The sequence below is a fragment of the Triticum aestivum genome, chromosome 4B, assembly GCF_018294505.1.
Source record: "Triticum aestivum cultivar Chinese Spring chromosome 4B, IWGSC CS RefSeq v2.1, whole genome shotgun sequence".
In the NCBI taxonomy this organism is placed as follows: Eukaryota; Viridiplantae; Streptophyta; class Magnoliopsida; order Poales; family Poaceae; genus Triticum; species Triticum aestivum.
This window is the reverse complement of record NC_057804.1, coordinates 575,226,543-575,297,871: the sequence shown is the minus strand read 5'-3', so window position 1 is coordinate 575,297,871 and position 71,329 is coordinate 575,226,543. Positions and strand designations below refer to the sequence as shown.

At 46.6% G+C, this 71,329-nt stretch overlaps 4 protein-coding genes across 10 annotated transcripts; 1 reads left to right on the top strand and 3 right to left on the bottom strand.

Moving 5' to 3' along the window:
* The first annotated feature begins 24,267 nt into the window (after positions 1–24,267).
* Positions 24,268–27,669, top strand: LOC123093350 (protein GAMETE CELL DEFECTIVE 1, mitochondrial). Its single transcript, XM_044515301.1, has 3 exons — positions 24,268–24,903; positions 26,928–27,117; positions 27,190–27,669. The coding sequence occupies exons 1-3, from the start codon at positions 24,365–24,367 to the stop codon at positions 27,415–27,417; spliced, it is 957 nt and encodes a 318-aa protein (XP_044371236.1). The 5' UTR covers positions 24,268–24,364; the 3' UTR covers positions 27,418–27,669.
* A 4,126-nt stretch (positions 27,670–31,795) lies between these two features.
* On the bottom strand, positions 31,796–32,755 carry LOC123093349 (ubiquitin-fold modifier-conjugating enzyme 1). The gene is made up of 2 exons (XM_044515300.1): positions 32,313–32,755; positions 31,796–32,216 (listed from the first exon to the last, which is right to left on the bottom strand). Exons 1-2 carry the CDS (start codon positions 32,643–32,645, stop codon positions 31,995–31,997), a joined length of 555 nt encoding a protein of 184 aa, XP_044371235.1. The 5' UTR covers positions 32,646–32,755; the 3' UTR covers positions 31,796–31,994.
* Positions 32,756–36,009: 3,254 nt separating this feature from the next.
* On the bottom strand, positions 36,010–43,445 carry LOC123093347 (protein FAR-RED IMPAIRED RESPONSE 1). Of its 7 annotated transcripts, none has more exons than XM_044515298.1 (6): positions 43,154–43,445; positions 40,728–42,960; positions 40,591–40,647; positions 40,315–40,356; positions 36,488–36,563; positions 36,010–36,389 (listed from the first exon to the last, which is right to left on the bottom strand). In XM_044515298.1, exon 2 carries the CDS (start codon positions 42,947–42,949, stop codon positions 40,931–40,933), a length of 2,019 nt encoding a protein of 672 aa, XP_044371233.1. In that variant the 5' UTR covers positions 42,950–42,960; positions 43,154–43,445; the 3' UTR covers positions 36,010–36,389; positions 36,488–36,563; positions 40,315–40,356; positions 40,591–40,647; positions 40,728–40,930. The 7 variants fall into 7 exon arrangements, with proteins under 7 accessions (XP_044371233.1, XP_044371232.1, XP_044371231.1 ...); XM_044515297.1 differs by having other exon boundaries at positions 40,315–40,351; XM_044515296.1 differs by having other exon boundaries at positions 40,591–42,960.
* A 15,538-nt stretch (positions 43,446–58,983) lies between these two features.
* LOC123090230 (probable ubiquitin-conjugating enzyme E2 23) lies at positions 58,984–63,825 on the bottom strand. The gene is made up of 7 exons (XM_044511634.1): positions 63,306–63,825; positions 62,754–63,239; positions 62,296–62,719; positions 62,037–62,173; positions 61,596–61,943; positions 60,686–60,758; positions 58,984–59,687 (listed from the first exon to the last, which is right to left on the bottom strand). The coding sequence occupies exons 1-7, from the start codon at positions 63,759–63,761 to the stop codon at positions 58,984–58,986; spliced, it is 2,628 nt and encodes an 875-aa protein (XP_044367569.1). The 5' UTR covers positions 63,762–63,825.
* Positions 63,826–71,329: the final 7,504 nt, after the last annotated feature.

Here is a 71,329-nt window from a genome sequence, read left to right as displayed (position 1 = left end):
GGTGACTATAACTTGCAAGATAGGATCAAGAACAAACATATATTCATGAAAACATAATAGGTTCAGATCTGAAATCATGGCACTCGGGCCCTAGTGACAAGCATTAAGCATAGAAAAGTCATAGCAACATCAATCTTAGAACATAATGGATACTAGGGATCAAACCCTAACAAAACTAACTCAATTACATGGTCAATCTCATCCAGCCCATCACCGTCCAGCAAGCCTATGATGGGATTACTCACACACGGCGGCGAGCATCATGATATTGGTGATGGAGGATGGTTGATGATGATGACGGCGATGATTTCCCCTCTTCGGATCCCCGAACGGACTCCAGATCTACCCTCCCAAGGAAGAACATGCGGCGACAGCGACTCCATATCATAAAACACGATGAATCCTTCTCTCTAATTTTTTTTTCTTGCCGAACGTGAATATATGGAGTTGGAGTTGAGGTCGGTGGACATCAGGAGGCCCACAAGACCGGGCAGCGCGCCGAGGAGGGTAGGGCGTGCCCCCCACCCTTGTGGATAGGGTGTGGGTCCCCTTCGGTTGATTCTTTCGCCAATATTTTTATCTATTCCAAAAGTTTTCTCCATGAAGTCTTAGGTCATTCCGAGAACTTTTATTTCTGCACAAAAATAACACTGGAAATTCTGCTGAAAACAGCGTCAGTCCGGGTTAGTTCTATTCAAATCATGCAATTAAGAGTACAAAACAAGAGCAAAAGAGTTTGGAAAAATAGATACGATGGAGACGTATCATGAGCCTAGTCGTTTTAGGTTTTGTGCTTGACAAATTAAATGTTAGTTTCGTTCTGCATTTGTTCAAGCCTAAACTGTTTTCTTAAAGCGCATATTCACCCCTGAGGGAGTCCTGGATTAGGGGGTATCCGGACAGCTGGACTATATACATCGTCCGAACTATTGAAGCGTGAAGATACAAGACTCAAGACTTCGGCCCGTGTTCGGATGGGACTCTCCTTTGCGTGGAAGACAAGCTTGGCGATCCAGATATTATATTTCCTTCCTTGTAACCGACTCCATGTAAACCCTAGCCCTCTCTGGTGTCTATATAAACCGGAGAGGATGATCCTTAGAAGGCCGATCACAATTACAATCATACCATCATAGGCTAGCTCTTAGGGTTTAGCCTCTACGATCTCGTGGTAGATCTACTCTTGTACTACTCATATCTTCAATATTAATCAAGCAGGAAGTAGGGTTTTACCTCCATTGAGAGGGCCCGAACCTGGGTAAACATTGTGTCCCTTGCTTCGTGTTCCCATCAGCCTAAGACGCACAGATCGGGACCCCCTACACGAGATCTGCCGGTTTTGACACCGACATTGTTGCTTTCATTGAGAGTTCCTCTGTGCCTTCGCTTTGTGGCTTGATGGCGTCTTCAATTGCTAACAACACGGTCCAGGGCGAGACTTTTCTCCCTGGACAGATCTTTGTGTTCGGCGGCTTCGCACTCCGGGACAATTCGCTTGGCTATCTGGAGCAGATCGACAGCTACGCCCCTGGCCACCAGATCAGGTTCGGAAACTTGAACTACACGGCGGATATTCGCGGAGACTTGATCTTCGGCGGATTCGGCCCTGTGCCAGGAGCGCCGGACAGTCACGACGAGCACGGCCTAGACCTGCTGTCGGACAATGCTCGGAACATCATCCCTGCAATAGCCTCGGATCTAAATTCGAAACAGGTTGCGTTGCCCAAGGACGGAGGGGTAGACCCCGCCCCGCGGGCCGCATACTCATCGGCGATGGAGCCAAACACAGGTCTCACCTCTATGGAGGCCTGTAACCCCGGGCCCCCGGACTCGTATCCGGCTGTTGGTTCCGGTCCGCATACCCTCGAGCCAGTCAAATCAGGTTGGGCTCCAGTAATGGAGTTTATCGCTGCGGACATCTTCCAGCACTTGCCCTTTGGCGACATGCTGAACTCATTAAAGTCTCTCTCTTTGTCAGGAGGCTCTGGGCCGAACTATGTCTGGCCTGAGTGGGAAGCAGGCGACGAAGGAATTCGTTGCCCACCCACCACCCACTTCATTGCCATGATTGATGATTTAACCGACGTTCTCGACTTCGACTCCGAAGACATTGACGGTATGGACGACGATGCAGGAAAAGCTCCAGAATCTCTGGGGCGCGGGACTACTACCTTGTCACACGATATATACATGGTGGATACGCCCAAGAAGGATGACAACGATAATCCGGAAGATAAAACACCCGGGCAAAAGCCAAAACAGCGACGCAGACGCCGCTCAAAGTCCAGCAACAGTAAAAATAGAGACAAGAGCGCAAGAAGGATCGATATACCAGTAAACCCCGAAGGCAGTAACGACCACATGAACCCAGCGATGGAGCAGGGCGAGCCAGGTCACGCCAAACCGAGTTCGAAGCAAATACCCAATCACAATGATCCGGAGGGACGAGCTCATGAAACCGCCCCAAAACAGGAACACAGTCCGGACGATGATGCATTCACCATTCCGGACGAATGAGTGGAACGAGACAACCTCCACCGAAAGCTTATGGCCATAGCAAGAAGTCTGAAGAAGCAGAAACAACGGTTTAAAGCCGCACAGGAAAAGCTCAGTCGCAGATGGAATAAAGTGCTAGACACTGAAGAAAGATATGGCGACGATCGCCATACAAAAAGCTATCCAAAACGCAAGCTACTGCCAGAATTCGAAGAGAGGTCATTCTACCAAAGAATAATACAACTAGGAGACCAGACGTACCGCTTCACAACCACAACAAAGCGGCTATTGACACCGCGCACGATCTACGTGAGAAGCTGGATAAGAAGGCCGGTGCAGCCAGGTCCATCTATGGATCTAAAGGACACACCCCGGCGAGGAACTATGGTCACCAAATGCTCGTACAAGCCAAATACCAGTTCGAAATAAGCACCGGACACAACAACAGCCGACTACATGCCATAACGCGCCCAGATACAGAGGGGATGCTCACCCCCTGTGCTTCACCGAAGAAGTACTGGACCATGAATTCCCACAAGGCTTTAAACCTGTGAACATAGAGGCATACAACGGAACGACGGACCCAGGGGTCTGGATCAAGGATTTTATCCTGCATATTCACATGGCTCGTGGGGATGACCTCCACGCCATCAAATACCTTCCCCTCAAGTTGAAGGGACCAGCTCAACACTGGTTGAAAAGCCTCCACGAAAATTCAATTGGGAGTTGGGAGGAACTCGAGGACGCTTTCAGGGCCAACTTTCAAGGGACTTATGTCCAGCCTCCGGATGCAGACGATCTAAGTCACATAATCCAACAACCCGGAGAGTCCGCCCGCAAGCTTTGGAACATATTCCTCACTAAAAAGAATCAAATAGTTGACTGTCCGGACGCTGAAGCCTTAGCGGCATTCAAACACAGCATCCGCGACGAATGGCTCGCCCGGCACCTCGGCCAAGAAAAGCCAAGGACAATGGCAGCCTTAATAGGCCTTATGACCCGCTTTTGCGCGGGTGAAGATAGCTGGTTAGCCCGTAAAGGCACCACTGACCCCAACACATCCGAAATAAGGGATGGCAACGGGAAGCCACGGCGTAATAAACACAAACGACAAAACAAGGAAGAGAGCCCGAATAACACAACGGTCAATGCTGGATTCAGGGGCTCTCGGCCTGGTCAGCAAAAGAAGCCATTTAAAGGCAGTAAAGAGGGACCGTCCGGTCTGAACAGAGTCCTGGACAGACTATGCCAAATTCATGGCACCCCGGAGAAACCTGCGAACCACACTCATAAAGAATGCTGGGTTTTCAAGCAGGCCGGCAAATTAAATGTCGAACACAACGGGAGGGAAACACCAAGTGAAGACGAGGATGAACCTCGCCAGCCGAACACTGGGGGACAGAAATTTTTTCCTCCAGAGGTTAAAACAGTAAACATGATCCACGCGACTCACACATTCACAAGAAGGCATGAATGCGCGCCCAGAGACGCGCACGATGTAGAGCCCATCGTACCCACACCTGACAACTGGATGTCTCGTTCGATCACTTTCGATCATATGGACGGCCGAACTAGTGTTCGGCACGGAGGATCACAGGCCTTGGTGCTTGACCCAATAATCGACGGATACCGTCTCACCCACATCCTCATGGATGGCGGCAATAGTCTCAATTTAATATACGAGGACACTGTCCGCAGAATGGGGATAAACCCATCCAGAATTAGCCAAAGCAACACCACCTTTGAAGGGGTGATACCAGGCGTTGACGCCCACGGCAGGGACTCCGTCGTGCTGGAAGTAACATTCGGCTCCCCAAGTAACTCCAGAAGCGAAGAACTACTCTTCACCATTGCACCCTTCCAAAGTGGCTATCACGCATTGCTTGGAAGAGCGGCCTTCGCCCGCTTCAACGCATTGTCGCACTATGGCTACCTTACACTCAAGATGCCCGGTCCACGTGGCGTCATCACCGTTAGCGGAATCACAGAGCGCTCTTCACGCGCAGAGGAACACGCGACGGCCCTGGCGGCCGGACTGTAAGCGGCCTCCAAATATCAAAAACATGACTGGTCATTACGACCAGATACACGGTTAGACGAGTCCGGTATCCCGAATAAAACTAAACCAGGGCACCGTATATGTAATCCCATAACGGATACCAAGGGCTATAAATATTTAACACAGCCCCACGTCTGGCTCAACCTTACGGGCAGGCCAACATCTTACACTTTTATTATTAATCGCATACTTACGTTGTACTCTCCTACGAGTTTTCTTTTTCCACAGACAACGTCCGCGCGATACCCTTCCAGGACACGGCACAATGGAGACAAAGGCGCAGATGTGCAGCAGGGCCCCGTTCAACAGGTTTGTTTTTAGATTAAGCCCCTGTGTAAACCTTTTCTATTGCCCCTTGTTGTTTAACCATCCCATGGGTTCCATACCCACAGAGGATACTACCGTTATTGGCATTTTGCCACGAACAGATTCATCACACGTACCTGGAACCTTAGGGTTTATAGAAGGCTTTCGTCAGCCTGTTTTCTTTTACAAAGACCGAATACCTTCGGGAGTGTTCGGCGTCAAGAGTTTGGCCTTACATGCATCAGCTCCGAATCATGTCTTTGGTCAAATGTTGGGTTTGCCCGACTCCTGGGTTTGCCGCCTTATGTTCCATTATTATCGGCTAAGGCAGACCAAAGGAGAACTACTGCGATTGTGCCCTGGTTATTTCGGATGAGCGTCTCGGTAGAGTAAGCCGAAAACTGACTATCATGATACAACGAGAGACTGTTCAACCACTCGAAGACTCATCAGAATCTCTAAGGATTCCTCCGCATTAACGAAGGGCTGTTTCCCGGCCATGTACACACACGCCCGTATTTGGATGCACGCGAATGTACCAGGGGCTACATAGTAGCCCCACAATTAGACTCCCATGGCTAAGCGAAAGTGTTACAGCTATATAGTCCGGTTGCCTAGTTCGACGTGCGATCACCTCCTTAATGTACCAAGACGTTGGATAATGTGTGATTAAGCATATTTTTCACGAACTGCCCTGCATTGTATGCATGGGGGCTGAAGCCAACGGCTGCTATCTTTCGGACTACTTATACATATAAAAACGGCCGTACAGGGGACACAATCATATTTTCAGGCAAAAAGTATAAATATAGCTTCATAATCAAAATGAACATTGTTTTTTACAATGATTCGACTTATCACTCGAAGAGGACATTCTTCGAGCACTGCACATCTATTAGGCGGGCACCTTCTGTGACCTGCGCCAAGTAGTGCTCGGCCGGATATTGGCCGCCCGCCGGATCCTGGGTCGCTATAATAGTGGCCTCCATATCCGTCCAATAGGCTTTAACGCGGGCAAGAGCCATCCGCGCACCCTCTATACACGCCGACCTCCTCATGGCGTCAATCCGAGACACGGCCCCAAGGAATTGCTGCACCAAACCAAAGTAGTTGTCCGGCTTAGGCCCCTTCGGCCAAAGATGGTCTATTACAGACCGCATTGCAAGCCCGGACAGTCTATGAAGCTCCGCCACAGCAGCCACCTTCTCATTTAACGGCAGCGGGCGAGTGCGAGCATTGAATTGCGACCAGAAAATCTTCTCCACTTCCTTATCACCTTGATCCTCAAAGAACTTGGCAGCGTCAGCTGCACTATTCGTCAAGTCCGCATATGCGTCTGCAGGACTCCAGCGCCCAGCCAGGGGAGCATACTTTCGATCCAAAGACTTCGTCTGCAGTAGGTAGGAGCCCCTAACCACGATCTTGTCGGCCTATTGGAGCTCTTCCCGCATACCCCGGATCTCGGTCCGCATCTCCTTGGCGGCATTAAGTGCCTTGTCCAGCTTGGCCGAACTAGCCTTATTCTCCTTTTCAAGGAGTACATACCGGTCGGCGGCATTCTTCAACTCCTCAGCCATTTCGCCTATCTTTTCCTCGCTTCGGCGATGAGCGGCCTGTTCGGCTCTCAATTCTTCGGCCGCCTTTAGGGCAGCCGCATTGCTAGCCCAAGCTTGTTCCTTGGCCTGAGCAAGTTCCGCCCTCAGGGCCTCCACGGCAGTAGCACCATCTGCAGTGCAAACACATTGCATTAACATTATGCCACTCTCGCATGTTCCTATACAATATAATAAGGGAAGCAGAGCACATACCCTGGGATTCTTCCAGCCGTTTGTTTACCAGCGTGATATCGGCATCAATAGATCCGATCTGCCTCCTCAGTTCGGCAACTTCAACAGACTGGTCAGCTGCCGGATCCTTATATACCTGCACATATGTACGGCTCACCCATTACTATATGATCCCCCGTTTGCCGCCTATGGCGGGCAACCAGAGTCTCAGGGGCTACTATCCACAGGGAGCACACCTAGCGCGTGCTTCACAACCAGAAAATAGTGTATTTTTCACTACATACCTCAAAGCCTTTGAGCAGGCTTGTAAATGCCTCATTCAAACCGCTGGTAGCGGATGAAATCCTCGTGAACACCGTGCTCATTAAAGAGCGGTGCTCCTCCAAGAGCGCGGCTCGCTCCAGACGGCCCGTCAGTATGTCCGGCCGGACATCGAACTGTGCCGGACCCTTCTCATCCCCCCCCCCCCCCGTGGAAGCCAAACGCTCCGGGCTCAGGGCGACTGACGTGTTCGCTTCCGGCTTCGGCAGATCCGGACTCCTTCGTGACGACACCTCAGTGTCGTCCGCTTCATGAGGCAGAGAGGTGGGTGGGGTCTCACTCTCCATCATCTCCGGACGAAGATCCCCCAAAGACGAACTCTGTTGAGAAGAGCTGCTCGCCGGACTGCAAAAGACGAAGTCCCGGTTATGAATCTCGGAGAACACCATACCTTCGAATTAATGAATAACTTATGGCTTGGTGGAGGGCAGGCCCGTTGGTGGGCACGACGCGGTGAGGGTGCCCGTCGCGGTAGAGCCCCTGGTGATACCTTCTTCCCTTGCTTGGGCGTCTCCGCCTCCAAGTCTTCGGAGGCGGCCCTCTTCTTCCCGCGTGGGGAGGAGACTTTAACCTCCCCTTCCCGGCTATCATCCATAGAAGAGGTAGTGATCCCCCCGGTCTGGATGCATAGTGCATGAAGTTCGGCTTCACTGCCCTTTCCTTCGCCTTTCCCTGAGGGGATTTTGCTGAGCGCTCGGCCAAGCATCTTTCCAATGGTTGGACCAGGCGAGCCTTCAGGAAGTGGCGCCGGACACCTGATTCTCTCCGCCTTGTTGAGCCATTCCTGGCCATAGAGGGATTTTCGGAATAATAGTTATGATAAATATGAATGCAGTGTCCGGCTTTAAGGTTACTTATTTGGGCATCTAGGCAATTGCAGCTTAGGCCCGCATCATCGGTGGTGTTCGGACACTTTACTTGTGGTCCGAAGAATAATTTACACATCCCTTCGAGCTTCAGGCCGAAGAAGTGCTTAATAGTCCGCGGACCCTCCGGATTGAACTCCCACATCTGGAGAGGCCGACGTTTGCACGGCAACATCTGTCGGACTAGCATCACTTGCATTATGCTGACAAGACTTATGTCCCTCTCAATGAGCTCCCGGATGCGATTCTGTAGTTCTGGTACATCGCCAGCAGGCCCATAATTTCGTCCTACGTCGGTCTAAGACGCCAACTGTGACGGAGGGCCCGAGCGGAACGCGGGGGCGGCTACCCACTTTGTGCCTCTGGGAGTTGTAGCATAAAACCACCTCCGTTGCCATACATCGGATACTTCCGGGAAAGAACCCTCTGTCCATGGGGCATCAGCGTTCCTGCTTATTATAGCACCTCCGCACTCCGTGTGTTGCCCCTCGATCATCTTCGGCTTCACATTGAAGGTCTTGAGCCATAAGCCGAAGTGTGGGGAGACGTGGAGAAAAGCCTCGCACACAATAATGAACGACGAGATATGGAGGATGGCATCTGGAGCCAGATCATGAAAATCCAACCCGTAGTAGAACATGAGCCCCCTCACAAAGGGGTCGAGGGTGAGGCCCAGGCCTCGGAGGAAGTGAGGAACAAACACAATGCTCTCATTGGGCATCGGCGTAGGGATGACTTGCCCCGGAGAAGGAAGCCTGTGTTGGATATGGGCAGTCAGGTATCCGACCTCCCTAAGCTTCGTGATGTCCTCCTCTTGAATCGAGGAGGCCACCCACCGGCCTTTTGCATCGGATCCGGACATGTTGGAGGATCTAGGGTGTTGGAGCTTGGGTCTTGGGTGTTAGAACTCGAGGTACGAGAAGGAGAAGGGGAGGTGGAAAAGAGGCGTAGGCCTTGACCCCTTTATAAAAGGGATGAATATCAAGAGTCCTCAGCGTGACCGCTTGAGACTTATCTAAAATACACGGAGTCATATCAACGGTCGCCGTAGGGTCACACACGCCCATATTGATGAAAGATCCCGTAATAAGAGGAACACGATCTCTCCTTTGGCAGGACGTGCCAATAAAACCGCCTCGCAACTCGAGTCGAGGTGGAGCAGGAAATGTCGGTTCATGTTGGACCGGGTCATGATGCAAGGGCACGACGTACAAAGATTGCCAGCAGAACGGATTTATGCTATGTTCCGTACAATGGTGTGTGAAGATCATCTTGCAGAACTAGACACTATTCATCATAGCGGATCCGGACAAGGTCTACGTGTTCGATGATAACCTTGGAGTATTCGGAGAAGGAACCCGCCTTGCAATGCCGGAGGCAAGACTGCGCGGCGGACTCATCGTCATTGAAGCCTGGTTCAGGGGCTACTGAGGGAGTCCTGGTGTCACATCCCCAGTTCAGGCCTTGCTTGTTTTTGCTTTAGCATCCATGCATCATGTTTAAATTTTATGGAACTTGAAATGGGGGCTGATAAACCCTAGCAGCTAATGAATTCAACTAGGGTCAAAATAAAATCTTTTTCAATAAACCCAAAATGCCCTCTGGAAATGTTCATGATTTTTGGTAAAGGTGAAAACCTCTGCCAAAATGATGCACATATTTTTAGGCCATTCTGGATTTTTGAATTAAATCATTACTTATTTGCATTTGGGCATTTAAATACTATAAAATATTTTAAATGCTCAAATAATCCCAAACTGAAATGTTTACTGTAGGATATATTTCTAACAGTGGTCATGAGCAGTTGCATGATTTTTGGGATTGATTTAGTATTTTTAATAAAGCCACAAAGCTGCAGAAAAATAGAAAACAGGAAAAGAGAGATAGAGAGAGAAGTACCTGGCGCTCACCTCGCAGCCCACCTGGCCCAACTCCAGCGGCCCAGCACTGTTGGCCAGCCCACAGGGGCATGCCCGTCTTCTTCCTTCAGCCAGTAGGCAGAGGAGAGGCGTGGCGCGCGCGCGTGCGGCTTCGGCCACCTCCTGCTTCGTCGTGTCGCGCTCTCCGTCAACCCAATCCCGCGCCTGGAGACGCCTCGAAACCCCCTCTCCTCTCCCTTACTCGCTGCACTCTCTCTCCCTCCTCTGCTCTCTCCCCACGACGCCACCGAACACGCCCATCGCCGCCGTTCGCCGTTGCCGCGACCACCGCCGTCCCGACGATGCCCCGAGCTGCTGCCGAGCTCCTGCACCTCGCCGCCAGCCCCCTCACCGAGCCACGCGACTGGAAGACCCCCGAAGCGCCGCCCCCGACATCTTCTTCCTCCTCAGATCACCGAGATCGCCGGCGACCCCCTGCCATCACCAGCACTTCCTCGAGCTCTCCGAGGCCACCGCTACACTCACCGTGAGCTCCTCTTCCTTCTCCCCCTAGCCATGTCGCTCGAGCTGCCCCCTAACCCCGTTGGTCATCACGGCCGAGAGCTCGGTTCCGCCGGCCATGTCGCTCGTGGCCACAGACGCATAAGCTCGAAACTGAGCGCGTAACCGTGCTCAGCACATCACCAGGAGGCCGTAGCACCCGGCCGTTCGCCCCGCCGTGCCCCATAGCACCATTCCCAACCTCGCCCGAACTCCGGCCGCCGCTGTTTTGGTCGCCGCCGTTGATCCTAGCCACCGCAGCTCCGGCCACCACCACTGGTCGACGCAGCTCGGTCCCAGGAACACGTAGGAGCAAACCCCGCCTCTAACCGTGGGCTGTAGAGAAATCCCGACGATCTCCGCCGCGTGAAATGGTCGTCGCCGGTGAAACTCCAGTGGCTGACGTGGCACGATAGTTTAGGTACTAATCGCGTTTAGTTAGTGTTCCGTGTCGTTGACACATGGGCCCCATGCCCTAATTAACCCCGGTTTTATTTCCTGTTTAGTTTAGATTAACTTAGCGGGACCCGCGCGTCAGAGTTGACCCTGCTGACGTGGCTGTTGACTGGGTGAGTTGAGGTACCCTATTGCCTCGACGTATATGTTGGAGTTATTATTATGACCTAGGTGTCTAGAGTATCACCTAGTAATCTAGCCATGCTGTGTGTTCCCAGTGTGATGATTCTGGCCATCATTCTCGAAAGCATCCCGTGATGCCACTTAGTAGTAGGTATTCTACTCCTGGGATTTGAACCCGAGATTCACCCTACTTGCTTCATGCTGATAGTTTTTGCTCGTTCCTTTAGGTTATTAGCAACCTTTGCAATAGTCCTCGAAGTTCGTGGTTTTTCCTTCTTCCAAATACTATGAACCACTTTATGGCAGAAGTTTGTCGGATCAAAAGATCACAACCGGAGTGCCCTCGATGAGTTCTCCATTCTATATTGCGACTCTACCAGTTCTACTTTTCTGCATGGGTTATCCGGAAGAAACTTGTTGAACTTGTTTCGACATACTAACCTATGCATCCACTACTCAAAAACCGTATGTTCCCTTGAGTTATCCCACTTTAGTTGTCTTCTGACCTCGTCTATCAATTGATATTCAGGAGTAGTTATGCATCCGTGTTCATCGATGCCACTACTCTTGTGGTCCGTCAAGCCATTCTATTCCGCAATGACTAGGAGAAACAAACTCCAGTACCGCATCCATATCCAGGATTGGGTCAAAGTAGTTGTATCCCGCAAATCAAATGCAATCTAGCTTCTGGTCTGTTCTACCTTGGAGTGTTACCATCTTTATGTCAAGAGTGTCATGAGAATTGCACCACCTCTTATGAATTCTTGACGCAGTAATACTTCTTGCCATCATTGTTCATTCCTCGGTTCCGTGTTGTTGCAACCGGAATGCCGACAAGTGAATCGTGATGTGTGAAATCTATACTCCTAGCAACTCCATTGCTTGGTAGTTAAAGGGCAATAATTACATCCTTATCATGTTAGTTATTGAATCACCATCCTAAGGTTGATCGTGCTACCTAGTCCATATCCCTAGTGCACTCTTCGATCAATGAGTTAGGATAGTGCCAACCCTTGCTTATTTGATCATATCGTCTTGCCTGAGAAGCAAGATTGTTCTCGAGCTTAGTAACATACCGGTGGTTCGTGATTTTCTGAATGTCCCGCCGTGCCCCATAGCACCATTCCCAACCTCGCCCGAACTCCGGCCGCCGCCGTTTTGGTCGCCGCCATTGATCCTAGCCACCGCAGCTCCGGCCACCACCACTGGTCGACGCAGCTCGCTCCCAGGAACACGTAGGAGCAAACCCCGCCTCAAACCGTGGGCTGTAGAGAAATCCCGACGATCTCCGCCGCGTGAAATGGTCGTCGCCGGCGAAACTCCGGTGGCTGACGTGGCACGATAGTTTAGGTACTAATCGCGTTTAGTTAGTGTTCCGTGTCGTTGACACATGGGCCCCATGCCCTAATTAACCCCGGGTTTTATTTCCTGTTTAGTTTAGATTAACTCAACGGGACCCACGCGTCAGAGTTGACCCTGCTGACGTGGCTGTTGACTGGGTCCACATGTCAGCGACAATAATCAGCCCCAGTCACTGACCAGTGGACCCCACTGGTCAGGTTTGACCTGAACCCGCCCAGTTGACCTGCTGACATCAGGGCGATGTCATGCTGACGCAACATGTATTTTCTGGATTTATTTCAATTCAGGAAATTCCAGAAAATGTCCTAAACTTCTAAAATTCATAGAAATTCAACCGTAGCTCCAAATCAAAAGATTTATATATGAAAAATGATCAGAAAAATCCAATCTATCCATCTGTACCATTTTCATGCATGTTAGAACAAGTTTTGTTCACTGTTTAGGTCAAATCAATTGAATGACATTTAAACCTTCACATATGGAGTTTGAATTTGAACCTAGGGTTCAAACCAACTTCATTTAACCTGTTGCTAGCTGCATTAGCTCAAACCACAGCATATTGCCATGTCACGTTCATGCATCATATTGTCGCATTGCATTGATTGTGTTTCCTCTCTCTTGCCGGTAATTGTTCCCTCTTAGTAGACGACGTTCCGACGATGAGTTCAATGACACCCATGAAGAACTATATTATCTTCAGAAGTGCCAGGCAAGCAAAACCCCCTTGTTCATTCTGATAAAATCCCACTCTCTCGCCCCTGCTCTCTTTTACTGCATTAGGACAACACCGATTCATCTGTTACTTGCTGCGGTAGCTGAACCCCTTTATCCTTTGCATGACCTGTCATTGCCACAGTAAATAGATGAAACCCACTAGCATGAGTAGGAGTTGTTTGAGCCCTGATGTGCCTACTCAATCATGCTTGTTGTCATCCCTGCTATTGCTTAGAGTTGTGTCAGGTCTGATTCATCGTGGATGAATCGGAGGTGGTGAACATGTCCTACTGTTGAGAGCTAAGTGTGTGAACACGATTTGGTAAAGGTAGCGGTGAGAGGCCATGTAGGAGTACATGGTGGGTTCTCTCATTGCAGTCGTCCTCAGGAACTGAGTTCTGTGTTTGTGATCCATGAACAGCTACTACCACACATTGGGATCCTTAATTGACTCTCTCGACTTATTAATCAACTCGATCTCTGTCCAGTAGTTGCAACTAGTTTCTGGTGTTTGTAGGTAGTGTTAGTAGTCTACCAAGTGGCACCCGGTACAGGTGGTCTTGGGACAGACTAGGCACGGTGGCACGGTGTACCAAGTGGCACCCGGATGGTGGGCTTGGGAACCCTGCTCATATCGTTTGGGGCCATGAGCGACACCCCGGCCGGATCTCCTTGCAGATGGAACCCGAATAGGCGATAAACCTGGATGAGAGACTTGTGTGGTTAGTCAGGTCATGGCCGACACCGTCGCTGGGCTTTCGCTTGAAGGTTGCCGAGTACATGTCATGTAAACGGCGGTAAGTGGTGAGAGCATGTGTGAAGAAGTACACCCCTGCAGGGTTAATATGATCTATTCGAATAGCCGTGTCTGCGGTAAAGGACTTCTAGGTTGCCTATACAGTTCATAGACAAGTGAAAATGGATACTCTAAAATATGCAAGATAAGTGTGAGTGCTATGGATGGCGTTCTCGTAGGGAGACGGGAGCGGATCCATAGTGGTGTATTGATATGGTGAATATGTGGACTCGTGTGCGCCACCTCAAAAGAGTTACTTGGAGTCGTAGTTCAGGTTAGCCACTGAGTCAAAGCTGGCTTGCTGCAGTTAAACCCCACCATCCCCTTTGTTCATAATGATGCATATGTAGTTAGTTCTGATGTAAGTCTTGCTGGGTACATTTGTACTCACGTTGCTTAATTTCTGTTTTTGCAGAGAGACTTCAGTCTCGCTAGTAGTTCCACGTGGACTTTGACGTTTAGCTTGCTACCTCAGCTACGATCTTGTGCCCTCGGCAGGATCTGATAGACAGTCAGGCTTCTTAGCCTTTTTCTTTTGTAGATGTCTGTACTCAGACATGTTAAGTTTCCGCTTGTGCTTGACTTGTATGCTCTGAGTGTTGGGTCATGAGACCCATGTTTGTAATATCTCGCTCCTCGGAGCCTATTGAATAAAATGCTTGAGTTGTAGAGTCATGTTGTGATGCCATGTTGTATTTGCACATATCGAGCATATTGTGTGTATGTTATTGAAATGCTTGGTATGTGTGGGATCTGACTATCTAGTTGTTTATCCTTAGTAGCCTCTCTTACCGGGAAATGTCTCCTTGTGTTTCCACTGAGCCATGGTAGCTTGCTACTACTCCGGAACACTTAGGCTGGCCGGCATGTGTCCTTCTTCGTTCCGGTGTCTGTCCCCTCGGGGAAATGGCACGCGATGAATTCCGGAGTCCTGTTAGCCCGCTACAGCCCGGTTCACCGGAGTCCTGCTAGCCCAGTGCTACAGCCTGGATTCACTCGCTGATGACCGACACGTTCGTTGTTGGGTCATGTATGCCTGTCCCTGTAAGTTAGTGCCACTTTGGGTTCACGACTAGCCATGTCAGCCCGGGTTCTTTGTCATATGGATGCTAGCGGCACTATCATATACGTGAGCCAAAAGGCGCAAACGGTCCCGGGCCAGGTAAGGTGGCACCCGTGGGAATACCGTGCGTGAGGCCACAAAGTGATATGATGTGTTACATGCTAGATCAGTGTGACTTAGGATCGGGGTCCTGACAGCTTTGGTATCAGAGCTTGACTGCCTGTAGGATTACCAAGCCAAACTGGTCAAAGTTGAGTCTAGAAATAGTTATATAAGGGAATTGATTGTGAGATGGAGTGTAAGGCTCTTTTACTCCTTATACCTTATGCCTTCTGATCCGAGTCATCCTATCTTTCCTACGGGGTTAAGAAACTAGGCTTTCTCATCTTTCTATCAGGATCACGTGTTACTGCTCCGTAGACTTATAAGATTGTTGATTCAAGCCTCAGTTCAGTTTCTACTACTTCTGTATGTTAACTGTTGATCTTGAAACCTTGATATTGTGCTTCTGAGTGGCTATGCCACCATTTCTGTAGCATGTCTCCAATCTTTCGAGCATTTACAGCCGTTATGCCGTTTCTAAATAGTCTGAAGCATTTGCAAATCCCTTCCTCCCGTTTCGATGTTCCTTTGGGCCAGATTAACCACACTAATCGGTGAGTTGAGGTACCCTATTGCCTCGACGTATATGTTGGAGTTATTATTATGACCTAGGTGTCTAGAGTATCACCTAGTAATCTAGCCATGCTGTGTGTTCCCAGTGTGATGATTCTGGCCATCATTCTCGAAAGCATCCCGTGATGCCACTTAGTAGTAGGTATTCTACTCCTGGGTTTTGAACCCGAGATTCACCCTACTTGCTTCATGCTGATAGTTTTTGCTCGTTCCTTTAGGTTATTAGCAACCTTTGTAATAGTCCGCGAAGTTCGTGGTTTTTCCTTCTTCCAAATACTATGAACCACTTTATGGCAGAAGTTTGTCGGATCAAAAGATCACAACCGGAGTGCCCTCGATGAGTTCTCCATTCTATATTGCGACTCTACCAGTTCTACTTTTCTGCATGGGTTATCCGGAAGAAACTTGTTGAACTTGTTTCGACATACTAACCTATGCATCCACTACTCAAAAACCGTATGTTCCCTTGAGTTATCCCACTTTAGTTGTCTTCTGACCTCGTCTATCAATTGATATTCAGGAGTAGTTATGCATCCGTGTTCATCGATGCCACTACTCTTGTGGTCCGTCAAGCCATTCTATTCCGAAATGACTAGGAGAAACAAACTCCAGTACCTCATCCATATCCAGGATTGGGTCAAAGTAGTTGTATCCCGCAGATCAAATGCAATCTAGCTTTTGGTCTGTTCTACCTTGGAGTGTTACCATCTTTATGTCAAGAGTGTCATGAGAATTGCACCACCTCTTATGAATTCTTGACGCAGTAATACTTCTTGCCATCATTGTTCATTCCTCGGTTCCGTGTTGTTGCAACCGGAATGCCGACAAGTGAATCGTGATGTGTGAAATCTATACTCCTAGCAACTCCGTTGCTTGGTAGTTAAAGGGCAATAATTACATCCTTATCATGTTGGTTATTGAATCACCATCCTAAGGTTGATCGTGCTACCTAGTCCATATCCCTAGTGCACTCTTCGATCAATGAGTTAGGATAGTGCCAACCCTTGCTTATTTGATCATATCGTCTTGCCTGAGAAGCAAGATTGTTCTCGAGCTTAGTAACATATCGGTGGTTCGTGATTTTCCGAATGTCTTCTCGGAAATATCACCAGGTTGTCACCTGACCGCTATGTTGAGTTCGTGATCAAGTTGGTTTATTCCTATAAACCACCCTTTCTCCAAGAATCCATGTTGGATACCCCTGAGCTAGTTGGTTAAGCTAAACAACAACTTGGAGAGCTGGAAGATAAAGGCTTCTCCGACTTAGTTCATATTAAGGGATATCTTGTATGTATGTTGAAGAAAGATGTTGTCTTCATCGATTGGTCCCTGTGATCAGTTGTTGGACCAATTATCTTGTCAAAACTTTGATTTGAGTGTGGGCTATTCTCAAATCAAATCAGAACCAACGATGTTCGTAATGTTGTCTTACTCGTTGTTGATTCCTCGAGCATACACCATTACATCTTTTGGTCTGACCAATGCTATCACCGTGTTCACATGATGGTGGAAGTCCAGTGATATGGAAATTCTTATGAGTTGCTGTTGAGCCCATCAGCAACATCTTGTCTCCTTCATGATTCATGTTGAACATTGAGCTAGTGTTGGAAAATTTTATAAGCATTATCTTCATGACCCGCTCATGGAACATATGTCCGGATGAAGGAAGTGGCCTCCTCTAATTCATGTGCATTTGATGCAAGTTGCCGCCGTGAATTCGAGAAAGTCAATGTTGCCTCCTCTAGAACCATCTCAAGTCAGTCATGCTTGTGTGAAGTATGCTATGGTTTGATAGGCTCGCTACCTCCATTCTATATGTGTCCCTAGCACACCAAGCCACTGATTGAATTGTTCAAGGAAAAGGAGTTGATGTGCGAATACTAGTTCATGCACAAGACTTCGATATCCTTGTTGATGTTTTCCCAACCAGAACTCGGTAGTGTTTTATTATAAGACTACCATGTGGTCATGCTTGTCTCGGACAACGTGTTCACATGTTTGTAGCAGAACCAACTCATGTTTTGGAGCTTGCTATCCTAGTTCATCTCCCGAGAGTCTCACAACGTTATCTCGTCGACTTGTGTTGCAACCTTTCTTTTCTAGACATGTTATCTGAAAATTCCTGTTACCAACTAGATCTGAATCTCAGGCGGATATGATGGTTGGAACGTTTCCCAAGAACTATAATATTGGTCTCTCTGAAACCCGGTAAAGTGGATGTCGTGGCCAACACACCCAGCCGGAAGACCTATTGTTGTAGTATCTTGATTGAGAAAGTTGGCCACCTCCCCATAAGGATTTCGTAGGATTTACTGCCTAGTCGTTCCTTATGGATTTTTGTGTTCCCGAAGTCCGACCTTTTACTTGGTGTTTTAGATATCAAACCATATCTATGAATGGGTTACACTAGTACATCAAGGAGAACATTAGAAGCGGAGTGCTAAATGTCTCTCGGTCGATCCTCCAGATTTTGTTTCCTTGGCCTCGCTAAGGTGGAATCTGAGAAGGTGTTATCTTCCTTTGCATCTGCATCATCCACCACTATTCATCATGGTAGTAAGTTGTGTTGCCAGGATCCCTGACACGGATGTTGGTAAAACCTTGATGAATATGGAAATGCTCAAGTTCTTGAGAGCACGCGCAAGCGCTAGGTGTTATCATCGGCACTAACTGGGTTTGCTCTCAGCTTCCTCGGTTATGCTATAACTTCTCAAACAGTGGACTCACTCTCTACAGTTGAGCTTCTCCCCAGTTACTAAAATCATCCCTTGTGTTGTTTTCAACAAGGTAATCCACATCATCCATTTTAATCCGGGTATGCCATTCTATCGAACTCCTCCAAATGATCGATTGTGATTTGCCTTAAGCTAGTATATAGAGTTTCAATGATCTCTGAATCAAAGGTAATTCTTTTTGCCACTTAAGGGGATATATCTACGAGTCACCATCCCTAAGGTTTCCCGTTGTGGTATCATGGCAACTCAACTCCTCGCTACGTTGACAACCGTTCACCACCTTCTTGGGCGTGAAATTGTTGCCTACCTAGTGAACCCTTGTCATCTATTCCACTCCATCCTTATAGATGTATGCCTCGTGTCTCAGCTCGGGGGATGCTGCTATGTCTCATCCCATGAGTTCATCCTGAGTTGTTCGGTCTTTGAGAAGATCAATTCTTCTAGAGTTTTCCTTTCCTCTTCTCGTCTTGATAGTTGGAGTTATCAGAGGAAGACGTCGAGACAATGATGGTGATCGAATCAATGTTCTTATGAAGGGCAACCTAGATCGTGAAGATTGTGTTAGGTTGCGTTCCCCATCGTCTTACCCTATGCTTGAATCTCGGGTCGAGATTCTTGTTTAGTGGGGGTGAGTTGTCACATCCCCAGTTCAGGCCTTGCTTGTTTTTGCTTTAGCATCCATGCATCATGTTTAAATTTTATGGAACTTGAAATGGGGGCTGATAAACCCTAGCAGCTAATGAATTCAACTAGGGTCAAAATAAAATCTTTTTCAATAAACCCAAAATGCCCTCTGGAAATGTTCATGATTTCTGGTAAAGGTGAAAACCTCTGCCAAAATGATGCACATATTTTTAGGCCATTCTGGATTTTTGAATTAAATCATTACTTATTTGCATTTGGGCATTTAAATACTATAAAATATTTTAAATGCTCAAATAATCCCAAACTGAAATGTTTACTGTAGGATATATTTCTAACAGTGGTCATGAGCAGTTGCATGATTTTTGGGATTGATTTAGTATTTTTAACAAAGCCACAAAGCTGCAGAAAAATAGAAAACAGGAAAAGAGAGATAGAGAGAGAAGTACCTGGCGCTCACCTCGCAGCCCACCTGGCCCGACTCCAGCGGCCCAGCACTGTTGGCCAGCCCACAGGGGCATGCCCGTCTTCTTCCTTCAGCCAGTAGGCAGAGGAGAGGCGTGGCGCGCGCGCGTGCGGCTTCGGCCACCTCCTGCTTCGTCGTGTTGCGCTCTCCGTCAACCCAATCCCGCGCCTGGAGACGCCTCGAAACCCCCTCTCCTCTCCCTTACTCGCTGCACTCTCTCTCCCTCCTCTGCTCTCTCCCCACGACGCCACCGAACATGCCCATCGCCGCCGTTCGCCGTTGCCGCGACCACCGCCGTCCCGACGATGCCCCAAGCTGCTCCCGAGCTCCTGCACCTCGTCGCCAGCCCCCTCACTGAGCCACGCGACTGGAAGACCCCCGAAGCGCCGCCCCCGACATCTTCTTCCTCCTTGGATCGCCGAGATCGCCGGCGACCTCCTGCCATCACCAGCACTTCCCCGAGCTCTCCGAGGCCACCGCTACACTCACCGTGAGCTCCTCTTCCTTCTCCCCCTAGCCATGTTGCTCGAGCTGCCCCCTAACCCCGTTGGTCATCACGGCCGAGAGCTCGGCTCCGCCGGCCATGTCGTCATCGTGGCCACAGACGCATAAGCTCGAAACTGAGCGCGTAACCGTGCTCAGCACATCACCAGGAGGCCGTAGCACCCGGCCGTTCGCCCCGCCGTGCCCCATAGCACCATTCCCAACCTCGCCTGAACTCCGGCCGCCGCCGTTTTGGTCGCCGCCGTTGATCCTAGCCACCGCAGCTCCGGCCACCACCACTGGTCGACGCAGCTCGCTCCCAGGAACACGTAGGAGCAAACCCCGCCTCAAACCATGGGTTGTAGAGAAATCCCGACGATCTCCGCCGCGTGAAATGGTCGTCGCCGGCGAAACTCCGGTGGCTGACGTGGCACGATAGTTTAGGTACTAATCGCGTTTAGTTAGTGTTCCATGTCGTTGACACATGGGCCCCATGCCCTAATTAACCCCGGGTTTTATTTCCTGTTTAGTTTAGATTAACTCAGCGGGACCCACGCGTCAGAGTTGACCCTGCTGACGTGGCTGTTGACTGGGTCCACATGTCAGCGACAATAATCAGCCCCAGTCACTGACCAGTGGACCCCACTGGTCAGGTTTGACCTGAACCCGCCCAGTTGACCTGCTGACATCAGGGTGACGTCATGCTGACGCAACATGTATTTTCTGGATTTATTTCAATTCAGGAAATTCCAGAAAATGTCCTAAACTTCTAAAATTCATAGAAATTCAACCGTAGCTCCAAATCAAAAGATTTATATATGAAAAATGATCAGAAAAATCCAATCTATCCATCTGTACCATTTTCATGCATGTTAGAACAAGTTTTGTTCACTGTTTAGGTCAAATCAATTGAATGACATTTAAACCTTCACATATGGAGTTTGAATTTGAACCTAGGGTTCAAACCAACTTCATTTAACCTGTTGCTAGCTGCATTAGCTCAAACCACAGTATATTGCCATGTCACGTTCATGCATCATATTGTCACATTGCATTGATTGTGTTTCCTCTCTCTTGCCGGTAATTGTTCCCTCTTAGTAGACGACGTTCCGACGATGAGTTCGATGACACCCATGAAGAACTATATTATCTTCAGAAGTGCCAGGCAAGCAAAACCCCTTGTTCATTCCGATAAAATCCCACTCTCTCGCCCCTGCTCTCTTTTACTGCATTAGGACAACACCGATTCATTTGTTACTTGCTGCGGTAGCTGAACCCCTTTATCCTTTGCATGACCTGTCATTGCCACAGTAAATAGATGAAACCCACTAGCATGAGTAGGAGTTGTTTGAGCCCTGATGTGCCTACTCAATCATGCTTGTTGTCATGCCTGCTATTGCTTAGAGTTGTGTCAGGTCTGATTCATCGGGGATGAATCGGAGGTGGTGAACATGTCCTACTGTTGAGAGCTAAGTGTGTGAACACGATTTGGTAAAGGTAGCGGTGAGAGGCCATGTAGGGTACATGGTGGGTTGTCTCATTGCAGCCGTCCTCAGGAACTGAGTTCTGTGTTTGTGATCCATGAACAGCTACTACCACACATTGGGATCCTTAATTGACTCTCTTGACTTATTAATCAACTCAATCTCTGTCCAGGAGTTGCAACTAGTTTCTGGTGTTTGTAGGTAGTGTTAGTAGTCTACCAAGTGGCACCTAGTACAGGTGGGCTTGGGACAGACTAGGCACAGTGGCACGGTGTACCAAGTGGCACTCGGATGGTGGGCTTGGGAACCCTGCTCACATCGTTTGAGGCCATGAGCGACACCCCGGCCGGATCTCCTTGCGGATGGAACCCGAATAGGCGATAAACCTGGATGAGAGACTTGTGTGGTTAGTCAGGTCATGGCCAACACCCTCGCTGGGCTTCCGCTTGAAGGTTGCCGAGTACATGTCGTGTAAACGGCGGTAAGTGGTGAGAGCGTGTGTGAAGAAGTACACCCCTGCAGGGTTAATATGATCTATTCGAATAGCCATGTCCGCGGTAAAGGACTTCTGGGTTGCCTGTACAGTTCATAGACAAGTGAAAGTGGATACTCTAAAATACGCAAGATAAGCGTGAGTGCTATGGATGGCGTTCTCGTAGGGAGACGGGAGCGGATCCATAGTGGTGTATTGATATGGTGAATATGTGGACTCGTGTGCGCCACCTCAAAAGAGTTACTTGTAGTCGTAGTTCAGGTTAGCCACTGAGTCAAAGCTGGCTTGCTGCAGTTAAACCCCACCATCCCCTTTGTTGATAATGATGCATATGTAGTTAGTTCTGATGTAAGTCTTGCTGGGTACATTTGTACTCACGTTGCTTAATTTATGTTTTTGCAGAGAGACTTCGGTCTCGCTAGTAGTTCCACGTGGACTTCGACGTTTAGCTTGTTACCTCAGCTACGATCTTGTGCCCTCGGCAGGATCTGATAGACAGTCAGGCTTCTTAGCCTTTTTCTTTTGTAGATGTCTGTACTCAGACATGTTAAGTTTCCGCTTGTGCTTGACTTGTATGCTCTGAGTGTTGGGTCATGAGACCCATGTTTGTAATATCTCGCTCCTCGGAGCCTATTGAATAAAATGCTTGAGTTGTAGAGTCATGTTGTGATGCCATCTTGTATTTGCACATATCGAGCATATTGTGTGTATGTTATTGAAATGCTTGGTATGTGTGGGATTTGACTATCTAGTTGTTTATCCTTAGTAGCCTCTCTTACCGGGAAATGTCTCCTTGTGTTTCCACTGAGCCATGGTAGCTTGCTACTGCTCCGGAACACTTAGGCTGGCCGGCATGTGTCCTTCTTCGTTCCGGTGTCTGTCCCCTCGGGGAAATGTCACGCGATGAATTCCGGAGTCCTGTTAGCCCGCTATAGCCCGATTCACCGGAGTCCTGCTAGCCCAGTGCTACAGCCTGGATTCACTCGCTGATGACCGACACGTTCGTTGTTGGGTCATGTATGCCTGTCCCTGTAAGTTAGTGCCACTTTGGGTTCACGACTAGCCATGTCAGCCCGGGTTCTTTGTCATATGGATGCTAGCGGCACTATCATATACGTGAGCCAAAAGGCGCAAACGGTCCCGGGCCAGGTAAGGTGGCACCCGTGGGAATACCGTGCGTGAGGCCGCAAAGTGATATGATGTGTTACATGCTAGATCGGTGTGACTTAGGATCGGGGTCCTGACACCTGGATTAGGGGGTATCCGGACAGCCGGACTATATACATCGTTCGGACTATTGAAGCGTGAAGATACAAGACTCAAGACTTCGGCCCGTGTCCGGATGGGACTCTCCTTTGCGTGGAAGACAAGCTTGGCGATCCGGATATTATATTTCCTTCCTTGTAACCGACTCCATGTAAACCCTAGCCCTCTCCGGTATCTATATAAACCGGAGAGGATGGTCCTTAGAAGGCCGATCACAATTACAATCATACCATCATAGGCTAGCTCTTAGGGTTTAGCCTCTATGATCTCGTAGTAGATCTACTCTTGTACTACTCATATCTTCAATATTAATCAAGCAGGAAGTAGGGTTTTAACTCCATTGAGAGGGCCCGAACCTGGGTAAACATTGTGTCCCTTACTTCTTGTTCCCATTAGCTTAAGACGCACAGATCGGGACCCTCTACCCGAGATCCGCCGGTTTTCACACCGACAACCCCCCCTCTAGGCGACATCCGCAATCTTTCACATGCAAATTTTCATGATGAAATTACATGTGTGGAGGTGTGGGCAAAAAGGAAATTTTCATATTTCAAAAGGTATTTTTGGAAGCACTTTGGAACGTCAATTTTCAAAAAAAAATCCAGACATCCACAAATGTAATTTCATCATAAAGATTTGCATGCATGTAGACAAAACATCCATGTTTCTTGCCAAAAAAGTCAAAAAAATTGAAGTTTTTAATATATTTTTTTTGGATTTTTTTGTTCATCCGGGATCACATGAGTATATTTAGTGAAAAACTTGCTTCAACGTGAAAATTAGAAAAGAAAAACAATGGGTCATGTCGTGCCGACACGCGTGCCTCATAGCCCAGGTACGGCCACAGCCATGCCGCAGGCCTGGCATGGCCCGTTTAGCCGCGTGGCGGACCGAGCACACGTGGTTCTGGGCCGGCCGGCGAAGTACGGGCCGTTTGGCCAGCTATAACTGGTACACATATCGAACCCTCTCTCGTGGCACGTTTAGCACGCTGGCCACCTGTTTTTTTAGCTTATTGGGCTCTATTTTAGGTCTATTGGATTGTCATTTAGGTAAAGTATATATAAAATGTTTTAGAAAAAAAATTAAACAGGCCGTGCCGTGGCCTCCCGCGTGCCTAGCCTCCAGGCCCAGGCATGGCCCATGGCATGCCGGGTCTGGCCCATTTAGCCCGGGCTGTGCCGTGCCTGGGCCGTGCCGTTCTTGCGTGCGACCAGGCCGGCCCAGTTAGCACGGCCCGTTTGGCCAGCTATGCTCGCAGCCCCTAAAAAAAATAACCTCTCGTCCGCAAAAAGGAAAGAGAAGGGAAGCAGATCGAACCCTCTCGTCGGCATTTCGCCGAGCACACGGCATGCTGTCGCTCAGGCGCATTCTCCGCCTACCCGTGCCCTCCTCCTGCGGCCCCCGCCGCCTCCTCTCATCCCACCGCCGCGCTCCAGCGCACCCGGCCGCGGCCACCGGGGACGACGAGTGGAACGACGCGTGGGAGACCGCATGGCTCCCGGGCGACTCCCCCGCCTCCTCGCCGGCACCCGCCGCGCCGTGGGAGTCCCCCACCTCGGAAGCCGTCGCGGCCACCGTCCCGGCCATATCCGCCGAGGTGGACCCTGACACGAAGGCCTTCGTCGCCGACATGGACGAGCGCTGGGCCGAACGCCGCGCCGCGACGAGGCGGCCGCGCGCTCCTCCTCGCCCCACGGCCGCCGAGGGAGGGGGCGGCGCCGGGGCGAAGAAGGCAGGGGCGGACGAGTACAGGACAAGGAAGCAGCGCGTGCACGCTGCGCTTTGGGTGAAGGAGATCGACAAGATGGAGGAGGCGCGCCTTGGCGGCGGCGGTGGTGGCCGCGGCGCAGCAGACGACATCGACCGGCTTCTTGACTCGTGCTCAGAGTGCGTTGTTACTCTTCTTTCCTTCATTTTTTGCTCTCTAACAGAGCTGCTATCTTTAGCTGTGGTTACTTAGTGTCATCACATTGCTTGTTTATATTCGATTGCTTGTGATGCACCGCATTTGTTGAACTAGTTACCCACTAAAACCCCATTGCGTGCGACATATTATAGGCTCCTAGCGGCACATGACTTTTACTTACAAATGCAAGTGGTAGAATTGCCGCGGTATGTATCTTCAGAGGTTTTGTGACACAGTTTTTTTGATGTATTGTTTCTGCTAGGTTTTCCAGGGAAGATAGTTCATTGAGATAGTTTTCTTTTCTTTTCTTTTGGGCAAACGATTGAGAGAGGGTATCAAAGCATGCCAAATTTCAATTGCATCATACAGAATGCTTTAACAAGTGTAATGAGAAATGGGAGGACTAGAGCTAATTGTAACCAGTAAGGTCCATTTGTACTGCGCTTTCTTGATTGCTGGTGGATTATCCGGTGAAACCTGTACTTTTTGATAAATCAGGCTGAATTCTGTATAATATGCATCAATGCATGTGATGACTGTTCAATGGCCAGCACTTGAATTAAATTTGGATGAAGTGTCTACTTGAGATGCTCACATGAAATTTGCTGCGAGCTTATTGGGATTATGCATTCTGATACGATGTGATGCATTTTGAATGGATTATAACCATTTAACACCGGTAACTCCAAGTTGAGCTTGGGAACATGTGCTCCTGTCGTAAAAATGAAGCATTCTACATTGTTAAAATTCTTGAAAAAGAGCACATATAGTTTCTTGTGCAGTTAGTGCAAAAACTTGCATTCTTGTGCCCTGTGGAAAAATAATGAATTCAGTGCATAAAAGGTTGCTATCTAGGCACTCATTCTTCTCTTCTCTGCAAAGAACAGGAACTAGCATATTTTACCATGACAATTGGCAGGTGCCTAGTACACCCCTCAACTATCTCCTGAGTCCAGATATCACCTTGAACTCCAAAACCACCCACTTTACTCAGCAAACTCTCAAAATTGGTTTGATATGACTTTGGATGTCGTGGCATTCATATTGGTAAATTTCTGAGTTTCTGGCATGCCACTTGACGTGGCATCCTAGTTAGTTATAGTGAAATAAAAACAATAATGTTGTTTGGCTGGCACTGCAGTGGGGCTGCCACATAGATTTTGGACTGACCCTGCCTATCCGTCACAGTCGGTATTTTGTTGCCAGCCAACATCATCGAGTGCATGAGGATGAATACCATGGGCGCCCAGCCCAGCCCCTGCGGCATTCTGCTTATTTATGTTTTCTTGCCAACATGGTTTTTATGACTAAGTGATTTTGGCCTGTTTGGATGTCATGTAAGCGAAACTGTGACATGCACGGTTTTTAAAGAAGCCGCGGGGGGGGGGGGGGGGGGGTTAAACTGAATGATTTTCAAGTTGATGGTGAAACAGGGGGCAAAACAGAGACTTCCATTATGTTGAACCATCTAATCCATCAGCACGATCTCACAAACTATTTACACTGGTGGTTTATTCTGGATCTAGCAAATATCAAATTTATTTCGCTTCATCATACTTGAATACAGTACAGTTTTTGTTTGAATAATAACAAGCCTTGTACTTGAATGTCGTTATCTCTTGCTCAATAATGGACATGTGTTATCTTTGTTCTTTCTTTTCCTGCTCATCACTTGGTTGACAGAAGTAGGCTTCATCTAAGACTAAAATGACACACTTGACATCTTATTTATCCAATGCCTTCTGTGCTTTGCTTGTATTGCTTCATAACCAGCCAACTCTGACCATTAGGCTTTTATGGCCAATAGTAACTTGTAGGCTGCAATCCAAGCACTTGCAGAAGCGTTTCGTAATTAAAATAATTTTCCTCTGATATGAATACCGCATAATTGGCAGGCATATCATATGTGTTTTACTTTACTCATACATCTTGGTTTTGTTAATACACTTAGTGTTCCAGAAGACATGGTTTCCTTACAGTGCTCTACTCGTGAAATGAAATGCAGGATCTTTGATTCCGGCAACGCTGATTTTGGCGATTCGAAGATTCCAAGCACTGGTGAGATTAAAACCAAGCCGGATGGTTGGGAAACTACCTCGAGGGGTCAGGACGGTAACATATGGGAGATCTCACAGCGTGAGGAGGACATCCTTCTCCAAGAATTTGAGAGGCGCATTGCTTTCAGCAAACAGCAGGTCATAATTGACACAATAATTTCTTTGTTAAAGTCTCCAAATTCCAAAATGACACTGAAACTGTGGTTGCAGATTGCTAGCTTCATCAAAACTCACATATTTAGTCGAAGACGGCCTATCGACGGGTGGAAGTACATGATTGAAGAAATCGGCCCCAACGCAAGGAAAGGGAAGGGGAGCGTACAGAGACTGCCAAGTGTGACTGATCCGGCTACGCAGCCGTTCAGGGAGGAGTCGCCTGCAATTGCCTCTGCTGGTTCCTCCTCTCCTCCCCCCTTCAGAGGAAACCGACATTACTGATGTTCAGTATGTGTGCTATCTCCTGCCCATTTTCATCGGTATGGTGGCACACATCCAGCCTTTGTGGTTCCAAAAGTGCACTGGTAGGTAAATTCCTTGTGGAGAAACTTTGTGTATTTTCTGGGTCAGATATGCTTACACTGCTTTTGAAATGCATTGTTTTTGCGAACGTCTATTATTGGGTGATACTCGTCGGTCGCCCAATCTTATGTACGGAAGAATATCTAGAACAAGTAAAATTTCGAGGACAAATCTGGGTTCAACCGTGCATAGTGGACTACTGAATTAGGCCAACGAGCAAGACCAATCTTACACCAGTTCTTGGATAACTGTTGTGATGTTGCTGAGGAGATGGATTTAAAATATACTCCATCTTGGAAAGAGAAAACGGGTTTGTAAAGTATTTTTCTTGAGGTGATGTTGATGTATGCAGGCGGCAGCAAGCTAGATGTGATATTAGGGCGTCACCAACTGGACATCATCAAATTTCCATTCGTAAGTGGAAGGCGTGGGGTGAAGAACGTGGTATAAGTGACACTGGCGCCCCAATCTTTCCCAGTTAGAGGATGGTTTATGGAATTTCGGATGTCCCAACCATTTCACGAACATTCGATGACTTGGTTGGGAGTAAATAGCATAAAACTACTACTTTACAGGTTAGGGTTTCAAAAAACTATCAAATTTACTTTTTTTTGCTGATAAACTACCAAGTCGGCGGTCGGCTGTTTCAAAAAACACAAAACGCTAGTTGTTAGCGATTTAAGCCGATTTCTGACAGGTCGGACCCACTCCTAAACATTCTGTTTGTTTGACTGTTTTGTTTGACCGTTAACTTACATGTGGGACCCACATGTAAGTTCTCTCTTCTTCCTCTTCTTTTTTTCTTCTCTCCTTCTCCGCCACCGCACCTCCACCACTGCCGCACGCCAAGCCAGGTCCGACCGTGGGATGGGCCGCCGCACGAACTGCCGCGCCGCCACTGGAACTCCCATCTGCTCCGCGTCGTCGCACGTTGTCGGCAACCGCTTCGCATCGCCGCATCGACATTGAGCCGCCTGCTGCCGGCACCCTCGTCCACGCACCCAGGAGAGCACGCTGGAGCTTGGGGCACCAGGAGGTGGAGGCTGAGCTCCCTCCGCAGCCCCTCCTGCAGCTCACAAGGAGGACTCCGCCCGACGCCGGAGCGTCTCCACCCTCCACCTAGCCGGCTCCTCCCGTTCTAGAACGAGGGAGGATGGAGGGGACAAGCCAGCGGTCAGCAACCTGCTTCCGGCAAGCTTCGATGCAGGGGGCGCAGCAGTTGATGCCGCTCGATTCCGTCGGGTCGAGGCAGGCGGCGGGCGGCGGGCGGCGCTGGTATCCCGGCGAGGGGAGGAACGGCGGGGAGGCGGGGAGGCGCAGGGCGAAGGGCGAGAGCAGATCCGGCGACTCCCACACGCGGCGGCGCGGCGCAGGCTGGCGACGGGCGACTGCATCGGGAGGGTGGATCCTCTCTGCCTCCCGATCTGTTTGAAGGAAGAAGACAGGAATATGGATTTTTTTTGTATTGGGGATTTTTATGAGGCTGACACATGGGTCCCATTTGTCATAACGTGCAACTTAACAGTCCACTCTATCCGTTTTCTTACATGCGGGCCCCAACTGTATAATGATGATTAATTGTAAAGCACCGAGCGTTTTGTGTTTTTTGAAACAGCCGACCCCTGACTTGGTAGTTATCAGCGAAAAAAATAAATTTAATAGTTTTTTGAAACCCTAACCTGTAAAGTAGTAGCTTTATGCTATTTACTCTTGTGTTGGAGGTCTAGAACTAGAAGTATCCATACCTCTGGTCAGAACATTTACGAGTGTTTTGGTGATCCGAATCCGAGATGCCTTGGTGGCTAATGCAAGAAATGGAGGAAGTGAAAATTTCTGTTAATCTTCTTTCTGCGACAACTGTGAGTAAAATGAAAAATGGGTCTTCTTGCTATTGTGCAGTGCAGTTGTTATAAGATTTATCTTTACCGAAGACATGCCTTTTGCGAGCAAAATTACTTCTCAGCCAGGCGCTCAATTTTTTGCTACTTACTTTTAACCAGTGGAATGGGTCTTAATGGTTCTGTACTGAATTTTATTTGCATATTTTAGATGACATGATTCTGAAATGTTTTTGGGATGATACACTGGATTGCCACTCAAGGGCACAATATTAACAAAAGATTTCAATAGGCTTGTACTCCTTATGTTCCCTTTTATAAGACGTTTAGACGACAATTCAGACAAAGCACAAAACAATTCAATGTCAGTTGTCCAAAACGTCTTGTAAAAAAGAACAGAGGGAGTAATACATTACAGCTGTAGACTTTACATTAGTCAGGACGCGCATTTGGTTGTGCAAGGTTATTTGTCCTTGACTTATATTCCGGTAACACACAGCAGCAAAGCGAACAACCGTGCTACACGGAATGGCAGCACAACACACCCAAACACACATCCATACCCGACATCAGTACCGGTACCCGACATAAGTAGAGAACAAAAGCCCACAAAGCAATAAAAGAGTAGAGCCCAAAAATAGAGAAACAAGTGCAAAACAAATACAGCGAAACGCTAAAGAAGATGGTGCGGCAAGGCTCACATCTGCTTCTACAAATGATAGGCACAGACGGGCCAGTCAGTTAGCAAATAGAGGTGAGAACAATTGGAATGTGCAAACCATTCATAGGGGCTTCCATTCTCTTGATGCCACTATAATCCTCCAACTTAAACCGCCTATTGCTTCTAAGAAGGATTTCTTAGCTTGGCGCTATGAGAAGAATGATGTTCTCTCGGTGAGGAGCACTTATAAACTACTCCCTCCGTTCACAAATATAAGATGTTTTGGATGTTTCAATATGGATTATATACAGACTGAAATGGGTGAACAAACACACTAAAACATGTTGAAGTGGGTGAACAAACACACTAAAACATGTCTGTATACATCTGATTTAGATAAAAGTTAGAACATCTTATACTCCCTCTGTGAACCAAAACCAAAACACTTATTTTGGAACGGAGGGAGTAGCATACTATCAGCATTACAACCAACAAACAAGTCCTGGCACCAGTTCAAGATAAGAGGAGACCAGATTTCTTTGGAAGCTTATTTGGAATGCTCTAGTGCCAAATAAGGTAAAAATATTCGGCTGGAGAGTAGCTTGCCATAACCTTGCTACAAAGAACAATAAATTCAAAAGAAAGTTGGAGATTGACAACATATGCAGTGTGTGTGGCTGTGAAGCTGAAACTAGTTTTCATGCTACGGTCGAGTGTACTAAGCTAGAGCCTTGAGAATGGAGATGGGAAAACCTGGAGCAGTCCTGATGAAGCTTGTTTTAAATACACTGGTCCTGACTGGCTGCTAATCCTTTTGTCGAATGTAAGCAAGGATAGTAGAGGCCTGATCATCATGATTCTCTCGAGAACCTGGCACCTCCTATGTGATGTGCTTCACGATAAAGGGGAGTGTAAGATCTCTGACTGTTAATTTCTTGAGTAGATATCTTCCAGATCTAATGATACTCAGGCTTCACTCTGCCAGTAAGGAGTTTCCTAAACTGAGTGCTCGAGCAGTATGCCTTGTTCGGCTGAAGTGGAAGCAATATTGGTATCTGATAGTTCGGCTGAAGTGGAAGCAATCAGAAAGAAAGACCAAAATGTTTCCATCCGTGGCATACATATGGAGAGATCAACATCCTTAAGTCTACTCTGTATAGGTTCAAAGTTTCTAAAATTGGTAGAGTTTAACCAGGCAACTCATGAGCTTGCCAAGTTAGAGAGTATTAACAATTTCAGGTTGGGGCATGTCCGGACAGAGATTGGTCCTTTTGTAGTTGCTGACTCTGCAAACTCTCCTATGAATCAATGAAATCCTCTGTTCTCTCAAAATAAAGTATAGCACCAAGAAATTATGAAGTTATAACACAACAACCCGTAAGTCAAATCCCGCTGTTCCAATCATGAAAAAATCAAGTCAATATAAAAGGCAACAATTCAACCAGTTTTAGGTTTCTAGCGAACATATTCAATATCAGTGTGTGTTAAAAACACAATGGTAGGCTGGTAGCAGTGCTACAGTCATACATCCAAGTCATTTTAATATTTCCTGGATAGTATAGGTAAGGCAAAAAACATTGTGCACCTGATCTTGCTGAAGTTTTATTATTCTTTGTCGAGACAGAAAACAGACTTCTGTTAACGCAACACAAGTATCAGGTTCCATCCTAAATTAACAGCATCCACCTAAGCTATCCAGCAGGGCGGAGGCAATTAATTTGTTCAAATTTGTTTGAAGATCAATGTTGGATGCAAATCTACTACTTCGATGCACACCAAATAAGTCAGACAAACTAACTACAGTTCAAATCAACAACCAGTTCATCAGCAAAATATGGAACAGCAAGTAGCACATGACAACTAGAGTATAGGTATTGCTGGCTCTTATTAGTCCACAACCGAGTGGATTTTCAATCCTCCAATCCCCTTGACAACCATCATACTGTAACTGTCACTGTCAGCGACAACAAAAAAGGCATACTGTAACTGTCTTGCAGCTAAGAGGCAGCGGCAGAGCCAGACGCAGCAGCGGCATCTGCAGGAGCAGCCTCATCGTCCTTGTGCTTCACCATGCCCGAGTCGACCAGGATGGGCACCTCCGCGGCGAGCCACGGCGCGAGTCCGAGGCAGAGAGCGTGGGCGAGCCCGAACCGCGGGCAGTTCTTGGCCCACAGCGGCTTGAAGTGCACGGTGAGGCAGATCTTCCCCCCGCGGTACATCTGCATCCATGTCCAACAATCACGATCCACAACCAAGAACCCACACAACACACGGCGACGTAGACGGCACGGGAAAGAGAGAGCGTGATTGCGGACCTTGTGGGTCTTGCCGTCGAGGGTGGGGAGCTCGATCTCGGGGGCGACCTGGGGGTAGGCGACGGGGATGTCGAACTGGAGGGGGAACTCGTAGCGGCGGAGGTTGTGGACGTACCAGCAGGTGCCCTCCCAGCGGGTGCCCTCCGGGTTGGCGGCGGCGATGCGGAACCAGTCGTTGTCCTTGGCCTTGTTGACGGAGGTGTAGGCGATGAGAGCGCGGTACTCCTCCTTGAGCCGCTGCCGCCACGCATCGCCGTCCCGGGGGCCCGCCCGCGTCGACAGCAGCGGGATCTCGCCCACCACGCTCTTCGTGCCCTTGTCCCACCCCTCCATCGCCGCTCCGACGATCTTCCCCGCCTTCTTGATTTCCTCTGCTCCGCGCCTCTGCCCCTGCCCTTCTTCTATGGATCTATCTATCCCGATGCGATTCTCGGGACTGCTTGGATTTCACGCTGACGGCTGGTCGTGGGCAGGGAAGGCACGGGTTCAATGACTTGCGGTGGCCAAGTCAGGGGTGACGTAGCCGTCGGATCAAGGATCCAAGGAAGATACCCACCTCAGGCACTTTTCAGAATGGTATTCACAATTATTATTATTTTTGCAATATAAGGAATTTGTATTACTCGTCAAACATCAAGATTATAATCAGCGCGATATAGATCAACAACATCACCTGGTCCAGAGAAGAGCCAGACAGTTGTTTGTTGTTCGATGTGTGCATAATTTGCCATATAACCACTAATAGTGTTTTGGCAGTGACTAATATAAGTGATACAAACTTTTCTCTGGACAACAAACTTTTTATCTCATGAACTAAAGAGGCTAACTTTGAACGGTCTCTAACTTTAGCCTTAAGCATGTTAACAAGCTCCAAGCAATCTGATTCAAGTATTAAAGCAATTCCTTCATACAAGCAGTAGTTCCCGCTTCAAGTGCCGAAGAACATGAGAGCAGGTTTCGACCTGAACTGAAGATCAATTGGCCCAGGTGAGCAGGAGGACCATTCTAGCCTCAGTTACTTCGGTTTCAAAGACAGAGCAGTCGTCAATGTTGAGTTCTGACCAACCAACCGGATGGGGTGGCCACTGAAGATGTATTGGTGGGGTTGATCCGCATTGTTCAGTGTTAACAGTGGAACTTGCCGCATATGTGATCGAGCCTTTGCCTTTTCCATGTAACTACATAAGAATTGATGTGAACAATCTATTGGAGGGGCGCGTTTATCATGCACATTTCTGCTTGATATGTCGGATCAAGGATCCAAGGAAGAAATCCACCAAGACATTGTTCGAAAATGATGTTCACAATAATCACTGGTCGGTGTTACTGTTCGAAAATGATGTTCACGATAATCGCTGGTCGGTGTTCACAATAATCACTGGCGATTTCCTTTAGAAAATACGACAGATCTTGATAAAAAAAACTAAACATGACAGATTTGTCATGCTTGCTAAAAGAAATTGTCATCCTTGCGATAACATAACTTGCCATAAAAAGATTCATTTTGTCATGCTTAAAAAATTGATATTCGTTGGTTATCAAAGTCCAAAATATTTGCAAGTCAACAAGAGATCGAATAGCTAATGCAGTTTTTATGAAAAAACTGTTTGAAAGAATGGAGATGGAAGAAAAAAAACAGAATGAAGAAAAGGACGAGGGGCATACATAAAGTTGACCGAGGACGAACACGCAATAGAACCTGAAGTTAGTTTTAAAAAGGTATATATAGGAGAGAGAGACAGGGGAGAGATAATATTTACTTTTTTTTGGTTCAATATTGGTCTTGTGGCACTTGTTGATTTGGGTTCACATTGGCCCTAAGTGTCACAGGTCGCAAGAGAATTAGGCTTGAGGCAAACAATTCATCAACTGTGTTTTCATTTAGAAGCTAGAATTCCCTTTGGCTCCAAATTTTTTTTACTTTACACTGACATGTGTGAATGACAAATAGTTCATATTCCCCTAAACCAATTCAAACTCTACTTTCATACATTTTTGTCCATATTGATGTTCGGAATTGGCAAACTTTCATAAATATTGGTGACTTCAAGGGCACTAACATTTTTGTTGCGAAATTGCTTCATGCACGATCCTGCTGACGCATGCACGGCATCGAAATCCAGCTGCCGATGCCCGATGTATGCACGCATGTCCGGCCGGATTTTAAGCATCGTCTATAAGTGGTCCATGCTTTGTCGTGAGTATAACACAGCTCTTTTTGTTGGTACGTAAGTTATAACTCTTGCCGGGAGAAAGATCTGGGGAATGCCTATCGATCAGTCGACTGATTTTCGTTCAGTGCAAGTTAAATTTTTGCCCAGTTAGAACGTAACACTTGACACGCGTCACGTGTGCACCTAGCTTTGTCTTTCAATCCTGCCAGAATTCGACAGATTTCTAGTACCTGATAATAGCTCTAAGAGACCAGTGTAATGTGCATCCTTCAAAATTACACTTTACTTCTTGATGATAGCTTCGCGGGCCAATGTTCATATCCAGCTTTCGAAATTACAAATTTAACTACTCCATCCGTTCCTAAATATTTGTCTTTTAAGAGATTTCAAATGGACTACCACATACAGATGTATATAGACATATTTTAGAGTGTAGATTCACTCATTTTGCTCCATATGTAGTCACTTATTGAAATCTCTAGAAAAACAAATATTTAGAAACGGAGGGAGTAGTTACTGAGGTAACATGACTGGACAATCGCAATTTTAAGGAAAGAGAGGAAAATTAAGTGGAAGATACACGAACCAAAGAGACCACACAATGGAGGTCTATAAACCTGAGAACTGTAGAAGATAATCAAACACTCTCTTGGCTAATGCTGAATTATACACATCCAAAGGCTATTTTAATAGGATGAGAAAATCATATAGGCAACAAGGCAATTTTACTCGCAAAAAAAAAACCAAAAAAACAAGGCAATTTAGTACTATATGACCCAAAAAATACTCCCTCTATATCAAAATATAAGACGTTTTTGTAGGCGAGTTTAGCTTAAACACGTCTTATATTTTGGTACAGAGGTAGTATTTGTGACTTGTTAAAAAGATACTCCCTCCGGTCCATAATAAGTGTCGTGGTTTTGAACTAAGGTTGAACTAATCTTAGTTCAAAACTGCGACACTATTTTGGATCGGAGGGAGTAACATACACAATGAACTGAACTTGAAGAAGTTTTGCTTTACAGGGAGCTCTAGCTGTAACATGGCTAAAGCTGATCGACTAGATGAAACATGGCTGAAATTGATCGACTAGAAACAAATGCATTTAAGTCTTATTAGAGAGCTCTAAGTGTAACATGAATGAAACTGATCGACTACATGTAACATAACTGAAATTGACTGACTAGAAGTAACATGACTGAATGAATGAAATATAAGGAATGGCAAGATGATTAACACTAATTTAGCTGAGCAAAGGGACATGCAATCTCAAAACAGAGGAACAGAATAATGAATTTCAATGAAAACTTAATACTGATACACAACTTAAAAGAAAGAAGAGGACTAGAGAAGAATAGAGAAATGAATAAGAAAATACTAATCTGACAAACTGATGAAGAAACTACAGAAATTGATAAACTAAACAATTGAAATGACGAGGAGCTAAGAAACTGATAAAACTGAAGAAGAAATGAAGTGAGTGAGAAAACTAAAAATGAGAAGAAGAAAAAGAAACCGAGAAGAATATGAAACTGATCAACTGATAACTTGAAAAGAAACTGAAGAAGACTAAATGATTTAACTGACAAACACATAATGAAGAAAGACTAAGGTTTGTGTCTGGTCATATATGATACCTAGACTGAAACTTAGTACTGATGGCAAAACATCATGTGTGAAGCCTTGGGCAACTAGTGCTGAGTATCTACAGGGCATCGAAACCGATGCCAAGAGTTTCATCATCATGAAAATAAGATGAGCATGAGCAACCCTATCTCCAGATTAGTCTACATCGTGAATTTCAACCATCCAGACTTGGAAGTACATTCGGCCATGCTTCACAGTGGAGTACTTCGTGCTGATGTAGTGATCTCCACTCATCCCCAACGTGGCTGGACTGTTCCTGCAGATGTTTATGTATCAAAAATGGACATAAAAAACACATTAATAGAAAAAAATCAATAAAAATAGAATGATGTATATTGTTAAGGTGGTGCTTACCCACGGATAGGGACCACAAATAGCAGCTTTGCATCAGGACTGACATAGAAACCACCCTGTACATCCCAGCCTTGTCCTGCTCACAACAACCACATTAGCATATGTTATACTTATAAGGTATGAACGAAGAACACTTTACTTCTATCACAATTATTTAATGATTCCATCAGCAGTAAAAAACAAATCATCTCAATGATCAGTTCAAGATAGACTAGAGCTATGTGCTGGTGGTACAGAAATTGGACTACAACAGACGCTACCTGGTGGAGGAAGGGTACCAACCCAAACTGAATCAAAAGGCTAAGCAAAAACTTCTTAACTGTTTTAGGGCTTGCTTGCACTCCGATTTTTTAGTGTCATTTGATTGGGATTGGTTGGGTTGGCTGCTGCTTCTAATGGCCCTTGGCATTTGAATGCAGACAGTTTTTTATAGATATGAATGCAGATAGCTAGCTAGTTTGTTTTTTCATTTACTCTGGATGAAGCTGATAACTTGCAGTTTGCTCCCAGTTTGCACTGGACGCTGAAACCCAAAGAAATGAGCAAAAAAAAAGTGCCATCACTTCCAACCCCCAAACAACACAAATGTTGACACAAACCCTTGATCTGAAAAATCATTGAACTATAGCTCATTAATTCCATGACAAATCGAAACGAAATCGTACGTGGGAGACAGAAAAAAAAGCTCAAAATCGAATCACAACAAAAGGAGGACAGACCCTACCCAGGGGGGGAGGGAGGGGATGAATCAAGGAGCAGAGCTAAAAATCAAAACTAGTGGAATAGAGGGAGACGCCTCCCTTGCAGGTCAACGGAGGAGTGCTCGGGGAGAGGAGGGGGGGGGGGGGGATGTAATCGCGCTCCTGTGCACCAAATCTCACAGGCAGGCAACTGTTACGGCCGTAGAGGCCCACCGGGCAATCTTAGCCCACAAGTTATCTTAGATTAATTCTTATGCAAGTTATCTTAGGTTAATTCTTATGCAAGTTATCTAGGTTATAAATATAGGCTGTAAGACTCTTTTTGGAATTAAGCAATAAGAAGATTATCTCTATTGCCCGGCTCCCAGAGGAGCCGGAACCCTAGCCGCCCCCTGCCTCTTGCGCTGCCGCCACCATCTTCCTCTCCCGCGACGGCGCCCAGCCGCCGGCGCGGCCGCTCATCGCCACGCCCAGCCCCCTCCTTCCCCTACTGCCTACGGCCAAGACCGGACAGAACCCTAGCTCCTAACACCTTGGTATCAGCTACCTGGGTTTCGACCATGTCATCGCCACCACCGCCGCCGCCGCCCACCAGCACCCCCACCGCCGCTGCCACCAATTCCACCACCGCCGCCGCCTTATCGCCGAGCGCCACGGCCTCGCTCACCCTCCCGTCGGCACCGATCGCCCCCGGTACAACGCCGAGCCAGGGCCAGCCACCGCCACCCGTACACAATTCGCCGCCATCTCCACACCCCATGCCGAACCAGTTTTCCCCGGAGGCCATGGCCGGCGTGCTCAATGACCTGGTGATCGCGGTCTACGGCATCCGTCTCTATTTGGCTAGCCCGTACGGGCCGCCACCGCCGGCCGTACCCTCGGGCCAGCCGGCACTGCCGTGGTACTCCGTCCCCGCGGCCATCGCCGGGGGCTACCCGGCGCTACCATCGCCGGCCGCTTCCACGCCGCCCTGGCCCGAGTGGCCGCCGCCAGCGCTCGCGGCGCCACCCGCGCCGCCAGCAGCCGCCCAGGGCCCGCAGTGGCCGGCCTACTCCGTCCCAGCGGCCATCGCCGAGGGCTACCCGGCGCTACCATCGCCGGCCACTTCCACGCCGCCCTGGCCCCAGTGGCAGACGCCAGCGCTCGCGGCGCCACCCGCGCCGCCAGCAGCCGCCCAGGGCCCGCGCCACCCACCGCCTCGCCGTCCCTCCCGGCGGCCACCGCCCAGCCCTAGCCTGGGCCAATCCGCGCCAGGCGGTCTTCCGATCCAGGAGGTCCGGTTCCCATCGCCACCATCTCCGCTTCCGGGCTGGCTCCACGGGACATCGCCCCCGCTGGTTTACACGGAGGCCCGGGAGCCGTCGGGTTCCCAGTTGCAGCCCGGGGCGTCGGGCGCCACGGGGGCCTACGCCGGCCTTCCCACCATGGACCAAGCACCGTCATCAGCTCTCCGCACCGCCGAGGCAGTGGGCCATGGCGCGCCAAACCAGCAGCCAACCAGGTTCGCCAAGCTCGACTTCGCCACTTATGACGGCTCGGACGACCCGCTTAACTAGCTCAACCAGTATGACCAGTTCTTCCGCGGGCAGCACACTTGGCTGGCTTCCTACCATCTCCGCGGGGCCGTCCACACATGGTACTACGCCCTCGAGCAGGACGAGGGCAGCATGCCCCCGTGGGAGCGCTTCCGCGAGCTGTGCCTTCTTCGCTTCGGACCGCCATTACGCGGGAGCCGATTGGCCGAGTTGGGCCGCCTACCTTTCACCTCCACGGTGCAGGATTTCGCCGACCGCTTCCAGGCCCTGGCGTGTCACGCGCCAGGTGTGACGGCCCTGCAGCGGGCTGAGCTCTTCGTCGGCGGCCTTCCGGATCACATTCGCGTCGACGTGGAGCTTCGCGGACCCCAGGATCTCCAGTCGGCCATGTACTACGCCCGCGCGTTCGAGCGCCGCGCGATGGCCATCCAGCAGGAATCACCGTCCCGGACCGCTGGGTCGCTACCAGGGCCGGATTCCGCGCAGGGTCGGCCTGCGCAGGCTTCTGCGGCACCCCTCGCAGCGACCGCGGGACGCCCGTTCCGCCGGCTCACCTCAGCCGAGCTCCTCGAGCGTCACCGCCAAGGATTGTGCTTCAACTGCGACGAGCCCTACACGCCCGGCCATGTCTGCCCACGACTCTTCTACCTGAAGGTTGCAGACTACATTCCGGAGGACGCCGTCGCCGCCGACCTGGCTGCCCCAGCTGTCGAGAAGGTGTTTGACGCTGGTTGATCGCCTTGAGGAGTTCCGTCAGCGCTTCCCCACCTTACAGCTCGAGGACGAGCTGTTTGTGCAGGCGGGGAGAAGTGTTACGACCGTAGAGGCCCACCGGGCAATCTTAGCCCACAAGTTATCTTAGGTTAATTCTTATGCAAGTTATCTTAGGTTAATTCTTATGCAAGTTATCTAGGTTATAAATATAGGTTGTAAGACTCTTTTTGGAATTAAGCAATAAGAAGATTATCTCTATTGCCCGGCTCCCAAAGGAGCCGGAACCCTAGCCGCCCCCTGCCTCTTGCGCGGCCGCCGCCATCTTCCTCTCCCGCGACGGCGCCGAGCCGCCGGCGCGGCCGCTCATCGCCACGCCCAGCCCCCTCCTTCCCCTACTGCCTACGGCCAAGACCGGGCAGAACCCTAGCTCCTAACAGCAACGCACCCCCCCCCCCCACACACACACACGCGCGGAGCAGCTCATTCCAGACAAAATGAGGGCATCCCCTCATGAGCTCTCAAACCGGGTTGATTTTGTGGAAACAAAACCCGTTAAAACAAACATCCAATTCCAATGAGATCATGTACACAACCAGTACAACAGGAATCGCTTGCTGAGATTCATGCCCGTCAATCAAACGAATGGAAATTTGACCTAGCGCCAATTATACTCCTTCGGAATACCCCAGACGGGGATTTCGCTCTATTCCCCCCAATCTTCACTTTACGCCACGCCGACTCTCCGTCGTGGAATTAGACCAAGGGTCGAAGACCCATACCATAGGACCCCGTCTCCCATATCTTATCTTTCGTGCGTAGGAGATCGAGACACAGCAGAAATCAGTCGACTGAAAATTAGTAAAGCTGAAGAGCTCACATGTATGTTAGCGAGGATGGCCCTTTTCCTGATGTGCCTGTGCTGAACAGGTACAAGTCAGGATTGATCAGGATAAGCAAGGGTCCCAATTTCAGGGAATTAGAAGGTTGATATTCAACTCAGACTAGCACTGTAAGGTCAAGGTTTTATTTTATTTTGTTTTGTTTCAGGGGTTAATTAACCATTAACCGTGTGGTATGCTAGCCTGGCCTTTGCATGCAGAATTTTGGCAGTACTGATTGGTGTTTCTAATAGAGTATCTGACTGAAATATTACCTCCATTTGTTGTGAACTCTCTAGATTAGCGCCTTGCCCATTTTTTGATTTGCTGTTCTGTTTCCGCCAAGAGATGGTTCTTACACTTTAGTAAGTTACAACAGAAAGATCTTCTTGGATAACTAAAATTTTGATACCTTTCTCCTCTATTGACTTGGCATTTCATTTGCATTTGTTGGTACCTGCTGCTTCTTTGCTCTCAATATTTTGACCACTTGATCCACTTTCGATTCCTTTCTCTTTGAAGGACGACTTACACTGCAAATAGGGATTGGACTGAGTACTTTTTTTTTTGCATTGTATCTTCATGCTTTGAAGTTGGATCCTTCTCCTAAACTTCCTACCTAGCACGGTACGCATCAATCTTTCTTTGTAACTCATTAAGGCCATCCATCACCAAGTCATGCAATGCATCAGACTCTGCACCATTCTCTGCCACTTCATGGGAATGCTTGCACAAATTATCATAACGCTGCACAACTTGTGTATCAATCATATCATCATAGAAGCATCTAACGAATGTGTGTTTGCGCTTAATATCCTTTCTCCATCGCTGCAATATATACCTAGAAGGTACATCTGTGATCTCCATGAGAGCAAGCACGGAAATGATGTGGCTACACAAGATGCCTCGAAATTCAAAGAGCCTACACATACACTGCACATCGCATTCCCCTTGGTTGAACAAGACAATGAACTCTAAAATAACCCTTTTCTCTTTTCTTTTGCCATCCTCTCCTTCACAAAAAATCTTGCTGTCCTCTCTGACTCCAAATGTAAAAACTGATCCTTCTTTGTTCAGCTGAGTTGGATAGCAATAGATTTTACCTCTTAATTGATCTTGAAACTCTTTAAACTTTGCAGTAGTATATGCTGCTTGAAATTGCCTCTCAAAGTCATAGTGAGTAATGCATGGAATTTGCTCTTGGAATGACTTAGAATCAGCCTTGTTTTCTTTCTCTACCTTTTCTCTTAGTGCATTTTCATACTGCTCCACAAATTGCTTCAGAGTTGTTCTAGCATTGACATAGCCATCAAAGAAAGCATTTACACTCTCACTCCTTTTTGTTGAAGACATTCCTGCCCAGAAAGTATCTTTTACGTATGCTGGTACCCATAGATTTTTATTATCATATAATCCAGCAAGCCATTCATTGTCCTGAAGATCATATTTATTGATCATCTCCACCCAAGCTTTGTCAAAACCATGTTTGGTCAAGGAATCATACACCACATTTGACAATGAAGATTTAATGTTTTCATACCCACTAAGATTTTCAGGAATCTTCTTCATGATATGACATGTACACCATCTATGCCGAGCTTGAGGGAAAACTTCTTCAATAGCATTCTGCATTGGTTTGCATTGGTCGGTGACTATAGCATTTGGTGGTTTGCATGACATACAACATAGCCAAGATTTAAATAGCCAAACAAAAGTCTCAGTGTCTTCATTGGACAGAAGACCACAACCTAATAGAACAGATTCTCCATGATGATTTACGCCAACAAAAGTAGCGAGCGGTATTCTATACTTGTTTGTTAGGTATGTAGTGTCAAATGTGATGACATCCCAATAAGACTCATATGCAGCCCTACTTCTTGCATCTGCCCAAAAGACATTTCTCAATCGTCCATCCTCAGCCACATCCATAACATGGAAAAAAGCTGGATCTTTTGACTGCATACGGAGAAAATATTGATAAAGAGCATGTGCATCTCCAGCACCAAGTTTCAGGCTTCTTTTCTCTTGCAAATAGTTAGTGCATTCCTTTTCACCAAACTCAAGATTTCCAGCTTCCATAACAGGAGAACCAAAATTCGTGTTCATACGTGCTCCTGCTTGATCATTCAATTCTAGCCTTCTCTTGGAATGCAAGTCCACTTTCTTATGACATCTCAGAAATCTGGCTTTGCTTGGACTTATAGGATGATTGTGTTCAAGCGTAACAGTCGTGATACAGAAATTTTCCCCACGACGAGAGAAATTACTCTTAGCTGGGCATTGCATCCTTGTCGACGGATTAGGCTTAAATGAGTTCTTTGCTGAGAACTGAGCCTTCCCTTGTCTGTTACAAGCAAGCGTGAAATAAGTAAGCATTTTGTCTTCTCCGTGTCTGGTCGTCCTTCTTATCACACCAAAGCCCTTTTTTCTGGCATAAGCTTTGTAGAACCTGACAGCATCATCCTCGCTGCTGAACATCATCCCCTTCTTGGGTTCCAACATCACGGTCGGCTCTGCCTGTCGGTCATCTGAAGAATCCCCAATCTCCTCGACGATGAAAGCATCTTCATCCTCTTCGTCAGGTGCTGATCTGTTCTGTTCTGCTACTTCATCCAAAGTTAAATCTGGCTCCATCAATCAAGTACCTACATTTGCCAACAAAAAGATCAGCAGGGGATTCATTTTTCTATTTTCCTATAAAATTGTAAGATGGACAAACACAAAGGCGCCCTAGGTTGAGCAGGAGCCATCTAGAGGAGATGAGAAAAAGAAACTGAGCTGTGAGATACGGTTTGGTACTGGGCAAAGGAGTTGAGGAGTTAGAGGCCGAGCCCATACCTTGGTGCTGCTGCTGCCGCCTGCGAAGTGACGACCTCAGCCGGTGAGCTGCCGCCGGGGAACGGGCTGCTACTGGCTGTTGCGTGCCTGTGTGAGAGGGGCTGAGGGGGAGCGCAGCACTGCTGGATTCACCGCCGGCCTGCCGCCGCCGCAGCCGGGTGTGGAGCCAGGTCGGGATCGAGAGGAAGGATCGATTCAACAGGGGATCATCGGGGCCGGGCTAGGGTTTTGCCCATTAGCTGGGCTGGACCGTATCGCAAACGTACCGGGGGAGGTATCCAAGCACGTACCGTGGGAGGAAAGAATTATTTTTATTCGATTGTTTACGAATACACGTTTATACGGGAGCGTATCATCCCATATTAATTCGTAGGGAACCTCCATGACCACCCGCCAAGGTGAAAATAGGCCAATCAATGTTTTTTTTTTCACAAAAGATCGCCTCTATTATTAAAAGTTCATCCGAAATATAAAACATCTCAAATATAATAAACATTACATTGGGATACCGAGACCACCGAGCCACCACTACTACCTCCAGAACGAGCCGCCGACGCGCCGCTATCGCCGGCCCCCTACTGGAGCCGGCTTGACCTTATCGATGACAACTTTTTTTTGAGGAAACTGGGAAGTTATAGTGCACCCTAAGGACCAATGCTATGGAGCCACGATTGTTGCCGGCAAGGCTTCGCCTTTGCATAGATGTAAAGCACCTGACACCAAATCTCACTACATGATAAGAAACCCTAACCTCACCGCCCGATTGAGACGACATGAATCTACGCCCCAAAGCTAATCAATGTTGTTTAAAAACAACCCTAATTTATAAGTTGCAGGATATATCGGTGTTTTCTATGTGGTGTGAGATCGAAAAGAAATGAGTGTAGGGCCAATGAAGTCTGAAATACATATATAGACCGGATCCAGTCAATGCAAATGATAAGCCAAATATTAAAATATGCTGATCAGACGAAGAATGTCATGTGAAGCAATTTCGGTCCTCATAATACAAGAGTGAGTGGGGTTTTTGTCGCACGTTATGAACAGGGTGCCTTCTTGGCGGCGGCGGCTGGCAAGATGCAACATGCGCGCAAACCCCTTCAGGCCGAGATGATTCGGAAGCCATTGATGGTGCATCTGATTTCGGAGAAGGTTAAAACAACACATTATGTTTTAGTTAGTCTGCTCGACCATGGTGACAACACCGAAAGGGCGAGGCTATGATGTTACGAAGCTTGGCGTCCTCTTCAGGGAAGCAAAGAACCCGTACCTTCTTTTTTTTGAAATTTCTAATTTTCTGTGTAGTGTCGTCGGGACTGTGATAAGATAGCGCAAGGTTTGTGTAGTACACTTTAGGTGCTACGGAGCCCTTATCCGTGTGGGTGACGGATGCCCCAGACTTTGTTTCAGGTTTGGTGACCACCGATATGGTGCACCATGTTTTATGTGGAGTCTATTCCTTTCATAAAAAAAATGATCATCTTCCTTTAGCAAAATTACAGGTGTATGGTATACAATGCCACTTACTTGATTTATGCAAAATCACTCAAAAAAATCTCCAATAGATTTCACCAAAATATGTCGAAGTGGGTGTATTATTGACAACCTCAACATTTTTTTCGAAAAGGGATTTTACCGCAGCCTCTGCATCAGAAAGATGCATACGGCTCATATTATTAATAAGAATCCAGCAACAAAGTCTTCAAGTCTCGAAGTAACAAATAAAACAAAATGCTCATAAGAGCCTAATCGAAAGCCACAACCGGATGGCAAATAAAATAGGAGCACTACATGCCTATCCTATTACATGACCGCCATCCAAACCGGTTGAAAATAACCCGAGCTACCATCTCCCATCGGGTAGACGCAGTAGCCAAACGCCCCCTGGCCTCCGTCGGAGTGAGTAGCGACCACATACGGATCAATGTTGTGGCCCTGAAGATAACCTGCAAAAAGTGAATGTTCGTTGATCTGTTAAAAACCAAATCATTTCTGCAGTTCCAGACTGCCCATAATAAGGCACAAACTCCAACACGAATGTGCCTCGCTATATCTGAGTCAACCCCATCAAGCCATGTTCCAAATAACATGTTGATGGAGGTGGGCGGAGTAATATTAAAAGCAATATGAATCGAACGCCAAAGAATCTTAGCCATCGGACAATCTAGAAAGAGGTGTTTGATAGTTTTGTTATGGTCACAAAAACTACACCTAGCAGAACCCATCCAATTGCGTTTTGCCAGATTATCCTTTGTCAAAATGACTTGTTTATGCACGAACCACATAAACACTTTGATTCGCAAAGGTACCTTTACTTTCCAAACGTGCTTCGAGGAGGGAATGACACTAGAGTTTATGACATCCAGATACATGGATTTGACCGAGAACACACCGTCCTTAGTCAGTTTCCAATACAACCGATCTGGCTGCCGAGACAACTGGACATCCATCAACCGTCTTACAAGATGAAGCCAGGCCTCCCAACGATTGCCAACTAGCGTCCTCCGAAAACTAATATTGAGGGGAATGGATTGTAAAACGTTTGCAATGTAAGCTTCTCGACGTTGAACAACGTTGTACAGAGTAGGATATTGAAGTGCAAGGGGCGTCTCCCCAAGCCACGTATCCTCCCAGAACCTCGTATTAGCTCCATTTCCGACTAAGAACCTTGTCCTGTTGAAAAAGAGTGGCTTGACTCTCATCAATCCTTTCCAAAATGGTGAGTCAGTCGACCTCACTGTCACCTGTGCCAAGGTTTTAGACTGAAGATACTTATTTAGCAAAATCTGAGCCCACGTAGCCTCCGTCTCGGACGAAAGTTTGAATAGCCACTTGCTGAGGAGACATATGTTCTTGACATCCAGATTTTCAATGCCTAGACCCCCTTGGTCCTTTGGCCTAGATATGATTTCCCATTTTGCAAGCCTATACTTTCGTTTAAGATCATCATTCTGCCAAAAGAATCGAGATCGATAAAAGTCTAACCTCTTCCTGACCCCCACCGGGACCTCAAAAAAGGATAGGAGAAACATAGGCATACTGGTGATGACCGAATTAATCAAAATTAATCGCCCTCCATATGACATGAGCTTCCCTTTCCAATAGCTCAATTTCTTTTCAAAATGATCCTCGATGCACTTCCACTCCTTGTTAGTCAGGTTACGATGATGAATGGGTATACCTAAGTACGTGAACGGTAACGAACCCAATTCATGTCCGAACAATTGCTTATACGCCTCCTGGTCATCATTAGCTCTTCCAAAACAGAACAATTCGCTCTTGTGGAAGTTAATTTTGAGCCCGGACAATTGTTTAAATAAGCATAACACAAGCTTCATGTTTCTCGCTTTCGCAAAGTCATGCTCCATAAAGATGATAGTATCATCAGCATACTGTAATATGCATATACCGCCATCAACTAGGTGCGGAACCAGGGCACCTACCTGCCCCGCATCCTTAACCTGTCATATTAAAATAGTTAGCATATCAACCACTATGTTGTTGAATAGAATCGGTGACATGGGATCTCCTTGCCTTAACCCTTTGCGTGTCTGGAAATAGTGACCTATATCGTCATTCACTTTAATCCCTACACTCCCTTTTTGCGTAAATGACTCAATCTGGTTTCTCCAGGCCGTGTCAAATCCTTTCATACGCAAAGCTTGTTGAATGAAAGGCCATTTAACTTTATCGTATGCTTTTTCGAAATCCACTTTAAAAACCACACCATCTAGTTTTTTTAAGTGAATCTCATGGAGCGTTTCATGCAAGACGACCACCCCTTCAAGGATATTTCTATCTGGCATGAAAGCAGTCTGGGACGGTTGCACAACTGAATGCACAATCTGCGTAAGTCTGTTCGTTCCAACCTTGGTGAAAATTTTGAAACTGACATTAAGCAGACATATAGGCCTAAACTGCTCAATGCGAATAGCCTTTGTCTTCTTAGGAAGAAGAGTTATCGTTCCAAAATTCAGCTTGAACAAATGAAGCTGACCGTTGAAAAACTCATGAAACATCGGCATCAGGTCTCCCTTAATGAAGTGCCAGCATTTTTTGTAAAACTCCGCCGGAAACCCGTCCGGTCCTGGAGCCTTATTGTTTTTCATTTGTGCAATGGCCTCAAACACCTCTTTCTTCGTAAAGGGAGCAAACAAAATCTCATTCTCGTCCGTCTCAAGTTGAGGGACATCCTCAACCCTTGACTCATCCAAAGACACAAAATTCTCTTCCGGAGGTCCAAACAACTGCTTATAATAGTTGGTAATGTAAACTTTCAGGTTTTCCTGACCAACTATCGTCCCTTCGTCTTGTTCTAATTGGAAAATTCTCTTCTTACGATGCTTTCCATTAGCAATCATATGAAAGAATTGAGTGTTATCCTCGCCTTGGACGATTTTACGAACCTTAGCTCTCAACGCCCATTTCAATTCCTCCTCGCAGAGAAGCTCTTTCTGAAGGGTTTCGTAGTAATTTCAAAATTTTCCTACGCACACGCAAGATCATGTGATGCATAGCAACGAGGGGAGAGTATTGTCTACGTACCCAACGCAGACCGACTGCGGAAGCGATGACACGACGTAGAGGAAGTAGTCGTACGTCTTCTCGATCCAACCGATCAAGCACCGAAACTACGGCACCTCCGAGTTCGAGCACACGTTCAGCTCGATGACGATCCCCGGACTCCGATCCAGCAAAGTGTCGAGGAAGAGTTTCGTCAGTACAACGGCGTGGTGACGATCTTGATGAACTACAGCAGCAGGGCTTCGCCTAAACTCCGCTACAGTATTATCGAGGAATATGGTGGCAGGGGGCACCGCACACGGCTAAGGAATAGATCACGTGGATCAACTTGTGTCAACTTGTGTGTTTAGAGGTGCCCCTGCCTCCGTATATAAAGGAGGAGAGGAGGGGAGGCTGGCCGGCCAAGGGGGGGAGGCGCAGGAGAGTCCTACTCCCACTGGGAGTAGGATTGCCCCTCCAATCCTAGTCCAACTAGGATTCCTCGGAGGGGAAAAGAGGAGGAGGGGCCGGCCACCTCTCCTAGTCCTAATAGGACTAGGGGAAGGGGGGGCACGCAGCCCATCTAGGGCAGCCCCTTCTCTTTTCCACTAAGGCCCACTATGACCCAAATAGCTCCCGGGGGGTTCCGGTAACCCTCCCGGTATTCCGGTAAAATCCTGATTTCACCCGGAACACTTCCGATATCCAAATATAGGCTTCCAATATATCAATCTTTACGTCTCGACCATTTCGAGACTCCTCGTCATGTCCGTGATCACATCCGGGACTCCGAACAACCTTCGGTACATCAAAATGCATAAACTCATAATATAACTGTCATCGTAACCTTAAGCGTGCGGACCCTACGGGTTCGAGAACAATGTAGACATGACCGAGACACGTCTCTGGTCAATAACCAATAGCGGGACCTGGATGCCCATATTGGCTCCTACATATTCTACGAAGATCTTTATCGGTCAGACCGCATAACAACATACGTTGTTCCCTTTGTCATCGGTATGTTACTTGCCCGAGATTCGATCGTCGGTATCCAATACCTAGTTCAATCTCGTTACCGGCAAGTCTCTTTACTCGTTCCGTAATACATCATCTCACAACTAACATATTAGTTGTAATGCTTGCAAGGCTTATGTGATGTGTATTACCGAGATGGCCCAGAGATACCTCTCCGACAATCGGAGTGACAAATCCTAATCTCGAAATACGCCAACCCAACATCGACCATTGGAGACACCTGTAGTACTCCTTTATAATCACCCAGTTACGTTGTGACGTTTGGTAGTACCCAAAGTGTTCCTCCGGTAAACGGGAGTTGCATAATCTCATAGTCATAGGAACATGTATAAGTCATGAAGAAAGCAATAGCAACATACTAAACGATCGGGTGCTAAGCTAATGGAATGGGTCATGTCAATCAGATCATTCTGCTAATGATGTGACCTCGTTAATCAAATAACAACTCATTGTTCATGGTTAGGAAACATAACCATCTTTGATTAACGAGCTAGTTAAGTAGAGGCATACTAGTGACACTTTGTTTGTCTATGTATTCACACATGTATTATGTTTCCGGTAAATACACTTCTAGCATGAATAATAAACATTTATCATGATTATAAGGAAATAAATAATAACTTTATTATTGCCTCTAGGGCATATTTCCTTCAGTCTCCCACTTGCACTAGAGTCAATAATCTAGATTACACTGTAATGATTCTAACACCCATGGAGCCTTGGTGCTGATCATGTTTTGCTCGTGGAAGAGGTTTAGTCAATGTGTCTGCAACATTCAGATCCGTATGTATCTTGCAAATCTCTATGTCTCCCACCTGGACTAGATCCCGGATGGAGTTGAAGCATCTCTTGATGTGTTTGGTCCTTTTGTGAAATCTGGATTCCTTTGCCAAGGCAATTGCACCAGTATTGTCACAAAAGATTTTCATTGGACCCGATGCACTAGGTATGACACCTAGATCGGATATGAACTCCTTCATCCAGACTCCTTCATTTGCTGCTTCCGAAGCAGCTATGTATTCCGCTTCATATGTAGATCCCGCTACAACGCTTTGTTTAGAACTGCACCAACTGACAGCTCCACCGTTTAATGTAAACACGTATCCGGTTTGCGATTTAGAATCGTCCGGATCAGTGTCAAAGCTTGCATCAACGTAACCTTTTACGGTGAGCTCTTTGTCACCTCCATATACGAGAAACATATCCTTAGTCCTTTTCAGGTATTTCAGGATGTTCTTGACCGCTGTCCAGTGATCCACTCCTGGATTACTTTGGTACCTCCCTGCTAAACTTATAGCAAGGCACACATCAGGTCTGGTACACAGCATTGCATACATGATAGAGCCAATGGCTGATGCATAGGGAACATCTTTCATATTCTTTCTATCTTCTGCAGTGGTCGGGCATTGAGTCTTACTCAATTTCACACCTTGTAATACAGGCAAGAATCCTTTCTTTGCTTGATCCATTTTGAATTTCTTCAAAATTTTGTCAAGGTATGTGCTTTGTGAAAGTCCAATTAAGCGTCTTGATCTATCTCTATTGATCTTAATGCCTAATATGTAAGCAGCTTCACCGAGGTCTTTCATTGAAAAACTTTTATTCAAGTATCCCTTTATGCTATCCAGAAATTCTATGTCATTTCCAATTAGTAATATGTCATCCACATATAATATCAGAAATGCTACAGAGCTCCCACTCACTTTCTTGTAAATACAGGCTTCTCCGAAAGTCTGTATAAAACCAAATGCTTTGATCACACTATGAAAACGTTTATTCCAACTCCGAGAGGCTTGCACCAGTCCATAAATGGATCGCTGGAGCTTGCACACTTTGTTAGCTCCCTTTGGATCGACAAAACCTTCTGGTTGCATCATATACAACTCTTCTTCCAGAAATCCATTCAGGAATGCAGTTTTGACATCCATCTGCCAAATTTCATAATCATAAAATGCGGCAATTGCTAACATGATTCGGACGGACTTAAGCATCGCTACGGGTGAGAAGGTCTCATCGTAGTCAATCCCTTGAACTTGCCGAAAACCTTTTGCGACAAGTCGAGCTTTGTAGACAGTAACATTACCATCAGCGTCAGTCTTCTTCTTAAAGATCCATTTATTCTCAATTGCTTGCCGATCATCGGGCAAGTCAACCAAAGTCCATACTTTGTTCTCATACATGGATCCCATCTCAGATTTCATGGCTTCAAGCCACTTTGCGGAATCTGGGCTCACCATCGCTTCTTCATAGTTCGTAGGTTCATCATGATCTAGTAGCATGACCTCCAGAACAGGATTACCGTACCACTCTGGTGCGGATCTTACCCTGGTTGATCTACGAGGTTCAGTAGTATCTTGATCTGAAGTTTCATGATCATTATCATTGGCTTCCTCACTAACTGGTGTAGGTGTCACTGAAACAGTTTTCTGTGATGAACTACTTTCCAGTAAAGGAGCAGGTACAGTTACCTCGTCAAGTTCTACTTTCCTCCCACTCACTTCTTTCGAGAGAAACTCCTTCTCTAGAAATGATCCATTCTTAGCAACGAATGTCTTGCCTTCGGATCTGTGATAGAAGGTGTACCCAACAGTTTCCTTTGGGTATCCTATGAAGACACATTTCTCCAATTTGGGTTCGAGCTTATCAGGTTGAAGCTTTTTCACATAAGCATCGCAGCCCCAAACTTTAAGAAACGACAACTTTGGTTTCTTGCCAAACCACAGTTCATAAGGCGTCGTCTCAACGGATTTTGATGGTGCCCTATTTAACGTGAATGCGGCCGTCTCTAAAGCATATCCCCAAAATGATAGCGGTAAATCAGTAAGAGACATCATAGATCGCACCATATCTAGTAAAGTACGATTACGACGTTCGGACACACCATTACGCTGTGGTGTTCCGGGTGGCGTGAGTTGCGAAACTATTCCACAGTTTTTCAAATGTACACCAAACTCGTAACTCAAATATTCTCCTTCACGATCAGATCGTAGAAACTTTATTTTCTTGTTACGATGATTTTCAACTTCACTCTGAAATTCTTTGAACTTTTCAAATGTTTCAGACTTATGTTTTATTAAGTAGATATACCCATATCTGCTTAAATCATCTGTGAAGGTGAGAAAATAACGATATCCGCCACGAGCCTCAATATTCATCGGGCCACATACATCGGTATGTATGATTTCCAACAAATCTGTTGCTCTCTCCATAGTACCGGAGAACGGTGTTTTAGTCATCTTGCCCATGAGGCACGGTTCGCAAGTACCAAGTGATTCATAATCAAGTGGTTCCAAAAGTCCATCAGCATGGAGTTTCTTCATGCGCTTTATACCGATATGACCTAAACGACAGTGCCACAAATAAGTTGCACTTTCATTATCAACTCTGCATCTTTTGGCTTCAACATTATGAATATGTGTATTACTACTATCGAGATTCAATAAGAATAGACCACTCTTCAAGGGTGCATGACCATAAAAGATATTACTCATATAAATAGAACAACCATTATTCTCTGATTTAAATGAATAACCGTCTCGCATTAAACAAGATCCAGATATAATGTTCATGCTCAACGCTGGCACCAAATAACAATTACTTAGGTCTAATATTAATCCCGAAGGTAGATGTAGAGGTAGCGTGCCGACTGCGATCACATCGACTTTGGAACCGTTTCCCACGCGCATCGTCACCTCGTCCTTTGCCAGTGCCCGCTTATTCCGTAGTCCCTGTTTCGAGTTGCAAATATTAGCAACAGAACCAGTATCAAATACCCACGTGCTACTGCGAGCTCTAGTAAGGTACACATCAATAACATGTATATCACATATACCTTTGTTCACCTTGCCATCCTTCTTATCCGCCAAATACTTGGGACAGTTCGGCTTCCAGTGACCAGTCTGGTTGCAGTAGAAGCACTCAGTTTCAGGCTTAGGTCCAGACTTGGGTTTCTTCTCTTGAGCAGCAATTGGCTTGCTGTTCTTCTTGAAGTTCCCTTTCTTCTTTCCTTTGCCCTTTTTCTTGAAACTAGTGGTTTTGTTAACCATCAACACTTGATGCTCCTTTTTGATTTCTACCTCCGCAGCTTTCAGCATTGCGAAGATCTCGGGAATAGTCTTGTTCATCCCTTGCATATTATAGTTCATCACGAAGCTCTTGTAGCTTGGTGGCAGTGATTGGAGAATTCTGTCAATGACGCAATCATCTGGAAGATTAACTCCCAATTGAATCAAGTGATTATTATACCCAGACATTTTGAGTATATGCTCACTGACAGAACTATTCTCCTCCATCTTGCAGCTATAGAACTTATTGGAGACTTCATATCTCTCAATTCGGGCATTTGCTTGAAATATTAACTTCAACTCCTGGAACATCTCATATGCTCCATGACGTTCAAAACGTCGTTGAAGTCCCGATTCTAAGCCGTAAAGCATGGCACACTGAACTATCGAGTAGTCATCAGCTTTGCTCTGCCAGACGTTCATAACATCTGGTGTTGCTCCAGCAGCAGGCCTGGCACCCAGCGGTGCTTCCAGGACGTAATTTTTCTGTGCAGCAATGAGGATAATCCTCAAGTTACGGACCCAGTCCGTGTAATTGCTACCATCATCTTTCAACTTTGCTTTCTCAAGGAACGCATTAAAATTCAACGGAACAACAGCACGAGCCATCTATCTACAATCAACATAAACAAGCAAGATACTATCAGATACTAAGTTCATGATAAATTTAAGTTCAATTAATCATATTATTTAAGAACTCCCACTTAGATAGACATCCCTCTAATCCTCTAAGTGATTACATGATCCAAATCAACTAAACCATGACCGATCATCACGTGAGATGGAGTAGTTTTCAATGGTGAACATCGTTATGTTGATCATATCTACTATATGATTCACGCTCGACCTTTCGGTCTCCGTGTTCCGAGGCCATATCTGCATATGCTAGGCTCGTCAAGTTTAACCTGAGTATTCTGCGTGTGCAAAAACTGGCTTGCACCCGTTGTAGATGGAAGTAGAGCTTATCACACCCGATCATCACGTGGTGTCTGGGCACGACGAACTTTGGCAACGGTGCATACTCAGGGAGAACACTTCTTGATAATTTAGTGAGAGATCATCTTATAATGCTACCGTCAATCAAAGCAAGATAAGATGCATAAAAAGATAAACATCACATGCAATCAATATAAGTGATATGATATGGCCATCATCATCTTGTGCTTGTGATCTCCATCTCCGAAGCACCGTCATGATCACCATCGACACCGGCGCGACACCTTGATTTCCATCGTAGCATCGTTGTCGTCTCGCCAATCTTATGCTTCCACGACTATCACTACCGTTTAGTAATAAAGTAAAGCATTACATCGCGATTGCATTGCATACAATAAAGCGACAACCATATGGCTCCTGCCAGTTGCCGATAACTCGGTTACAAAACATGATCATCTCATACAATAAAATTCAGCATCATGCCTTGACCATATCACATCACAACATGCCCTGCAAAAACAAGTTAGACGTCCTCTACTTTGTTGTTGCATGTTTTACGTGGCTGCTACGGGCTTAAGTAAGAACCAATCTCACCTACGCATCAAAACCACAATGATAGTTTGTCAAATAGACTCCGTTTTAACCTTCGCAAGGACCGGGCGTAGCCATACTTGGTTCAACTAAAGTTGGAGAGACAGTCGCCCGCAAGCCATCTCTGTGCAAAGCACGTCGAGGGAACCGGTCTCGCGTAAGCGTACGCGTAAGGTTGGTCCGGGTCGTCTCGTCCAACAATACCGCCGAACCAAAGTATGACATGCTGGTAGGCAGTATGACTTGTATCGTCCACAACTCACTTGTGTTCTACTCGTGCATATTACATCAACATAAATAACCTAGGCTCTGATGCCACTGAAGGGTTTCGTAGTAATTTCAAAATTTTCCTACGCACACGCAAGATCATGTGATACATAGCAACGAGGGGAGAGTATTGTCTACGTACCCAACGCAGACCGACTGCGGAAGCGATGACACGACGTAGAGGAAGTAGTCGTACGTCTTCTCGATCCAACCGATCAAGCACCGAAACTACGGCACCTCCGAGTTCGAGCACACGTTCAGCTCGATGACGATCCCCAGACTCCGATCCAGCAAAGTGTCGGGGAAGAGTTTCGTCAGCACGACGGCGTGGTGACGATCTTGATGAACTACAGCAGCAGGGCTTCGCCTAAACTCCGCTACAGTATTATCGAGGAATATGGTGGCAGGGGGCACCGCACACGGCTAAGGAATAGATCACGTGGATCAACTTGTGTCAACTTGTGCGTTTAGAGGTGCCCCTGCCTCCGTATATAAAGGAGGAGAGGAGGGGAGGCTGGCCGGCCAAGGGGGGGAGGCGCAGGAGAGTCCTACTCCCACTGGGAGTAGGATTCCCCCTCCAATCCTAGTCCAACTAGGATTCCTCGGAGGGGAAAAGAGGAGGAGGGGGACGGCCACCTCTCCTAGTCCTAATAGGACAAGGGGAAGGTGGGGGCGCGCAGCCCATCTAGGGCAGCCCCTTATCTTTTCCACTAAGGCCCACTATGGCCCAAATAGCTCCCGGGGGGTTCCGGTAACCCTCCCGGTATTCCGGTAAAATCCTGATTTCACCCGGAACACTTCCGATATCCAAATATAGGCTTACAATATATCAATCTTTACGTCTCGACCATTTCGAGACTCCTCGTCATGTCCGTGATCACATCCGGGACTCCGAACAACCTTCGGTACATCAAAATGCATAAACTCATAATATAACTGTCATCGTAACCTTAAGCGTGCGGACCCTACGGGTTCGAGAACAATGTAGACATGACCGAGACACGTCTCTGGTCAATAACCAATAGCGGGACCTGGATGCCCATATTGGCTCCTACATATTCTACGAAGATCTTTATCGGTCAGACCGCATAACAACATACGTTGTTCCCTTTGTCATCGGTATGTTACTTGCCCGAGATTCGATCGTCGGTATCCAATACCTAGTTCAATCTCGTTACCGGCAAGTCTCTTTACTCGTTCCGTAATACATCATCTCACAACTAACATATTAGTTGTAATGCTTGCAAGGCTTATGTGATGTGTATTACCGAGATGGCCCAGAGATACCTCTCCGACAATCGGAGTGACAAATCCTAATCTCGAAATACGCCAACCCAACATCGACCATTGGAGACACCTGTAGTACTCCTTTATAATCACCCAGTTACGTTGTGACGTTTGGTAGTACCCAAAGTGTTCCTCCGGTAAACGGGAGTTGCATAATCTCATAGTCATAGGAACATGTATAAGTCATGAAGAAAGCAATAGCAACATACTAAACGATCGGGTGCTAAGCTAATGGAATGGGTCATGTCAATCAGATCATTCTGCTAATGATGTGACCTCGTTAATCAAATAACAACTCATTGTTCATGGTTAGGAAACATAACCATCTTTGATTAACGAGCTAGTTAAGTAGAGGCATACTAGTGACACTTTGTTTGTCTATGTATTCACACATGTATTATGTTTCCGGTAAATACACTTCTAGCATGAATAATAAACATTTATCATGATTATAAGGAAATAAATAATAACTTTATTATTGCCTCTAGGGCATATTTCCTTCACTTTCAGCCGCAACTCGGCCTCCATTTTAGTCTCCAGCTCACTGGTATCTAAGATAGAGGTTTCAACTTTTAACTCAAGGGTGTGAATAAGCAGGAGGAGTCTTTCCTTCTCCACCTTATATATCCCATGCGTATGCTTGGCCCATCCACGAAGGAACCTTCGGAGATGATGAATCTTGCACTGCCACCGCTCAATGGGTGACCTTCCTCCCGAGTCTTTAGCCCACTCTCTAGCTAACAACTCAAGGAAAACCTCTCTTTCAAACCATGCAAGTTCAAACGAGAAAATATTCTTGTTACCCACATGAGTTTGAGCCCCCGAGTCGACTAGTAGCGGTGTGTGATCCGAGATACCTCGTGTCAACGCCTACACCGTTACTAGGGGAAACTTCTGTTCCCATTCGACACTAGCTAAAACACGGTCAAGCTTCTCAAAAGTCGGAACCGCTAACGAGTTAGCCCAAGTGAATTTCCTACTCGAGAGCTCTATCTCTCTGAGATCCAAGCTTTCAATGATAGTATTGAACATAAACGACCATCTGCCGTCAAAATTGTCATTATTCTTTTCCTCCTTTATTCGAATAATGTTGAAATCACCACCCACTAAGACGGGTAGCTGCTCATTACCGCATACACGGACCAGATCGGCCAAGAAATCTGGCTTGAGTTCTGGTTGCGCGGCTCCATAGACCGCCACCAAAGCCCAATCAAATCCATCGGCTTTAGTTCTGACCCGAAACTTTACCGCAAACTCTCCCAAAACTACACTCCGAACTTCCAAAGTTTCACACTTAACCCCAAGTAGAACCCCACAGGATCTTCCTCGAGGAGGGAGGCAATGCCAGTCAAAATCTACCCCCCAGATAAAGTGCTAAGAAATTGTGGAGTGAAATTGCCTCGTCCAGTCTCCGACAAAGCAATAAAATCTAAATGATGTTCAAGAGAAGCATCCGCTAGAAATCTTCTTTTAGCCAAGTCTTTAAGACCTCTGCTATTCCAAAAAATGCCTCTCATATTTCATCATGATTTTTTTTAGAGGTACGGATCCTAGCACTTCTACGCACAGCCGACACTGGATAAACCTTCCGTTTCCAGGTCCGTTTAGGCTTAACGCAAACAACATAAGGGTCACCACACTCAGGCTCTGCCGCCATCACCAAAGACTCATCATCATGGTTAGAGGTTTCAGGATAGGCATACTCAACATAACATTGTAACAATTCAATTGGTTTCTTATACAGACTTGATAGCCATCCAAACACAACTCTGGATAAGAAATGACTGGTTTGAATTGTAACTTTTCCATTTGTCTTTGTAGCATTGAGTCGGCGGCTCACATATTTTTCAATTAAATATGTCTCCTATGTAATTGCACCCTTGAGTCGGCTGCTCACACATTTTTCAATGTCGGTACTCCATGCGGGTCTCGCACATAGTCAAAGATTGGTTTTACCCTTTCGATCCGTCTTCTTGCGTCAAATATTGATGGGATCACTTGCTACAATATGAGTAGAGTAGGGGCAAAGCGATGGTCACCCTCATCATGCTTGTAGTTTTGGAGATTCGCAACGTTCAGTGGCATCAAATCTTGGTGGGATCACTTGCTACAACATGGGTGGAGTAGGGGCAAAGCGATGATCACCCTCACCATGGTTGTAATTTTGGAGATTTGCAACGAGTGTAATTCCCGTGTCTTTCAATAACCAATCAACTCCCTCTGTCATCGGTCTCGTGTGTCCGCATCGCGGGGCCAGAACATTTGGGTAACATTATGTTGGAAGATTAAACTTTTGGATTTTGAGTCACGCCTCCTCTATATGTTTGGTCTCTAAAACATGCTTCTTAATTTAATGAAAGTGGCAATCCTTTTGTCACTTCTAAAAAGGTAATCCGCTTATTTCGATAACTTTCAAAGTATTTTTTTTCACCAAGCTTCTTTTTAATGATATTTAAAAAAGGTAAGAATGTTTTATTCAAATTATTATTATTATTATAGTCACTTTTATTTGCTTTAAAATCATTCAATTATTTCATATTAAAAGATAGTTGCATTCACATCTACTCCCTCCGTTCACAAATTTAAGATGTTCTTTTTTTTTTGAATTGGATGTAGAATGTATATAAACACGTATAATTATGTTTGTTCACTCGTTTCAGTCTGTATGTAGTTCATATTAAAATATTCAAAACATCTTATATTTGTGAACAAAGGAAGTATTATTTAGGGAATATCTAAATCATTTCAGATACGTCTCACAAATCCAACATGCTTCAAATTCTTTGTTAATTTTACAAATATGTTGTGGGTGACCTGGGAACTACTCTCTCTGTAAAAAAATATGAGCGTTTAGATCTAGGTTTCATTTACTTTTTGCTGGAACGGTATGCCGTTTCAGTGGTAATGGAACCGGCCCTATGCATAGCTTAGATCAACATGCTGTACAATGGTTCAATAATAAAGATTTCCACCAAAGCTATGAAAGGTTCAATAATCAATAGTAAATATTTTTGTTGAAGCAATAGTTGACACCACAATCTAACTGTTGCTGTCTACTGGTTACAGTTCAGAGTTTCTGTGCTCGTAGTGACAATACATCAGCAGTAGCGCTGCCGCCAATGGTCCGACCCGGGTAGTCGTGTCATATCATACGAGGATATTTGTCGGATGTTGATGACTGCTGGCAGTGCATTGGTAGCTCCCTTCGTCGCCAAGCTGCGTGAACGCTGCCCGGAGCCTGGGCAAGACATTGTCAAGCGCGATCCTTAAGCCGGTGGAGCACGACAACTCCATCCTCCCATGATCGGCGGGCACGCATCCCTGCAGGTATGCTTCACACGTTGCAAGGATGTATCTCCCGCGTCGACGGAAGTGGTCCCTAATGAACCCCTCGAAGCCCCGCGGCGGTCGGCGCAACAGATGGAGCATGGTCCGAAGAGTGAGCAAGAAGGCGTTCTCGTTGTAAGGCAATGCGTGGCGGTGGCCCTGTGGCGTGCCGACGAGGTGCTCGTAGTTGGCCTCGTTGTAGTAGGGCTGGTCGTTGAGGACGAGGGCCTGGAGGGAGACGACGACCTGGAGGAGGCTCGACGTCCCTGGCACCCAGACCTCGGTGCCCTCACCATCGAAAGTGTTGAGCAGGCTGAGGCACACCGTGCCAGAGGCATACAAGTTTGGGTTCAGACGGTTACCGAAGGAGTGGTAGTACACCTGCGGTGGCACGTTCGGGTAGGACAACGGTAGCTGCAGGTCGAAGAAGAAGAGCCCATCCTGGTAAGGCGTTCCGCTCGCCCCCACCATCGCCACCCGGAGCAGGTCTATATGGTCCTCGAACGCCCGTACATAGATTGTCTCTGCATACATATATAGATTGACGTGCCAATTTCATCCATTGAGTCATTACTAAAAGAGGAAAGTATGTTTTTCGTCCCTCAAGTTCCCAAAAAGTACAGAATTGGTCCCTCAAAATTTTTTGGTATACAATTGGTCCTTCATATCTCAAAACCAGCTAAGTTTAGTCCAAAACCAGATTTTGACCAGGTTTGACAGGGTTTGACTGCCCAGACTTTGACCGGGTTTGACGGGATGAACAGTAAATTCAAAAACAGTTCAAAAAAATCTGAATTTTTTGTCATGCAATATACTTACATGCGTAAGGTCCGTGCCAAAGTTCCTGGTCTTTTGACACTCGTCCCGATGAATAGTAAATTCGAAAATAGCAAAAAATATTAAAAATCTGAATTTTTGGGGGGTTCAATATACTGGAGTGCACAAGGCGGGTGCAAATTTTTGGCATCTTTGGACATTCGAGGGGCTCGTGAAAAAAAACAAAATTTCACTCACAAAAAATAGCCAAAATTTGTTTTTTTGCCACGTTCCTCGAATGTTGAAAGATGCCAACAATTTGCATGGGCCTTGCGCTCACCAGTATATTGAACCCCCCAAAAATTCAGATTTTTTTTGATTTTTTTGCTATGTTTTTTGAATTTACTATTCATAGGGAGTAGATTTTTGTTTCCTTTTTTGCCACGGGCGCCTCGAGTGTCCAAAGACAAGGAAATTTGGCACACACCTTGCGCATGTAAACATATTGCATGACAGAAATATTCAGTTTTTTTTAACCATTACTGAATTTTTTTCAAATTTACTGTTCATCCAGTCAAACCTGGTCAAAATCTGGTTTTGGACTTAAATTAGCTGGTTTTGAGACTTGAAGGACCAAATGTATACCAAAAAAATCTTGAGGGACCAAGTCTCTACTTTTTTGAGAACTTGAGGGACGAAAAACATACTTTTCTCTTACTAAAATATACCGAGACACATATATGTTACACGCGAAGGCCACGCGCACCTGACAAGTTGTCCTGTAGTATCTTCCACTCCTTCTGCACTGTTTTTACCCACTCCTTTCCGCCGCTGCTGCCCTATGGTTCATTTGGCAAAAGAGAGAGCATTGCTTAACGTATGTTCAATTTGCGGTTTGTTGTACCACGGCATGATTTAGAATATCGTTATAGGGAATCCCTACTATGGTGTATTGACACTAACCAATTATGTCATGGTTATAATAATGATCTAAAGGACGCGTACACTTGCATCCCTAAATGAGGCGGTGGCATCATACACGATACTGCAGGATGGATTGTCCTTGTTAGGAGTGATAACACGTGAGAAGACTCCTAGCCGAACTAGAGACAAACAACAGTGTTTAATAGGAAATCACTAAGTCATCCTTGAGCCAAACTCCTAGCTGAGCCATACTAATTACTGGATCAACTTAATATTGCACTTTAAATCATGTAGTATGATGTATCTAAAAAACCTCCAAGTTTATTGCAAAAACTTTAGGAAAAGAAAATTAAAGCTCATCATCTTTTGTAGCAAGCGGAAACTGTGCCTTCTTCCAACTAAAAAACAAAGGAAAGTGTGCCTTCTTGGCTTCTAGGTGTCCCTATATTGGGAGAATTAAAGCCATTTGAAAAGGAGAAAAGATTAGTGAAAGTAAGAGCAAGTATAATAAGATGTTGTAACCAGGCTAGGCGTGTTGTAGATTAAGATCAGCTGCAGCACTAGCTCTAAGAAGTTTTGTGAGAGAGTAAGATGAGCCAAATAGTACATAGTTATAGCTAATTGGCCTCTCTAGCTAACTGTTGCCACACATGTCGGCTATAAAATTAGCTATAGATGATATGGCAATAATATATAGTCAGCTAATAGGCCTCTATTGTTATCTCTAAGGGAAAAGGATATAAAAGATGAACCTGATCCGCCGTGTCAAGGTAATGATGATCCGGGGGACTCTTCAGCACGTCGAAGTTTGGGAACTTAAACGGGCCGTCATCCCCAATGGCATCCTTGGCCTTGATCACCACATCATCGACAGAGTCGTCATTGCTATCATCGACACTTGCATCGCTTCTTTCCACTGGATCAGCAAGGCCAACCTCCATGACGGCGCCACCAACGTTAGGGTCCTCATGACTAACCGTGGATACAAGCGTGGGCGCTTCCACATTCTGCGTGGTTGCAGCAGGGCCATCTAGTTCGTTCACAGAACAGTCACCACCTTCTATGTTTCTAGCATCTGCTGGATCATGTGGACCATTGACCTGTAATTGAACGTTATCACATCATTCCTACGCTAATGCATGGAGTAGAAGTTAGGGTGCACGCATGAGATAATGTTTATAGCTAGTAGATACCACGTTGGCAGCATCAAACTCTGGAGGAGCACCGACATCGTCGTCGTCCTCCTCCTCCTCGTCCCACTCCCAGCCATACATTTCAGCGTACAGTTGTGTGTAGTGCTCCTTGTTGGCGACACTGATCTCATGGGGGAACACATGAAACATCGCATGGAAATTAAGCAGCTATATTTAAGCCGACTAGAGATAGGTGCCATCGTTCACATTAAATCAAGTTGTAACAGAAGGTGTATGGCAACTTTGTCATGCATCCATATTACCAGTGACGTGCTGCCGTCACTCCACTTGACTTGGACGTGGCCGTCATTCAGGTCAACAACGCGCCCGACCCATGGCAGATCCGCGGAGGCGCTCTTGGCATGTGGTATTTGCTGCGCTGCTGGTGTGCTCTCGATGACGCTTGATAGCACACGAACAACGACGTCTCCGTGGAGAACAGAGTGGTCAGGGTCCCTGCCCAGATCATACGCGCTCATGGTATCGTCACACTCGACCTCCAAGCCGCTGGCCTCCCCGTCGGGCCGCGTCGACGCCGCCTTGAACCACGACACGTGCACCGTTTGGTCCTTGGAATTCAGGCTTCTGACAACACCGACACGCCTCGTTGATCCATTGGCAGCACCCACGCCATCTCCGGCAACACCATCTATCGTGTGGCCAGGAGCGTTGTCAACAACGCACTGCCCAACCCCTCAAAAAAAAAAAAAAAACAACGCACTGCCCAGGAAAGAAGTCGTGCTCCATGATGAAGTCGTAGGGGCTGAGTGACGTTGATCTAGCCCCATACTGCCGCGTGCCGTCCTGCCACAGCACGTCGACGGTGGTGTTGCTGTTGGCAACGGTCATGGTGGGCAGCAGGGCCGAGTGCGCCTGCAATGAACTTATGTGCTGCTGCTCATCACTAAGAAGAAAGCAGCGGTCGCCCAGCCGCCAGCTGCAATCGGGCGCAGAGCAGAGGTAAGCGAGACTGTCGGGCTGCTGGTAAGGCGGCGGAGCGGACTCCTGGACCAGCTGTTGCTTGGTGCCGTGTTGCGCCGACGCGATCCAGTAAACGAAGACGCCGGCCATCTCCACGTTGGCCACCGTGCCTATTTCGTGCTCCGGCTTCCAGCGGCCGCTTAGCCATCGCGATCCTTTGAAGACGGTGGCGGAGCCGTCCTTGGCAGTGACGCGCTCCCCCGGGTAGAAGGCGACGTTCGTCTCGGGGATATGATAGGCATGTTTATTTGTCGCCGATTTTAACCTCTGGGACTCCAGATGGGTGACCCTGCAGACGGCGCCGTCATGGAACAAGACGTCGACGTCCAGAGGCACGGCGACCACCCGGCCCAGCCATGATCCGGACAAGACGTAGTCGCCGAGGCTGAGTGCTCTGACGCGTCGCAGGCCAGCCGGCGACACCCCCAGGATCTGGTTCTTCGTCGCGCCCCCACGTTCGTTGAGCTGGACGAGGTGGAGATCGGTGGTGAAGCCGGTGACGACGCCGATCTGGCCACCGACGTCCGACGCCGACCCGACCATCTGGCCGACGTGGATGGAGCTTCTGTCGACGACGGCGATGTCATCAACCTTCTTGGTCACCAGCGTGCCGTCGAGGCGGAGCAGCGTGCATGTGCGGTCCTCCCCGGTGTACGAAACCAGCAGGCCGCGGTCGACGAGCGTGCGATTGCCACGCTTCGGGTAGAAGCGCACAAGGTCTCGCAACTCTAGTGTAGTACGCATCTCGGCGCCTATATCTCGGTTATATTTTCTCCTCCTGATCGATCGATGTGATGATCTCGTTCTTCTTGATCGAGGGCGTGCATGGAAATTGTATATCTAGCCGTCGGTAGATATATAAGGGCTAACTAAAATTTGTACGTGTACTTACCTTTTGCAGGTCGGGACTATAGTAAAATCCATGCGTTGCACGTAACAACTAATGGCCACGTGATGACACAACCTGTTTTCTTTCTTGGAGAGGAAGGAAAGAAAAGTGATCTCGGCCAGCGAGTAGCCTTCCGCAGTGGTCCTCCAGCGGCTCTTCTCCGCCGGTCACCTCTCATGGTCGGTGGTGAGAGGGGTCATGGGTACAGAGCATATAGTTTTAGGTTTTAGGCCGTACTACCTTCGTCTTGATTTATTAGTCACATCGTATTTAGGGTTATATTTTGACCATGGTTTTAACCCCTGTTCAACAATTCGTCTGATTAACTAGTTAACTTACTGATTAACCCCTACTCGTAGGGTCACCGAGTAGCCGATAAACCAATAAATCATCTGATTAATTGATTAAATGACCGATTAACTTGCCAGTTAGCCTATTAATCTCCTACTCGCAAGTCAAGCAGGCAACTACCAGTTAACGATTTCCTCAACAATAGTTTTAACTAATAAAGTTAAGTTGTAGATAGAAAAATATAATACCATCAAAAACTATGTTCAAATATGAATCCAATGATATAATTTTTCATGACATGCATTAACATTTTGTTAATTAAATTTGTGGTAAAAAATTTGACAAAAAAAATGAAGTGGACCAATACACCAGGACATAGTATCTTAGGTTTTTTTATTAGACGTCATTGAAGGAAATATGCCCTAGAGGCAATAATAAAGTTATTATTTATTTCCTTATATCATGATAAATGTTTATTATTCATGCTAGAATTGTATTAACCGGAAACATAATACTTGTGTGAATATATAGACAAACAGAGTGTCACTAGTATGCCTCTACTTGACTAGCTCGTTGATCAAAGATGGTTATGTTTCTTGACCATAGACATGTGTTGTCATTTGATTAACGGGATCACATCATTAGGAGAATGATGTGATTGACTTGTTCCGTTAGCTTAGCACTTGATCGTTTAGTTTTCTGCTATTGCTTTCTTCATGACTTATACATGTTCCTATGACTATGAGATTATGCAACTCCCGTTTACCGGAGGAACACTTTGTGTGCTACCAAACGTCACAACGTAACTGGATGATTATAAAGGTGCTCTACAGGTGTCTCCGAAGGTACTTGTTGGGTTGGCGTATTTCGAGATTAGGATTTGTCACTCCGATTGTCGAAGAGGTATCTCTGGGCCCTCTCGGTAATGCACATCACTTAAAGCCTTGCAAGCATTGCAACTAATGAGTTAGTTGTGAGATGATGTATTACGGAACGAGTAAAGAGACTTGCCGGTAACGAGATTGAACTAGGTATTGAGATACCGACGATCAAATCTCGGACAAGTAACATACCGATGACAAAGGGAACAACGTATGTTGTTATGCGGTTTGACCGATAAAGATTTTCGTAGAATATGTAGGAGCCAATATGAGCATCCAGGTTCCGCTATTGGTTATTGACCAGAAACAGTTCTAGGTCATGTCTGCATAGTTCTCGAACCCGTAGGGTCCGCACGCTTAACATTACGATGACAGTTTTGTTATGAGTTTATATGTTTTGATGTACCGAAGGTTGTTCGGGGTCCCGAATGTGATCACGGACATGACGAGGAGTCTCGAAATGGTCGAGACATAAATATTGATATATTGGACGACTATATTCGGACACCGGAATTGTTCCGGGTGATTTCGGAGAAAACTGGAGTGCCGGAGGGGTTACTGGAACCCCCTGGGGAAGTATTGGGCCTTAGTGGGCCTGAGGGGAGAGAGAGGGCAGCAGCCCAGGAGGTGGCACCCCCCATGGGGAGTCCGAATTGGACTAGGGAGGGGGGCGCGGCCCCTCTTTCCCTCTCCCTCTCCCTCTCTTTCCTTCCCCCTTCCTCCTTCCTAGTGGGACTAGGAAAGGGGAATCCTACTCCCACTAGGATGAGGATTCCCCCCTCCTTGGCGCGCCCCCTAGGGCCGACCGGCCTCCCCCTTGCTCCTTTATATACGGGGGCAGGGGGGCACCCCAAGACACACAAGTTGATCCTCGTGATCGTTCCTTAGCCGTATGCGGTGCCCCCCTCCACCATATTCCACCTTGGTCATATCGTTGCGGTGCTTAGGCGAAGCCCTGCGTCGATAGAACATCATCATCGTCACCACGCCGTCGTGCTAACGGAACTCATCCCCGACACCCTGCTGGATCAGAGTCTGGGGATCGTCATCAAGCTGAACGTGTGCTGAACTCGGAGGTGCCGTACGTTCGGTACTTGGATCGGTCGGATCGTGAAGATGTACGACTACATCAACCGCGTTGTCATAACACTTCCGCTATTGGTCTACGAGGGTACGTAGACAATACTCTCCCCTCTCGTTACTATGCATCACCATGATCTTGCATGTGCGTAGGATTTTTTTGAAATTACTACGTTCCCGAACAGTGGTATCAGAGCCTAGGTTTTATGCGTTGATGTTATATGCACGAGTAGAACACAAGTGAGTTGTGGGCGATACAAGTCATACTGCTTACCAGCATGTCATACTTTGGTTCGGCGGTATGCTTGGCTGAAGCGGCCCGGACCGACATTACGCGTACGCTTATGCGAGACTGGTTCTACCGACGTGCTTTGCACACAGGTGGCTGGCGGGTGTCAGTTTCTCCAACTTTAGTTGAACCGAGTGTGGCTACGCCCGGTCCTTGCGAAGGTTAAAACAACACCAACTTGACAAACTATCGTTGTGGTTTTGATGCGTAGGTAAGAACGGTTCTTGCTAAGCCCATAGCAGCCACGTAAAACTTGCAACAACAAGTAGAGGATGTCTAACTTGTTTTTGCAGGGCATGTTGTGATGTGATATGGTCAAGACATGATGCTATATTTTATTGTATGAGATGATCATGTTTTGTAACCGAAGTTATCGGCAACTGGCAGGAGCCATATGGTTGTCGCTTTATTGTATGAAATGCAAACGCCCTGTAATTGCTTTGCTTTATCACTAAGCGGTAGCGATAGTCGTAGAAGCAATAGATGGCGTAAACGACAACGATGCTACGATGGAGATCAAGGTGTCACGCCGATGACGATGGTGACCATGAAGGTGCTTCAGAGATGGAGATCACAAGCACAAGATGATGATGGCCATATCATATCACTTATATTGATTGCATGTGATATTTATCTTTTATGCATCTTATCTTGCTTTGATTGACGGTATCATTTTCAGATGATCTCTCACAAATTATCAAGAAGTGTTCTCCCTGAGTATGCACCGTTGCTAAAGTTTGTCGTGCCCAGACACCACGTGATGATCGGGTGTGATAAGCTCTATGTCCATCTACAACGGGTGCAAGCCAGTTTTGCACACGCAGAATACTCAGGTTAAACTTGACGAGCCTAGCATATGCAGATATGGCCTCGGAACACGAAGACCGAAAGGTCGAGCATGAATCATATATTAGATATGATCAACATAATGATGTTCACCATTGAAAGCTACTCCATTTCACGTGATGATCGGTTATGGTTTAGTTGATTTGGATCACGTGATCACTTAGAAGATTAGAGGGATGTTTCTCTAAGTGGGAGTTCTTAAGTAATATGATTAATTGAACTTAAATTTATCATGAACTTAGTACCTGATAGTATCTTGCTTGTCTATGTTGATTGTAGATAGATGGCCCGTGCTGTTGTTCCGTTGAATTTTAATGCGTTCCTTGAGAAAGCAAAGTTGAAAGATGATGGTAGCAATTATACGTACTGGGTCCGTAACTTGAGGATTATCCTAATTGCTGCACAGAAGAATTACGTCCTGGAAGCACCGCTGGGTGCCAGGCCTGCTGCAGATGCAACTGACGACGTTAAGAACGTCTGGCAGAGCAAAGCTGATGACTACTCGATAGTTCAGTGTGCCATGCTTTACGGCTTAGAACCGGGACTTCAACGACGTTTTGAACGTCATGGAGCATATGAGATGTTCCAGGAGTTGAAGTTAATATTTCAAGCAAATGCCCGAATTGAGAGATATGAAGTCTCCAATAAGTTCTATAGCTGCAAGATGGAGGAGAATAGTTCTGTCAGTGAGCATATACTCAAGATGTCTGGGTATAATAATCACTTGATTCAACTGGGAGTTAATCTTCCGGATGATAGCGTCATTGACAGAATTCTCCAATCACTGCCACCAAGCTACAAGAGCTTTGTGATGAACTATAACATGCAAGGGATGGATAAGACGATCCCGAGCTCTTCGCAATGCTAAAAGCTGCGGAGATAGAAATCAAGAAGGAGCATCAAGTGTTGATGGTCAACAAGACCACTAGTTTCAAGAAAAAGGGCAAAGGGAAGAAGAAGGGGAACTTCAAGAAGAAAAGCAAGCAAGTTGCTGCTCAGGAGAAGAAACCCAAGTCTGGACCTAAGCCTGAAACTGAGTGCTTCTACTGCAAGCAGACTGGTCACTGGAAGCGGAACTGCCCCAAGTATTTGGCGGATAAGAAGGATGGCAAGGTGAACAAAGGTATATGTGATATACATGTTATTGATGTGTACCTTACTAGAGCTCGCAGTAGCACCTGGGTATTTGATACTGGTTCTGTTGCTAATATTTGCAACTCGAAACAGGGACTACAGATTAAGCGAACACTGGCAAAGGACGAGGTGACGATGCGCGTGGGAAATGGTTCCAAAGTCGATGTGATCGCGGTCGGCACGCTACCTCTACATCTACCTTCGGGATTAGTATTAGACCTAAATAATTGTTATTTGGTGCCAGCGTTGAGCATGAACATTATATCTGGATCTTGTTTGATGCGAGACGGTTATTCATTTAAATCAGAGAATAATGGTTGTTCTATTTATATGAGTAATATCTTTTATGGTCATGCACCCTTGAAGAGTGGTCTATTTTTGATGAATCTCGATAGTAGTGATACACATATTCATAATGTTGAAGCCAAAAGATGCAGAGTTGATAATGATAGTGCAACTTATTTGTGGCACTGCCGTTTAGGTCATATCGGTGTAAAGCGCATGAAGAAACTCCATACTGATGGACTTTTGGAACCACTTGATTATGAATCACTTGGTACTTGCGAACCATGCCTCATGGGCAAGATGACTAAAACGCCGTTCTCTGGTACTATGGAGAGAGCAACAGATTTGTTGGAAATCATACATACAGATGTATGTGGTCCGATGAATGCTGAGGCTCGTGGTGGATATCGTTATTTTCTCACGTTCACAGATGATTTAAGCAGATATGGGTATATCTACTTGATGAAACATAAGTCTGAAACATTTTAAAAGTTCAAAGAATTTCAGAGTGAAGTTGAAAATCATCGTAACAAGAAAATAAAGTTTCTACGATCTGATCGTGGAGGAGAATATTTGAGTTACGAGTTTGGTCTACATTTGAAACAATGTGGAATAGTTTCGCAACTCACGCCACCCGGAACACCATAGTGTAATGGTGTATCTGAACGTCGTAGTCATACTTTACTAGATATGGTGCGATCTATGATGTCTCTTACTGAGTTACCGCTATCATTTTGGGGTTATGCTTTGGAGACGGCTACATTCACGTTAAATAGGGCACCATCGAAATCCATTGAGACGACGCCTTATGAACTGTGGTTTGGCAAGAAACCAAAGTTGTCGTTTCTGAAAGTTTGGGGCTGCGATGCTTGTGTGAAAAAGCTTCAACCTGATAAGCTCGAACCCAAATCGGAGAAATGTGTCTTCATAGGATACCCAAAGGAGACTGTTGGGTATACCTTCTATCACAGATCCGAAGGCAAGGCATTCTTTGCTAAGAATGGATCCTTTCTAGAAAAAGAGTTTCTCTCGAAAGAAGTGAGTGGGAGGAAAGTAGAACTTGATGAGGTAACTATACCTGCTCCCTTATTGGAAAGTGGTTCATCAAAGAAACCGGTTCCTGTGACGTCTACACCAATTAGTGAGGAAGTTAATGATGATGATCATGAAACTTCAGATCAAGTTGTTACTGAACCTCGTAGATCAACCAGAATAAAAACCGCACCAGAGTGGTACGGTAATCCTGTTCTGGAAGTCATGTTACTAGACCATGATGAACCTACAAACTATGAAGAAGCGATGGTGAGCCCAGATTCCGCAAAATGGCTTGAGGCCATGAAATCTGAGATGGGATCCATGTATGAGAACAAAGTGTGGACTTTGGTTGACTTGCCCAATGATCGGCAAGCAATTGAAAATAAGTGGATCTTTAAGAAGAAGACTGACGCTGACGGTAATGTTACTGTCTACAAAGCTCGACTTGTCGCAAAAGGTTTTCGACAAGTTCAAGGGATTGACTACAATGAGACCTTCTCACCCGTAGCGATGCTTAAGTCTGTCCGAATCATGTTAGCGATTGCCACATTTTATGATTATGAAATATGGCAGATGGATGTCAAAACTGCATTCCTGAATGGGTTTCTGGAAGAAGATTTGTATATGATGCAGCCAGAAGGTTTTGTCGATCCAAAGGGAGCTAACAAAGTGTGCAAGCTCCAGCGATCCATTTATGGACTGGTGCAAGCCTCTCGGAGTTGGAATAAACTTTTTGATAGTGCGATCAAAGCATTTGGTTTTGTACAGACTTTTGGAGAAGCCTGTATTTACAAGAAAGTGAGTGGGAGCTCTGTAGCATTTCTGATATTATATGTGGATGACATATTGCTGATTGGAAATGATATAGAATTTCTGGATAGCATAAAAGGATACTTGAATAAGAGTTTTTCAATGAAAGACCTCAGTGAAGCTGCTTACATATTGGGCATTAAGATCTATAGAGATAGATCAAGACGCTTAATTGGACTTCCACAAAGCACATACCTTGACAAAGTTTTGAAAAAGTTCAAAATGGATCAAGCAAAGAAAGGGTTCTTGCCTGTGTTACAAGGTGTGAAGTTGAGTAAGACTCAAAGTCCGACCATTGCAGAAGATAGAGAGAAAATGAAAGATGTTCCCTATGCTTCAGCCATAGGCTCTATCATGTATGTAATGCTGTGTACCAGACTTGATGTGTGCCTTGCTATAAGTCTAGCAGGGAGGTACCAAAGTAATCGAGGAGTGGATCACTGGACAGCGGTCAAGAACATCCTGAAATACCTGAAAAGGACTAAGGATATGTTTCTCATTTATGGAGGTGACAAAGAGCTCATCGTAAATGGTTACGTTGATGCAAGCTTTGACACTGATCTGGACGATTCTAAATCGCAAACCGGATCCGTGTTTACATTGAACAATGGAGCTGTCAGTTGGTGCAGTTCTAAACAAAGCGTCGTGGCGGGATCTACATGTGAAGCGGAGTACATAGCTGCTTCGGAAGCAGCAAATGAAGGAGTATGGATGAAGGAGTTCATATCCGATCTAGGTGTCATACCTAGTGCATCGTGTCCAACGAAAATCT

What these genes read in the sequence shown, in the direction of transcription:
- LOC123093350 (XM_044515301.1), top strand. Translation starts at nt 24,365, where the DNA reads ATGCTGTCGCTCAGGCGCATTCTCCGCCTACCCGTGCCCTCCTCCTGC. An exon ending in CTTCTTGACTCGTGCTCAGA is followed by an intron (nt 24,904 to 26,927) that starts GTGCGTTGTTAC and finishes AATGAAATGCAG; the next exon opens with GATCTTTGATTCCGGCAACG. An exon ending in TTGCTTTCAGCAAACAGCAG is followed by an intron (nt 27,118 to 27,189) that starts GTCATAATTGAC and finishes CTGTGGTTGCAG; the next exon opens with ATTGCTAGCTTCATCAAAAC.
- LOC123093347 (XM_044515296.1), bottom strand. Translation starts at nt 42,949, where the DNA reads ATGGAGCCAGATTTAACTTTGGATGAAGTAGCAGAACAGAACAGATCA.
- LOC123090230 (XM_044511634.1), bottom strand. Translation starts at nt 63,761, where the DNA reads ATGCGTACTACACTAGAGTTGCGAGACCTTGTGCGCTTCTACCCGAAG. An exon ending in CGGCAGCACGTCACTGGTAA is followed by an intron (nt 62,174 to 62,295) that starts TATGGATGCATG and finishes TGTTTCATGTGT; the next exon opens with TCCCCCATGAGATCAGTGTC. An exon ending in ACCTTGACACGGCGGATCAG is followed by an intron (nt 60,759 to 61,595) that starts GTTCATCTTTTA and finishes AATGAACCATAG; the next exon opens with GGCAGCAGCGGCGGAAAGGA.
- LOC123093349 (XM_044515300.1), bottom strand. Translation starts at nt 32,645, where the DNA reads ATGGAGGGGTGGGACAAGGGCACGAAGAGCGTGGTGGGCGAGATCCCG. An exon ending in TCGACGGCAAGACCCACAAG is followed by an intron (nt 32,217 to 32,312) that starts GTCCGCAATCAC and finishes ACATGGATGCAG; the next exon opens with ATGTACCGCGGGGGGAAGAT.